The 72,089-nt window shown below is 36.1% G+C and overlaps 2 protein-coding genes across 9 annotated transcripts; both read left to right on the plus strand.

The window, feature by feature from the left end:
* Positions 1 to 10,745: 10,745 nt before the first annotated feature.
* On the plus strand, positions 10,746 to 41,694 carry LOC145160476 (uncharacterized). Of its 5 annotated transcripts, none has more exons than XM_079079675.1 (7): positions 10,746 to 10,847; positions 10,934 to 11,154; positions 12,952 to 13,015; positions 13,282 to 13,334; positions 14,240 to 14,323; positions 14,967 to 15,016; positions 15,361 to 18,898. In XM_079079675.1, exon 7 carries the CDS (start codon positions 15,432 to 15,434, stop codon positions 16,362 to 16,364), a length of 933 nt encoding a protein of 310 aa, XP_078935801.1. In that variant the 5' UTR covers positions 10,746 to 10,847; positions 10,934 to 11,154; positions 12,952 to 13,015; positions 13,282 to 13,334; positions 14,240 to 14,323; positions 14,967 to 15,016; positions 15,361 to 15,431; the 3' UTR covers positions 16,365 to 18,898. The 5 variants fall into 5 exon arrangements, 4 of the variants coding, with proteins under 4 accessions (XP_078935801.1, XP_078935799.1, XP_078935800.1 ...); XR_013738117.1 differs by lacking the exon at positions 15,361 to 18,898 and adding exons at positions 28,136 to 28,417; positions 41,201 to 41,694 and having other exon boundaries at positions 10,775 to 11,154; positions 14,967 to 15,298; XM_079079673.1 differs by having other exon boundaries at positions 10,775 to 11,154; positions 12,952 to 13,026.
* Positions 23,865 to 29,631, plus strand: LOC145160475 (uncharacterized). 4 transcript variants are annotated; one of them, XM_079079671.1, is made up of 7 exons: positions 23,865 to 23,966; positions 24,053 to 24,273; positions 26,071 to 26,134; positions 26,401 to 26,453; positions 27,359 to 27,442; positions 28,086 to 28,135; positions 28,480 to 29,631. In XM_079079671.1, the coding sequence occupies exon 7, from the start codon at positions 28,551 to 28,553 to the stop codon at positions 29,481 to 29,483; it is 933 nt and encodes a 310-aa protein (XP_078935797.1). In that variant the 5' UTR covers positions 23,865 to 23,966; positions 24,053 to 24,273; positions 26,071 to 26,134; positions 26,401 to 26,453; positions 27,359 to 27,442; positions 28,086 to 28,135; positions 28,480 to 28,550; the 3' UTR covers positions 29,484 to 29,631. The 4 variants fall into 4 exon arrangements, with proteins under 4 accessions (XP_078935797.1, XP_078935795.1, XP_078935796.1 ...); XM_079079669.1 differs by having other exon boundaries at positions 23,894 to 24,273; positions 26,071 to 26,145; XM_079079672.1 differs by lacking the exons at positions 23,865 to 23,966; positions 24,053 to 24,273; positions 26,071 to 26,134; positions 26,401 to 26,453 and having other exon boundaries at positions 26,771 to 27,442.
* Positions 41,695 to 72,089: the final 30,395 nt, after the last annotated feature.

Below are 72,089 nucleotides of genomic sequence, written 5' to 3' on the forward strand. Positions count from 1 at the left end.
AAAATATGGAGATAATGAAATAAACACATTATTTGGTACCTCAAAGTCAAAGTGAAAATCCTAATAGAAAAACACAACTTACCAGATCATAAAGATGACGCTTGTAGGGTTCGTGGTGGTGTGTGTATTCATCTGGAGAGAAACAAAATATATTTCTAGGGTTCCTGCTGTGTATTCATCAAGAGAAGGAAACATAAACATGCGTGTGCATAGATCGATGGATATTTACAATTAAAAAGGATTCCTTTTTAAAGTGGTCAACTTACCCATCAATCCTAGGCACTAAACTGAAGCAGAAAATCAAAACGTGGGCATGAAATAAATTAAACCGAAAATCCAAAACGAAACAAACACTCAAAATTTGGTTTACCTGAAAAATAAAGCAATAGAACCTGTTATGTGACTTTCATCGATTCTATGGCGACCACAGACAGAGAAAGAAATGGTGAGTGGTGGTGGTGGGTTTATCAGACGATGGAAGGTAGTTTGTTTGGCTGTTGGCAAAGCAGGAGGTACCCATCTATACAAACAAAAAGTATAAAAGTATTGCATATTATTAAAAAAGTTATGATTTTTATCCACCAAAAAAACACAAGAAGTAATTAAAGATGATGTGTGTAGATGAATAACATATGCCACCTCCCACTACCAGTTATCATGATGAAAGGTTCAGTTCGCCACCTATGTAAAGTATCACCCTGCATTTGAGAAACCAAAAGTTATTCTTTCATTCAACATAATTTTTCTTTCAAATTCTAAAAACAAACATGGCACATGGCAAAACAAGTAATTAAGGAAAGTATGTGTACCTGAGCAAAGGAAAAGAGCCTCCAAACATACAAAATTTGAATTCGTCATTTGCTGGTCAACCCTGGAAGTCAAAATCGTAACATATTCCTTACCTGTGAAAGAATGAAATCGGGATTGATTTGAGCAGGTGTTCCTGCGAGTCAACCAGAAAAAAAGTCAAAATTGGTGTATTAGACCTGTATTGGTTTGATGGAAAAAAAAGTCAAAATTTTTAGTAATCTGGAATGGAATTGTTGCTTTGTTTGATCCCAATTTGAGTTTGTAGTTAACGAAGAACATGTGAAAGAAAGTAGAAGAAGAAATCAAGAAATAATCGAATCTGATAACCTCATATTTTGAGTGACGAATACAGTCAAACAAAAAAATTGAACACCAAAACCTAACAATCGACCTTCGTTAACCATAACCCAACAAAGAAACAGACAAAAAAATTGGAAAAACCACTAACCGAAACCAAACTAAGACGAATTGCAGAAGAAATCGATGTAGGTTTCTGCCTGGGAGTGAGAAATCGATTACGATCCATGGTGTAGAGTCGGTGACTGTTGTGGTGACGCTCGCTTCTCGGTGAAGATGATGGCGGACGAAATATGCGATGCGTAAAACTTTTCATGAAAGCAGGAAGAACAGATAGGTAGAAGATGTAATGGTGGTTGGGTGCGTTTAGGAAGAACTGATTTAGGGTTTTAGTGAGTAATTGGATCAGGTCTTCGGTGGGAGACGTTGGTGGAGATCTCTGCATCTTTGGTGGAGACAGTGAGAATTGGTTTGATGGCGGCTGTGTTTAGGAGATTAGGGTAAGGTCCGCGTGCAGTGTAATTCGTATCCCATGTAATGTAATACGTATATGAGTTGTTATATGTTTAATATTATTGTACCTGATGTAACACATGTTGTACCTCTTAATTTTCAAGAAATGGGCAATATCTTTAATAATATAGTAAAGATATATGTGTGTGTGTGTGTGTGCGCGCGCGTTAAATGAGGGAAAAAATTTAAACATAGTGTATATATGTTACATTCTTTGTATATGTATCAAATATGATTTTAAAAATCAAGACTTAACCAAAGTAAATAATACTGACACTTTCTAACATATATATATATATATATATATATATATATATATATATATATATATATATATATATATATATATATTACGCAAATTTATGTAACAAACTCATAGCAAATGAAAATAGATTATATTTATCAAGAAATGGTTTCTAAAAGTCTTAAATATACACACGTATATAAATGAAAAACAACCAACAATACATACAATGTAAAGAATCTAATACATAAGATACATACCCAATTAAAACATACATCAATACACACACATTACACACATAATGAAACCAATACATTATACAAAAAAAAAGATTGAACCAATACTCTATACAACTTTAGTTGCAAATTAAAATCCAATACACCTCTTGAATTTGTCCTTCAATTGCTGCCATGGACACATCCAAGAGGGCAACAACCCTCTTTCGATCCTTCTTCTTTCCCACTGATTTCACAACAACACCCAAACACCCTAAAGGTTTTGTTGTTGTTCTTCACCCTTCTTCTCCTTCACTTCCCTGTCAAATGAAACAAACCCAAACACCCCCTTGATCGATTACTCTGCCTGCATCATCATCCTTTCGATTGGATGCCAAATAAAAAAAAAAAGATGAATCAAGACGATTCCGGTTTCCAACATTGATGACCAAGCTCTTCCACTCCGCTTCTTCTTCCGTGGAGCAAATCCCACCGAAGACCTCGTCTTCATCACTGCTGCTGCTCCCGACACCTCACCGGAGACCCCCTTTCCATTCGTTTTCTTTCTCTGCTGTTCCCATCTACCACGGAGCTCCGAAGGTCTCGTCTTTGTTGCTACCGCTGCTTGTGACGCCCGGACTTCGCACGTCGCTGCCGGAGGAGAAAGAGCGCAACCCCGCTGCTCCTTCCCATCTCCTTCTTCGGTGTAATCGAACCCCGGAGACCATCTCGGCTTGCGAGTCGACCGACGAACCTTCGTGCTTCCCTCTCGTCATCCTCGTTCGTCTATCCTCGTGCTTCCTTTCAGTCGCCATCGCTCAGCCGCTTTCGTTCATACCTTTCACTTGCCCGATCAACGAATGGAATCGGGAACAAGAAGCCCTAAATTCGTTTAATGTTTGGGCCATTCAACAAAAATGGTCCCTCCATGAGATTCCTTTACATAAAGCCCTAATCCCTTTTAACTTTTTTTAAAAATGACAAAATGAACCCTTATTTGACAAAGCATTAAGAAATCAGTCCCAAACCCCAAATATTGGACCCATTTACTCAAAAAAAAACCCCTCCTTGGTTATTTTTAGCAAAACATATCCCAATATTCAAACATTAATCCCATTTGAACCATTTTAGTCTCTCCTTTTATTTATTTTAACCAAAGCAGTCCTATTTTGGTTAATTAAATTACCAAACAGCCTTCATGTCACACCCCCAAATCTGAACGGCGGAAACATTCGGGGGCGAAGGACGTCATGTATACTATCACAACAATTGCATAATAGTAATCAAAGTAACAACAACCATGCTTTTATAAAATATAAATGTTTACATATATGTTCGAAACATTGTATATTAACACCAAAATGTATAAACAAAAGTTAAAAAACATGAGTCTATAATACTCTGTCTTCTCAAAAGCTCGTGGTTGTACCTGTTTTACCGGTTTCCTGAGAATACAAGTTATTTGAGAAAAAGTGTCAACATTTAAGTTGGTGAGTTCATAAGCATTTATATGAAAATATGTTGGGTCGAAAATATGGTTTATACTTTGCTTTTCTAAGCATTTATTGTTTTTATTATTTGGGCCAAAAATAGTATAGGATTAATTGTAGCTTGGACCGAGCATTGGATTATTTGTATTTTGGGCTTGGCCTTAGGTCCATATATATATATATATATATATATATATATATATATATATATATATATATATATATATATATATATATATATATATATATATATATAGGGTGAGGAGTGCATGTGAAGGATGAACACTAGAGGAGCTTAAGTGTGCATTTGAAGGTGTTCTAGAGAGAGAGAAAAGAGAGTGTGTGTTAGTGTGTGTGAATCTTGTATCCAGATCTTCATTCATATCAATACATACAAGATTCATATTCTTCTTCTTCTCCTTCTCTTCTATTTGATCTGACATCATCCGTTTGATTGGGATTCCGCACCATCAAACGGATCTGATTGATACACAAGCAGATTAGGGACTTACAATTGGTATCAAAGCTTGGATTGTATCACTCATCTTTGTCAGATCTGGAGCCGATTTGATCTTATTTTGGAAAGATTCTTGCGTTTTTGGATAGATCTCTGAAAATTAGGGGGGGTTTGTTCTTCGTGTTTTTGATAAAAACGGGTTTTTGATCGAGTTTTGGAGCAAAAATAGGTGAAAACCGCTGTTTTTCACGTAATCTGCGAAGAGTTTACGGTCTTTGAAGGGTTTACGGTCGGCGGCGGCGGCTAGGGTTTTCCGGAGTTTACGGCCGTAAACGTGTTTACGGTCGGCGGTTTACGGTCGCTGGAGTTTGCGGCCTCGGCTCGGAATTCGGCTCGGTGAACGGCTAGGGAAGCCGGCTCAGCAGCAGCAAGCTTCGCATCAACGGTTCGCACCTCAGCCTCGTCCTCGCCTCGCACCTCGGTCTCGCATCTCGTTCAGCAAGCTTCGCAGCAGTCCTCGTAGCACAGCAGCTTCGCATTAAAAATATTGAAACGGATTGGGGGTGCCGGGGATCGAACCTGCGACTTCTGGTTGAGGAACCCAACGCCTTACCAACTCTTCTAGCATACGTGTTGTTCCATAACTCCCGTTTTTTATTCTTAAAGACTCCCTTCTCGGTTCATAATTTCGCACTTTGACATTTTTCACCCAAAAATTCAAAAATTTTATTTTTAAAATCCTTTTTCAACCCAAATTTTTAATTTTTAATTTTTGACTTTTAATTTTGACTTTTTACTTAAAATTTTGACTTTGACTTTCTCGTTTGACTTTTAAATTTTCAAATTTAGCTTTTCGGTTTGACTTTTAAGTTTGACTTTTGAGTTTGACTTTTTAAATTTGACTTTTGAGGTTGACTTTTGAGTTTTTAGTCAAAGGGCATATTTATAAAAAAAAACAATGAGTTCTTCAAACGTTCCAGTCAATAAAGTTTCATGTACTCCATCTTGTGAAACTACGATTAATTTTCTTCGGGAACAAATTGATTTATTTAAAAGAGAAGTTGAGGACCTGAAATATGAAGGATATCAACTTAGAAAAGGACAGAAACCCCTAAAGGCCCAGTTAGAAACAAAAATTAAGGACTTTAAAAGAATTCAGACAGAATACAGTGAAAAATGTGAGCTTTATGATTATGTTAAAAGACAAAATGATTAGCTAATTACCGAGCTTGATACATTAAAAAGACAATTTGAAACTGCAAATTTTGATTTTAGAAAATTTGATAGATCAAGCGAGGTAGTTGCCAACATGATTGATCACTGCATGCAGTTCAAGCGAAACCAACAAAAGGGTTTAGGATATGATAGTGTACCTCCTCCTTATAATCATACATATCAGTATCAACCCCTATCCAAGGATGGGATTGCCAACGAACCATTTATGGTTTATGGCAAGCCGTCTGGTTTCGTTTCAGGCGGATTTATTAATGTTGAAAGTACTAACATTTCTACTTCCCCTGCAGATCAATCCTTAGATCAGTCAAAACACAAAGTTGAAGGATCTGTTTCTGATAACAAAACTGAGCCTGAACCTGATGTTTATGTTTCCAATGAACAACCTTTTGTTTCTGATATTAAAGTTGATGATACATCTTGTGATGCTTTTGATGCTTTTGCATCGGATCATGTTGAGTTAATTTTTTTTGACAAATTTGATTATTTGTTTGAAAATACTGATGTTCCTGTTTCTAGCACATCTACTTCATATGCAGGTAAAGTAGCAGAGGATGAGAACAAGGAGAACACCATTGACATCTCCTTGAGCTCTGAATCTGTTGCTTCGAACTCAGTTGCTTCTGATCAACCTGTTGTTGAGAAGTACAGGCCACCAAATCAAGTTAAACAGAATGCATGCTGCAACTGTGTGTGCGGGAAAAGCAAGAGACAAGGCAAAGATACGCCACCAGGGGCAGGAAGAAACAACTTCACAGTGAAGAAAAAGACATGTTTTCACTGTGGAACACCTGGTCACATTGCCCGAAATTGTCCTAATCGCGCATATGTTCTGTACTATGCACAAGGCTGGCAGAACGCGCCAAGAGGGAGATACTTCAAAAGAAACCCCTCAAGGTCACGTTCAGACCATGGTGACTGGAACGCGCAGAAGGCCAAGAATCAAACCTACAAGGCCAATAATCCGAATCCCAAGGGAAATAAGGGAATGCCGGCCAAGAAGCCAAATCCAAGAGATGCTCCCGTGAAGCCAAAATCAAAGTCATCTCGACGGCCGACATCAAGATCAAAAGCAAGTACTGAGCCACCCATCAGATCGAAAAAGAAATGGGTTAAACCCAACTACAAATGGGTTCCAAAGGCCCACTCTCCCAAATCAACTAATGACTAATATTTCTTCATCTTCTGTTTGTGATAAACAGGATATGTCATGGGAGAGAGTACCGTGCAAGGATGACAAAGGTCGACCCAGTTTCAAAATGGATTGGGTTCCAAAGACCAACTGATCCCGCTCTGTGTCGGAGCAGCTATGGAGGCATATCATCAGACTTCGGTTTGTTGGTAGTGGCTGTTCCTGGCACATGATAGGAGACATCTCTCAACTGTACAACACTCAGAACATTGTTTGGGAGCATGTGTCCTTTGCGGGAAAGGAAGAAAGGAAGAGATCACAAACGGGGTTAGTGCTTAATGACATGAAGAATTTTCGGATATGTTCTGAGATTACGCGTGCTGTTCTCAGACCTTCTGGAAGTATATTCAATCGGTGACTTACGGTTTAATTTTTCCTTTCTATACTCCTGAGTTTTTCTTAAGCTGATTCACTTTAAAGACTAATTTTTGTTTTAGGATAGTTTAAATTTGAGCATTTACTTTCGTTTCTCTCCTATGCACAAATTTAGGGGGAGAAATAAAAACAAAACAAAAATTAGAAAATTTTAAAAAAATCCAAAAACATTAGAAAATCAAAAAATCAAAAAAAAAATATGTTGGTTATGGAATGTGCTTGAGGGAGATGTTTTGGGAAGTGATATTATCAAGTGATAACAGGCAATCTGAGTCTGCGTAACGTACCCAAAGTTGAAGGGTCTATGCTCTGGGTTTGATGCGTTGGTAGGCACGAAAGATTCTAAATGGATATGACTAGGCAGAGTCGAACTTAAGGAATTCATAGACTTGACAAATCTTGACCTAGTTAGATCCGTTTAGCTTGACAATACGACGCTTGGATAGGTTGAGCAGGGAGATATATATGGGAATCTACTGGTCACATTAAAGAACTTGTATCCGGAACCGTGGATTAATTTTTCCTCGATGTGCGGATTCTGTCCTTAATTCCGGTATTGATGGGGTGACTGGTGAATTCCGATAAATTAGGTCTGTAGAAAATTGTTTTCTCTCTATCTGTCTGTTAGTCATATGTTGCTTCCTTTGCGTGATCGAGAGATCCGACCTGGACTGTAACATATGCAACTCTATTTCTCTGCATCCTCTATCTATGCAATTCTTTCTATCTGTTAGCCATATACTGTCTCCTTTGCGTGACTCACAATCCGACCTGGTACAAAGTATATGCATCATTTTTTTTCTCAATCCCTCTAAAACTTCAGTTAGTCATATGTTTCACCCTCTGCGTGATTGGAAGAGATCCGACCTGGGTGTATAACATATGCATTCTAAATCTATCTTCTCTCTTAATAATTGTATGCTCACCCGATGTAAGGAGTATTCTGGAAGTCCTTGATTACTGGAGCATATCAGGAAGCGGGAACCATGTTCTAGTACAATTAAAAATTGAACACTTACAAATTGTCTATAGATCTCGCTGCTCAATTTAGGTGGACAACAATATCCCTGGTCGTCGTCAGCTGAATGGTCCTTAAGAAATATTATCTAGGAACTTAGGATCACTTTGTCTTATAATTAATAGTATGTTCTAATTTTGTCACAATTTTCGTGTTTAAGTGGACCACAATACCGGCGATCGACCAGACAAAGACGTGAAGATAAAAGGTACCGACAAGCGGATAAAGGCTGTCTAAAAACTTTGATCCCAAATCATTCTTAAAGTTAGATATCATTTTATTTTTGTTAAATTTGTTCATAGTTTTCTTCTAATTTAAATATTAGGGGAGAATTAAAAATTTTAAAAACCAAACAAAAATCAGAAAATTAAAAATCCAAAAATAGTGTTATTTCTGTTTTATTTCTTTTTCAGAAAATATGAAAATCCACAAATATTGTGTGCTAAGTTTTCTTTTAGTTTTGTTTTGTCTTGAAAAGTGAATTCAGGTGAAGATGAAACTCATGGAGTTTGTGTCGAAGATTTCTGAGCCAAGGCTTCATCCGTGAGCATCGAAGAATTCTCATTCGAAGAAGCAAGAAATAAAGATTATTCTTTCGACATTCAATCTTTCAACCCCAGAAGCAAGGTGAAGCTGCACTTGAAGATTAGGTGACAGATTGCATTGAAGCCTCCTCAATCAGTCTGCTGCTATCTTAAACCTGCTGAAGTGATCCAGAAGATTTGTTCTCTCTGATGTTCTCTCTAAAGATTCTCAAGCTGAAAGCGCTATCTTTCAAGAATCAGTACGTCAAGCCTCCTCACCCAATGTGCGTTCAATGCCAAATTCTGAAGAAATGCCCAACTGCTCAAGATGAAGTCAATTATTGAAGATTCATCAAGTTCATCTGGAAGCTGTGAATAAATTGAAGATTAATGCTGAAGCCAAGCTCCCACTGAAGATTAACAAGAAAAGTCAGCTACTTTTTAGGGGGAGCTTGTTGGGTCATTTAAGAAAAGAAAAGAAAGCTATAAACCAAGGGGGAGATTGTTGGGTCAAAAATAGTATAGGATTAATTGTAGCTTGGACCGAGCATTGGATTATTTGTATTTTGGGCTTGGCCTTAGGTCCATATATATATATATATATATATATATATATATATATATATATATATATATATATATATATATATATATATATATATATATAGGGTGAGGAGTGCATGTGAAGGATGAACACTAGAGGATATATATATCTATACGGGGTTGACATCCCCACCTGCGGTTGCTAGCTACAACCTCGACCGATCAATCGAAACAGGTGATAAGTGTCTACGATCGTTACTGCAATGTCCAATGAAGCTTTGTAGCAAGGTACACTCAGTCACATAGCTCGGTTATAGGAATCACTATAAACATTTACTAGAATATATCTCTCTCACTACAAAACCATGGGCTCATTCGCTCTCAAAACTATTTTAAGTATGGAATTACTTATATAACAGTACAGGTTGGTTTGCAAGGACATTCAAAGATTCATTACAAACATATTTTTAATTATGGATTTACTTATACAAAAGATACATTTTGGCTTTCAAAGATTCGTTACAAACACAGCTTTAAGTATGAACTTACTTATACAAAAATACATTTTGGCTTTTAAAGACTCATTTAAAACGTTGTTTTAACTGTTGTTATACATACTAAGAAAATACTTTTTAGACTTATTAAAAGTATTACTGCTGTTAGCAGAAAACCCTCAAAACTACATGTATTCTCAGGAAATCACTAAACATACATTCAAGATGGATTGGATTACAGGTGACCTAGTTTAGTTACTGTTGTATTGTATGCCTATCTGTTAAGGCATTTCATGTATAATTATTATTTGCAAAAACCTTGTATTCAAATATCAAGATGGAACACGAATGTTATATTTTTTATTGTTGTACTTGTAAATTATTTGTAAAAACCTTCTATAATACATTGGAAGTTTTATTGATCAAATTATATCATTATTTAAAAGCAACATCTTCGATCCTTCTTTGTTCTTTGCTCTGGATAATACAACTTATAGTTGGTTGTGTATGAACATTGGTTCACACAAAAACAAACCAATATGTGAAAATGATAAACAAAGTATACATGTCCTCCTTTAGTTCCATAAAACAAAAGTAAAGAAGACAGTTAAATGTTATAATAAACTGTATTGAAAACTTAAAAATGTATAAATTGAAAAATATGAAGATTGTTTTTTATTTGAATATTTAAAAGATCGAAAAAGTATTGGTTTGTTTATTATTAATTTATAGAACATAAGCAATTTAAAAAAAAAATCATATTGTAAAGTTTAAGAAAGAAGCGAAGACCATTATCATTCTCGTTCCATTTATGTTGATAACATGTGTAGTTGATGAACTTTGAAATGCCCTATAATTATATTTGGATTTTCTACTATACAAAATAACATAGGACATAATAAAAATAATAACATTTGGATTTTCTACTATCTAAAATAACATAGGTCATAATAAAAATAATAACATAACCAAAATAACATAAAAGGAATAAAGCAAATAAAGACCAAAGACATAATAAAAATGTATATTTATGTGATAAATATGACATACTTTATAGTTTATATAATGAGAAAACAAAAGCATTAAACAATACCGTAAATCACAATATTAACGTTGTAACTTTATTAAATCGGAACATAACCGTTAACCAACATATAATTTAATCATAAGAATTCAAATCAATGAGTTAATAACAAAAGTAGCATGATTACAAATATGATTAATTTATTGAACTTAGGTTATTTATATCCAAATTATTATATGATGTGTAATTATTGTAAATAAGCATAAAAAACCTACTTATATTTTCAACTTACCATTTTACCTCTTATGTACGCATACCCTAAATGAGGTAAGTGATTCTATTGTTGACTGATGAGCACCATATCTGTTCCTACACCAAAAAAAGCTCTTGTACGATTTCTAAACAAAAAAAAAACAAGGTATTTCGTCTGACGATGTAATCTGAATCGTGCCTTCATCAAATGGGTTTTAATCCCTCTATATCTGATTCTTTACAATATTTTAGAGATTTAATTTTAGGGTTGATATTGATAAAGGAAGCATACATGTCCGATTATTTAAAAGAGATAAGCGAAAGAGTATATTTGGAATCAGATTAAAGACGATCGAAATTGTTATGGAGACAAAATGATGGGACGGCAACCTTGTGGTTGTGATTTTGCTTTGAAGTGGCGGAACTCATGACGAATTATCGATGATATGTGATTTGGGCGAAATGAAGAAAAGGTAAAGTCATATTATTCCTTTTTGTAGAAGATTGGCAGGTTTCTCGCTAATGTAATTTCATTTTCCTTTCAACTTCCGACTTTGTTTCTTTCAAGGATGTTAGAATCTTGGAGTGATTGTTTAGAATCGGTGAAAATATAATCTGGGTGTTAGTTTAAAGCTCAATTCTATAAAGATTGAAATGTTTACATACAAAGGACAATCCTAGTATTTGAAATATTTTGTTATGTTCCACAGTATAGATTGAATGTTATTAATAAATATAGGGTCGTTGATTAATATACTGATTTTCAAATTAAAAACCTCAAATTTGAAATTTAACTTAAGGTTTGCATGAAATTATGTTTGCATACATATCTGTACATTAAGGTTTATGTCAAAACATGTTATTACTCAAGTATAAAGGGGTAAGTTTAGGATATTATTAGCCCATAAGGACCACAACAATATCTGTTCTCATTTAATTATAATTACAAAGTTATGTACGGATATGTATAAGCATCATTGAACATAACCAGAGTTTTACTGGATCATTGACTAACATTAGTTATATTAATGGATAAACATATGAGGTCGAGTTAAATCTAGTGCCTACATGTGCAATCAACACCACATTTGCAATTACCGTCTTTCTCATATGTGGTAACCATAGAGTTTTATTGGAAAGTAATATTTGAAGCAACCATGATTCTGTAAAGAGTAGAAAAGTTGTAGTTAAGTAAACCATAAAAAAAGTTAGTAGCAATCTAAAAGTATGTTTCGATTTTCACATATTTTCCAACTACAATAATATGTCAAAATAGCAACATACTTTGATTTTGTGTACAAAAGGCCATAAAAATGTAACTTTTATGTCAAAGGAGCATGCTATAAAAGGTAAATAACTGAAAAGTAAAATGCTAAATTATGGTAGAGAAAGGGTGTAAATAAAAGTTCAAGAATGGTCCCTGGTAAAATAAATTTACATAATGCTCCCTGTATAAGAAGTTCTAACAGAAAAGGGTTTAAAAAAAACTATCATAAAGAGTAACAAAAAGGTAACCAGAGTTTAGAAATGGTCCCTAGTAAAAAAATTTACATAATGGTCCCTGTATAAACAATTTAACAGAAAAAGGTTTAAAAAAGTATAAAAAGGGTTGCTATACTTAAAGGAGTTATCTTTTACCTTTTTCATGCCCATTTATTTTATTTGAGTGTTTATCAAGATGGGAGAAAAAATGCCAGAAATTGTTGCATTTATGAAGCTGGCATTAAAACTGGTAAAAAGGGTATAATGGGAATTTTCGTTGCATGCATATTTGTTCGGGTTAAGATGCATCAAAGAAGGTTGCTATTTTGACATATTTATGAACCTGGAAAATCTGTGAAAACAGCAACCTACTTATATGTTAACAGAAAAAAGGTTTAAAAAATATAATAAATGGTATTCCTTGGATGTTATAATTGAGAGAAAACGATAAGCATCCTACTTATATGTTTACATAATTTAGGTTAAATATATGTAGGATGCTATAATTGACTGAAAAGGAAACTCCAATGCTATTATTTGGCATTTTATAGATTTTTCTTGGATTTTAGTAATAGGAAAAAAAATGGAAACAATTATCCATGTGTAAATGAAAATTCAGAGATGGTCTCGGTTAAAAAAAATTCAAGAATGTAAACTGTGAAAATAAAAAGTCAAATACAAACTGCTTGAAATTACTTGAAGGGGTTATCTGGAATGTCAAATACACACTGTTTACAATAAAGGACTTATCTTTTACCTTTTTTCCATGGCTGTTTATTTTATTTTAGTGTTTATCAAGATGGAGAAGAAATGCCATAAATTGTTGCATTTATGAAGCCGGAGTCAGAACAGGTATACAAAGGGTATAATGGGAATTTTGTTGACTGCTTATTTGTTCAGGTTAAGATGCATCGAAGAAGGTTGCAATTTTGACAGATTTTTTAACTTGGAAAATCTGTTGAAACAACAACCTACTTTGAGATTATAATAATGTCAAACATAAAAGTTTAAATAAATGGTTCAATCGGTAAAATAAAATAGTTTCAACAAAAACATATGATGGTTAGTGGTGAATGAACTAACCTGGATTTTCTTTAATCTCTATTGCGGAATTGTAGAATTCGTTGTGAAGATGATGAGAAAGAAAACCTAGTGTATTATGATTGTCAAGGTAAGGTTTGGCATGCATAAGATATGGAAATTAAACAGAGGATCAGGTAAATAAGGTATATAGGAAAATGTATCCCTTAATTGTTGGGATACATTAAAATCAAAGAGAAATTTCAGTATTTTTAAAAGATATTTCCAGTTTTTTCGATAATGTATGATAGCTAGGATAGGAGGGTTTTTTTTTTTTTTTTTTTTTTTTTTTTTTTTTTTTAAAAAATCAAATGTGTTTTACCAATTACCAAAAAAATAATTAAAAATTTGAGAATTCATTAAAAATATTTTCCTTTCTAGATTTTTCAAAAATGTATGTATTAGGATATGAAGGATGTTGTATTTTTAAATTTTAAATCAAAGATGATTTAACAATTACCAAAAAAATGGAAAATTTGAGAGTTCCTTATAAATACTTTCCAGTTTTTTCGAATATTTACGTTAAGAGGATTTGATGTTGTTTTTTAAAATTTTAAATTAAAGATGTTTTATTAATTATCAAAAAAACAAAAATTAAGAATTTCTTAAAAATTGTCAAGTGTCAAATAGTGTAACACCCCGAAATGCAGGTATATCTCTTTAATCCTTCTTCTTTTCCAAGTTGTCAAAATTGGCCCAAAATAGAAAATGGTGATAAGTGGGTACGCTGGGCGTACTTAAGAGAACGTTGCGCGTACCCAAGGGCATGCCTTTGACGCAGACTCAACCCGGTACGCGGGGCGTACCTTAGTTTACGCTAAGCGTACTGGGCCCAGACTCAAAACCCTAAATGAGACATGAGCACTATAAAAGGGATGCTATGGCCTCCATCCCAACCACCATTTCCAAGAGAGTGAAACCCTAAGAGAGCCAAACCTTCGTTCTAAGCTTGTGAGTGTGTTTTGGGCTTAAAAGTATCATTGTGTGCTTGTGAAGAAAAAGAGAAGGCCATTGTGGAAGCTAGAGTTGGAGTGCAAGCTTTGGATCTGAGCTCTATAGAGGTTGGAGCACCACTTGGAGGTAAAAAGCTCAAAGCTTTCCTAGTCTTTTTGGATTTGTGCTTTATGGACCATTTCTAGGGTTTTTGTCCCAAAGGTGGAGACTTTATGAGTAAATGGTCTCCATAAGCCCAGATCTGCCCCATTTCAGTGTATATTGTGTCATAGATCCATAAAAATCCAATCTTGGACGTGAAGATTAAGTCATGCATGAGATAAGGGCTTAATGAGGAAAGAGGAAAGGTGTTTAGAGTGATTAGTGACCTTTACAGCCATGCAAAGACTTAAAGGTTTCGACTTTATGGATTAAGAGGTATTAGAATGGCCAGATCTGAAATATGAGCTTATGTCTTAACCATTTAAGGCCAAAATCATGAGGAGTGTGAAACTGGGACTTACGCTGGGCGTAATCCCAGTACGCGCAGCGTAGGGGGTCGAGCTCCCCGATTCTGTGAAGCCTTCGAGTACGCCCAGCGTACAGAGCTGGTACGCGCCGTGTACTCCGGAGGGTTGACTTTCGTTGACTTTTAGGGTTTAACCAACATTTGGACCTTTGGGCCATTGAGGGGTAAAATGGTCTTTTACCCTTCTGAGAGAATATAGGGAGGGACTAGTCTAGCATTTGAGAGCCGTTTTAATTAGAGATAATTATTTTGTGTGATTAGGCGGAGGCTAGATCAGTATTTCGAGTTCGAGTTTATCCGAGTTACCCGAGGTGAGTCTTCTCACTATACATTACCTAGAGTGGTATCTATGTGCAGATCGGAGGGTCTTATGTGTTATGTGTATGTTTGAGTTTATGTGCATTGTGATATATGTATGCTATGTGTTATATAGACCGGACCGGAGGGTCCAACGATTTAGACCGGACCGGAGGGTCCAACGAGCTAGACCGGATTGAAGGGTCCAACGAGCTACGGGACTGGAGGGTCCCGCTGAGACACATTGACCGGAGGGTCATACCGAGTTATAGCCTCGAGGGGCTTATGTGTTGTATGTGGCATTTTGGGGAACTCACTAAGCATTTATGCTTACCGTGTTATGTGATATGGGTTTCAGGTACCAGCGAGGATCGCGGGAAGGCGCCGGCATGATTTGTACATACTGGCAGAGGATTATGTTTTAAGATTATGGATATGTTTTATTATGTTGAAAGTACTAACATTTCTACTTCCCCTGCAGATCAATCCTTAGATCAGTCAAAGCACAAAGTTGAAGGATCTGTTTCTGATAACAAAACTGAGCCTGAACCTGATGTTTCTGTTTCCAATGAACAACCTTCTGTTTCTGATATTAAAGTTGATGATACATCTTGTGATGCTTTTGATGCTTTTGCATCGGATCATGTTGAGTTAATTTTTTTTGACATATTTGATTATTTGTTTGAAAATACTGATGTTCCTGTTTCTAGCACATCTACTTCATATGCAGGTAAAGTAGCAGAGGATGAGAACAAGGAGAACACCATTGACATCTCCTTGAGCTCTGAATCTGTTGCTTCGAACTCAGTTGCTTCTGATCAACCTGTTGTTGAGAAGTACAGGCCACCAAATCAAGTTAAACAGAATGCATGCTGCAACTGTGTGTGTGGGAAAAGCAAGAGACAAGGCAAAGATACGCCACCAGGGGCAGGAAGAAACAACTTCACAGTGAAGAAAAAGACATGTTTTCACTGTGGAACACCTGGTCACATTGCCCGAAATTGTCCTAATCGCGCATATGTTCTGTACTATGCACAAGGCTGGCAGAACGCGCCAAGAGGGAGATACTTCAAAAGAAACCCCTCAAGGTCACGTTCAGACCATGGTGACTGGAACGCGCAGAAGGCCAAGAATCAAACCTACAAGGCCAATAATCCGAATCCCAAGGGAAATAAGGGAATGCCGGCCAAGAAGCCAAATCCAAGAGATGCTCCCGTGAAGCCAAAATCAAAGTCATCTCGACGGCCGACATCAAGATCAAAAGCAAGTACTGAGCCACCCATCAGATCGAAAAAGAAATGGGTTAAACCCAACTACAAATGGGTTCCAAAGGCCCACTCTCCCAAATCAACTAATGACTAATATTTCTTCATCTTCTGTTTGTGATAAACAGGATATGTCATGGGAGAGAGTACCGTGCAAGGATGACAAAGGTCGACCCAGTTTCAAAATGGATTGGGTTCCAAAGACCAACTGATCCCGCTCTGTGTCGGAGCAGCTATGGAGGCATATCATCAGACTTCGGTTTGTTGGTAGTGGCTGTTCCTGGCACATGATAGGAGACATCTCTCAACTGTACAACACTCAGAACATTGTTTGGGAGCATGTGTCCTTTGCGGGAAAGGAAGAAAGGAAGAGATCACAAACGGGGTTAGTGCTTAATGACATGAAGAATTTTCGGATATGTTCTGAGATTACGCGTGCTGTTCTCAGACCTTCTGGAAGTATATTCAATCGGTGACTTACGGTTTAATTTTTCCTTTCTATACTCCTGAGTTTTTCTTAAGCTGATTCACTTTAAAGACTAATTTTTGTTTTAGGATAGTTTAAATTTGTGCATTTACTTTCGTTTCTCTCCTATGCACAAATTTAGGGGGGGAAATAAAAACAAAACAAAAATTTTAAAATTTTAAAAAAATCCAAAAACATTAGAAAATCAAAAAATAAAAAAAAAAATATGTTGGTTATGGAATGTGCTTGAGGGAGATGTTTTGGGAAGTGATATTATCAAGTGATAACAGGCAATCTGAGTCTGCGTAACGTACCCAAAGTTGAAGGGTCTATGCTCTGGGTTTGATGCGTTGGTAGGCACGAAAGATTCTAAATGGATATGACTAGGCAGAGTTGAACTTAAGGAATTCATAGACTTGATAAATCTTGACCTAGTTAGATCCGTTTAGCTTGACAATACGACGCTTGGATAGGTTGAGCAGGGAGATATATATGGGAATCTACTGGTCACATTAAAGAACTTGTATCCGGAACCGTGGATTATTCCTCGATGTGCGGATTCTGTCCTTAATTCCGGTATTGATGGGGTGACTGGTGAATTCCGATAAATTAGGTCTGTAGAAAATTGTTTTCTCTCTATCTGTCTGTTAGTCATATGTTGCTTCCTTTGCGTGATCGAGAGATCCGACCTGGACTGTAACATATGCAAGTCTATTTCTCTGCATCCTCTATCTATGCAATTCTTTCTATCTGTTAGCCATATACTGTCTCCTTTGCGTGACTCACAATCCGACCTGGTACAAAGTATATGCATCATTTTTTTTCTCAATCCCTCTAAAACTTCAGTTAGTCATATGTTTCACCCTCTGCGTGATTGGAAGAGATCCGACCTGGGTGTATAACATATGCATTCTAAATCTATCTTCTCTCTTAATAATTGTCTGCTCACCCGATGTAAGGAGTATTCTGGAAGTCCTTGATTACTGGAGCATATCAGGAAGCGGGAACCATGTTCTAGTACAATTAAAACTTGAACACTTACAAATTGTCTATAGATCTCGCTGCTCAATTTAGGTGGACAACAATATCCCTGGTCGTCGTCAGCTGAATGGTCCTTAAGAAATATTATCTAGGAACTTAGGATCACTTTGTCTTATAATTAATAGTATGTTCTAATTTTGTCACAATTTTCGTGTTTAAGTGGACCACAATACCGGCGATCGACCAGACAAAGACGTGAAGATAAAAGGTACCGACAAGCGGATAAAGGCTGTCTAAAAACTTTGATCCCAAATCATTCTTAAAGTTAGATATCATTTTATTTTTGTTAAATTTGTTCATAGTTTTCTTCTAATTTAAATATTAGGGGAGAATTAAAAATTTTAAAAACCAAACAAAAATCAGAAAATTAAAAATCCAAAAATAGTGTTATTTCTGTTTTATTTCTTTTTCAGAAAATATGAAAAATCCACAAATATTGTGTGCTAAGTTTTCTTTTAGTTTTGTTTTGTCTTGAAAAGTGAATTCAGGTGAAGATGAAACTCATGGAGTTTGTGTCGAAGATTTCTGAGCCAAGGCTTCATCCGTGAGCATCGAAGAATTCTCATTCGAAGGAGCAAGAAATAAAGATTATTCTTTCGACATTCAATCTTTCAACCCCAGAAGCAAGGTGAAGCTGCACTTGAAGATTAGGTGACAGATTGCATTGAAGCCTCCTCAATCAGTCTGCTGCTATCTTAAACCTGCTGAAGTGATCCAGAAGATTTGTTCTCTCTGATGTTCTCTCTAAAGATTCTCAAGCTGAAAGCGCTATCTTTCAAGAATCAGTACGTCAAGCCTCCTCACCCAATGTGCGTTCAATGCCAAATTCTGAAGAAATGCCCAACTGCTCAAGATGAAGTCAATTATTGAAGATTCATCAAGTTCATCTGGAAGCTGTGAATAAATTGAAGATTAATGCTGAAGCCAAGCTCCCACTGAAGATTAACAAGAAAAGTCAGCTACTTTTTAGGGGGAGCTTGTTGGGTTATTTAAGAAAAGAAAAGAAAGCTATAAACCAAGGGGGAGATTGTTGGGTCAAAAATATGGTTTATACTTTGCTTTTCTAAGCATTTATTGTTTTTATTATTTGGGCCAAAAATAATATATGATTAATTGTAGCTTGGACCGAGCATTGGATTATTTGTATTTTGGGCTTGGCCTTAGGTCCATATATATATATATATATATATATATATATATATATATATATATATATATATATATATATATATATATATATATATATATATATATATATATATATAGGGTGAGGAGTGCATGTGAAGGATGAACACTAGAGGAGCTTAAGTGTGTGCATTTGAAGGTGTTCTAGAGAGAGAGAAAAGAGAGTGTGTGTTAGTGTGTGTGAATCTTGTATCCGGATCTTCATTCATATCAATACATACAAGATTCATATTATTCTTCTTCTCCTTATCTTCTATTTGATCTGACATCATCCGTTTGATTGGGATTCCGCACCATCAAACGGATCTGATTGATACACAAGCAGATTAGGGACTTATAAAATATATGCCATTCAATGAGATGAAATCACGTTTGTTTCCAGATATTTTCTATAAAACTGAGTTGTAAGCTGTTTGTTTATAAGTAATCGTATCTATCCCGGAAAATCTTATATTTTCTATAAAGCTGATTTGTAAACTTGTTTGTATATTCCAATACTAAAAAGTATAAGTATAAATGTCATACTTAATTTCGTAACATGTAGTTTTATTCGAAGATAAAACCATTTGATGCGCTGAGTAATTACGTAAAATAAATAAAATATTAATTTCACGTAAAAATAACGTATTGTCGTTTATCATGTGAGTTTTCATAACCGTGCTAACAAATGATTGCCTGTCGCGACGTTCTTCAAGCGTCGTTATGTTTGATAATTGTCACCCATAACCTGCCGGTCGAGCTGTAGCTAACAACCAGGGTGCGGGGTCATCAATCCCGTATAGATCTATACACAAGTATCACGCTCTCCGGAAGGAGACTCGGATTATAAAACAGGACTTCCATGTATACCTAGGTAGGTATAACGAAGACGATGTCTCACAAAAATCCAATGATATACGTGTTTTGTTATTTGAAAATATTCATGCATGAAACAGTTACCCAATTCATCATGTTTATAATATTAAAATAAACGTATTTTTATATATTCATTTCTTTGCCCTGAAAGGGGTAAAATAATGAGAATGTATTCCAAACTATATCTATTATAGTTTACAGTATATGTTTCATTTGAACTGATGACTGTTGTATGATGAGATGATTTGTATGCACATGTTTTCATGTAATAGTTATATAAACTATAAGAAAACATGAATAATGGTTTGTATTTTAACACAAGTTTCCTTGTGTTTTACTTGTATTCTCCCCCTTTAAAACATGTAAAAAGTTATAAAAAGTGTAGGGGTATGAACTCACCTGATAAGTGGTGATTTGGGCAGCGTTTCGTTTCTAGAAAGGATTTTTCTTGAAGAAACCGTGAGTTTCTGATGAAAACCGGGCTTTACGCGGGCAGAGTTTCGACTGGAAAAGATTATTTTCTCGAGGACTTCGGGGCTCCGGGCTTTCTTCGAGTGTTAGGGGGGTTCCCGAGGCTTCGGGGGTGATTTAGAGTGGCTAGATAGGGTATAGAGAGTGAAAGAGAATTGGATTTTGTAAACCAAACACGGAGACCTTGCATGTTATTTATAGGAGGCTGAGGCCTCGCATTACGTTGGGCGTACTTCGGTACGCTGCGCGTACGAGATATGTGTCCTCTGATCGGGTTCCGAGCTTCTGAGGTGTCAAGCCTACTGATACGCGTCGAAGCTAGACCGAGTACGCGGGGCGTACTTCGGTACGCTGGGAGTACTCCTTCGAGAATTTAATTATCAAACTTCAAAAATTTGTATACGAGCTCCGTTTTTGACGTTCTTTATATCCACGCATAGGTGAGACTGTTCTCTACAACTTTCGTTCAGACTTCATTAGCTAGTTTTGACTTTATTTTTAATGTTATATTTTTAACAGGCCGGGACAGGAAATGTCCGTTAAAAATTCATAACTTCTTCATCCGATGTCCGTTTTCGTCTGTCTTTTTACCATTGAACTACAAATGACGAGATCTTCGATTCTCGTTTAGGTTGTGTCGGCTAAAAATCGTTCGATCTATAATCCGAATTTCGGGTTGTACATTGTTGTGCCGAAACTTAGAAAAATCATAATTTCCTCATACGAAGTCAGATTTGGACGTTCTTTTTAAGCATGCTCTCAGTTTAACGTATGTTACAACTTTCATTTAGGTTGCTAAGGCTAAAAAGCATTCGATTGAAAACTCACTTTTACGTCACACAGCGTCGTACCGGTTCCGTTGCGAAACTTCGATATGTCATAACTTCTTCGTTATAACTCGGATTTCAGGGTTCTTTATATTTCTGGAAACCTTGTCACGACCACAACAAGTTTCTTCATAAATATTGAGTTTATCTAACATTTTATTTTTGATGATCATTTTTATCTTAATTTATACATCTTATAAATAAATAATTGCACATAATATTCAAATAATTTCTCTTTATTATTTTAAAACTAGTTACAATGGTTGACCTAGACTATTACATTGACTTGCAATATTGGGTTGTTACACCTCAATAGTTTAAATTCGTTACGAAACGGTCCCGAGAGTATTTAAAAGTTCAAGATTAGTGGATTTGTGGTTTCTTACGACAAGTTTCTAAAAACAAACCAAATTCGAACAAATGGAACTCACGCTTCAAGGGTGAGTGCTTACGACCCCTTTTTAATATTTTAGTTATTTCGGGGGGATACATCTGCCTATATATTTTGTTTATATAAATATATTATCCTTTATGCAAAAATACAATAAATCTTATTTATAAAAATGTTATTTAACAATTTAAATATTATTACAAATAAACTAGTATAAACATTTCATATACGTATTATGGTTATTTTATCGTGAAATAACTAGTCCACGCAACAAATGCTACATGATATAAAAATATATGATTTTTATGTGACATTGCATTATATAACAAGCACGTTATAAAACTTTGTAGTATTTCAAGGATTCAAGTTATTACTATGCATGTATATTTATATGTTTAAGTACACAACGTTTATACATGTACATATGTTCATTACTTTGAAACATTCATTGTTATAAAAACGAGTACATTACATTTTTACATACATGTCAAACCTATTCGGCTTGTATAAACTTTATATAATGAAATTCATTATGCCTCGTGACTTAATCAGAATTAAGTTAGGGCTGAGAGCTATTCACATACTTTTTAGTTAAGGGATTTTGAGTGAGACAATATTCATTAGCTGAGTCTAAACACTTAGCATACCCACACCACTATAATCATTAATCTTCAGAGCGAAATACATATGTATAGATCTATACGGGGTTGACATCCCCACCTGCGGTTGCTAGCTACAACCTCGACCGATCAATCGAAACAGGTGATAAGTGTCTACGATCGTTACTGCAATGTCCAATGAAGCTTTGTAGCAAGGTACACTCAGTCACATAGCTCGGTTATAGGAATCACTATAAACATTTACTAGAATATATCTCTCTCACTACAAAACCATGGGCTCATTCGCTCTCAAAACTATTTTAAGTATGGAATTACTTATATAACAGTACATGTTGGTTTGCAAGGACATTCAAAGATTCATTACAAACATATTTTTAATTATGGATTTACTTATACAAAAGATACATTTTGGCTTTCAAAGATTCGTTACAAACACAGCTTTAAGTATGAACTTACTTATACAAAAATACATTTTGGCTTTTAAAGACTCATTTAAAACGTTGTTTTAACTGTTGTTATACATACTAAGAAAATACTTTTTAGACTTATTAAAAGTATTACTGTTGTTAGCAGAAAACCCTCAAAACTACATGTATTCTCAGGAAATCACTAAACATACATTCAAGATGGATTGGATTACAGGTGACCTAGTTTAGTTACTGTTGTATTGTATGCCTATCTGTTAAGGCATTTCATGTATAATTATTATTTGCAAAAACCTTGTATTCAAATATCAAGATGGAACACGAATGTTATATTTTTTATTGTTGTACTTGTAAATTATTTGTAAAAACCTTCTATAATACATTGGAAGTTTTATTGATCAAATTATATCATTATTTAAAAGCAACATCTTCGATCCTTCTTTGTTCTTTGCTCTGGATAATACAACTTATAGTTGGTTGTGTATGAACATTGGTTCACACAAAAACAAACCAATATGTGAAAATGATAAACAAAGTATACATGTCCTCCTTTAGTTCCATAAAACAAAAGTAAAGAAGACAGTTAAATGTTATAATAAACTGTATTGAAAACTTAAAAATGTATAAATTGAAAAATATGAAGATTGTTTTTTATTTGAATATTTAAAAGATCAAAAAAGTATTGGTTTGTTTATTATTAATTTATAGAACATAAGCAATTTAAAAAAAAAATCATATTGTAAAGTTTAAGAAAGAAGCGAAGACCATTATCATTCTCGTTCCATTTATGTTGATAACATGTGTAGTTGATGAACTTTGAAATGCCCTATAATTATATTTGGATTTTCTACTATACAAAATAACATAGGACATAATAAAAATAATAACATTTGGATTTTCTACTATCTAAAATAACATAGGTCATAATAAAAATAATAACATAACCAAAATAACATAAAAGGAATAAAGCAAATAAAGACCAAAGACATAATAAAAATGTATATTTATGTGATAAATATGACATACTTTATAGTTTATATAATGAGAAAACAAAAGCATTAAACAATACCGTAAATCACAATATTAACGTTGTAACTTTATTAAATCGGAACATAACCGTTAACCAACATATAATTTAATCATAAGAATTCAAATCAATGAGTTAATAACAAAAGTAGCATGATTACAAATATGATTAATTTATTGAACTTAGGTTATTTATATCCAAATTATTATATGATGTGTAATTATTGTAAATAAGCATAAAAAACCTACTTATATTTTCAACTTACCATTTTACCTCTTATGTACGCATACCCTAAATGAGGTAAGTGATTCTATTGTTGACTGATGAGCACCATATCTGTTCCTACACCAAAAAAAGCTCTTGTACGATTTCTAAACAAAAAAAAAACAAGGTATTTCGTCTGACGATGTAATCTGAATCGTGCCTTCATCAAATGGGTTTTAATCCCTCTATATCTGATTCTTTACAATATTTTAGAGATTTAATTTTAGGGTTGATATTGATAAAGGAAGCATACATGTCCGATTATTTAAAAGAGATAAGCGAAAGAGTATATTTGGAATCAGATTAAAGACGATCGAAATTGTTATGGAGACAAAATGATGGGACGGCAACCTTGTGGTTGTGATTTTGCTTTGAAGTGGCGGAACTCATGACGAATTATCGATGATATGTGATTTGGGCGAAATGAAGAAAAGGTAAAGTCATATTATTCCTTTTTGTAGAAGATTGGCAGGTTTCTCGCTAATGTAATTTCATTTTCCTTTCAACTTCCGACTTTGTTTCTTTCAAGGATGTTAGAATCTTGGAGTGATTGTTTAGAATCGGTGAAAATATAATCTGGGTGTTAGTTTAAAGCTCAATTCTATAAAGATTGAAATGTTTACATACAAAGGACAATCCTAGTATTTGAAATATTTTGTTATGTTCCACAGTATAGATTGAATGTTATTAATAAATATAGGGTCGTTGATTAATATACTGATTTTCAAATTAAAAACCTCAAATTTGAAATTTAACTTAAGGTTTGCATGAAATTATGTTTGCATACATATCTGTACATTAAGGTTTATGTCAAAACATGTTATTACTCAAGTATAAAGGGGTAAGTTTAGGATATTATTAGCCCATAAGGACCACAACAATATCTGTTCTCATTTAATTATAATTACAAAGTTATGTACGGATATGTATAAGCATCATTGAACATAACCAGAGTTTTACTGGATCATTGACTAACATTAGTTATATTAATGGATAAACATATGAGGTCGAGTTAAATCTAGTGCCTACATGTGCAATCAACACCACATTTGCAATTACCGTCTTTCTCATATGTGGTAACCATAGAGTTTTATTGGAAAGTAATATTTGAAGCAACCATGATTCTGTAAAGAGTAGAAAAGTTGTAGTTAAGTAAACCATAAAAAAAGTTAGTAGCAATCTAAAAGTATGTTTCGATTTTCACATATTTTCCAACTACAATAATATGTCAAAATAGCAACATACTTTGATTTTGTGTACAAAAGGCCATAAAAATGTAACTTTTATGTCAAAGGAGCATGCTATAAAAGGTAAATAACTGAAAAGTAAAATGCTAAATTATGGTAGAGAAAGGGTGTAAATAAAAGTTCAAGAATGGTCCCTGGTAAAATAAATTTACATAATGCTCCCTGTATAAGAAGTTCTAACAGAAAAGGGTTTAAAAAAAACTATCATAAAGAGTAACAAAAAGGTAACCAGAGTTTAGAAATGGTCCCTAGTAAAAAAATTTACATAATGGTCCCTGTATAAACAATTTAACAGAAAAAGGTTTAAAAAAGTATAAAAAGGGTTGCTATACTTAAAGGAGTTATCTTTTACCTTTTTCATGCCCATTTATTTTATTTGAGTGTTTATCAAGATGGGAGAAAAAATGCCAGAAATTGTTGCATTTATGAAGCTGGCATTAAAACTGGTAAAAAGGGTATAATGGGAATTTTCGTTGCATGCATATTTGTTCGGGTTAAGATGCATCAAAGAAGGTTGCTATTTTGACATATTTATGAACCTGGAAAATCTGTGAAAACAGCAACCTACTTATATGTTAACAGAAAAAAGGTTTAAAAAATATAATAAATGGTATTCCTTGGATGTTATAATTGAGAGAAAACGATAAGCATCCTACTTATATGTTTACATAATTTAGGTTAAATATATGTAGGATGCTATAATTGACTGAAAAGGAAACTCCAATGCTATTATTTGGCATTTTATAGATTTTTCTTGGATTTTAGTAATAGGAAAAAAAATGGAAACAATTATCCATGTGTAAATGAAAATTCAGAGATGGTCTCGGTTAAAAAAAATTCAAGAATGTAAACTGTGAAAATAAAAAGTCAAATACAAACTGCTTGAAATTACTTGAAGGGGTTATCTGGAATGTCAAATACACACTGTTTACAATAAAGGACTTATCTTTTACCTTTTTTCCATGGCTGTTTATTTTATTTTAGTGTTTATCAAGATGGAGAAGAAATGCCATAAATTGTTGCATTTATGAAGCCGGAGTCAGAACAGGTATACAAAGGGTATAATGGGAATTTTGTTGACTGCTTATTTGTTCAGGTTAAGATGCATCGAAGAAGGTTGCAATTTTGACAGATTTTTTAACTTGGAAAATCTGTTGAAACAACAACCTACTTTGAGATTATAATAATGTCAAACATAAAAGTTTAAATAAATGGTTCAATCGGTAAAATAAAATAGTTTCAACAAAAACATATGATGGTTAGTGGTGAATGAACTAACCTGGATTTTCTTTAATCTCTATTGCGGAATTGTAGAATTCGTTGTGAAGATGATGAGAAAGAAAACCTAGTGTATTATGATTGTCAAGGTAAGGTTTGGCATGCATAAGATATGGAAATTAAACAGAGGATCAGGTAAATAAGGTATATAGGAAAATGTATCCCTTAATTGTTGGGATACATTAAAATCAAAGAGAAATTTCAGTATTTTTAAAAGATATTTCCAGTTTTTTCGATAATGTATGATAGCTAGGATAGGAGGGTTTTTTTTTTTTTTTTTTTTTTTTTTTTTTTTTTTTTTAAAATCAAATGTGTTTTACCAATTACCAAAAAAATAATTAAAAATTTGAGAATTCATTAAAAATATTTTCCTTTCTAGATTTTTCAAAAATGTATGTATTAGGATATGAAGGATGTTGTATTTTTAAATTTTAAATCAAAGATGATTTAACAATTACCAAAAAAATGGAAAATTTGAGAGTTCCTTATAAATACTTTCCAGTTTTTTCGAATATTTACGTTAAGAGGATTTGATGTTGTTTTTTAAAATTTTAAATTAAAGATGTTTTATTAATTATCAAAAAAACAAAAATTAAGAATTTCTTAAAAATTGTCAAGTGTCAAATAGTGTAACACCCCGAAATGCAGGTATATCTCTTTAATCCTTCTTCTTTTCCAAGTTGTCAAAATTGGCCCAAAATAGAAAATGGTGATAAGTGGGTACGCTGGGCGTACTTAAGAGAACGTTGCGCGTACCCAAGGGCATGCCTTTGACGCAGACTCAACCCGGTACGCGGGGCGTACCTTAGTTTACGCTAAGCGTACTGGGCCCAGACTCAAAACCCTAAATGAGACATGAGCACTATAAAAGGGATGCTATGGCCTCCATCCCAACCACCATTTCCAAGAGAGTGAAACCCTAAGAGAGCCAAACCTTCGTTCTAAGCTTGTGAGTGTGTTTTGGGCTTAAAAGTATCATTGTGTGCTTGTGAAGAAAAAGAGAAGGCCATTGTGGAAGCTAGAGTTGGAGTGCAAGCTTTGGATCTGAGCTCTATAGAGGTTGGAGCACCACTTGGAGGTAAAAAGCTCAAAGCTTTCCTAGTCTTTTTGGATTTGTGCTTTATGGACCATTTCTAGGGTTTTTGTCCCAAAGGTGGAGACTTTATGAGTAAATGGTCTCCATAAGCCCAGATCTGCCCCATTTCAGTGTATATTGTGTCATAGATCCATAAAAATCCAATCTTGGACGTGAAGATTAAGTCATGCATGAGATAAGGGCTTAATGAGGAAAGAGGAAAGGTGTTTAGAGTGATTAGTGACCTTTACAGCCATGCAAAGACTTAAAGGTTTCGACTTTATGGATTAAGAGGTATTAGAATGGCCAGATCTGAAATATGAGCTTATGTCTTAACCATTTAAGGCCAAAATCATGAGGAGTGTGAAACTGGGACTTACGCTGGGCGTAATCCCAGTACGCGCAGCGTAGGGGGTCGAGCTCCCCGATTCTGTGAAGCCTTCGAGTACGCCCAGCGTACAGAGCTGGTACGCGCCGTGTACTCCGGAGGGTTGACTTTCGTTGACTTTTAGGGTTTAACCAACATTTGGACCTTTGGGCCATTGAGGGGTAAAATGGTCTTTTACCCTTCTGAGAGAATATAGGGAGGGACTAGTCTAGCATTTGAGAGCCGTTTTAATTAGAGATAATTATTTTGTGTGATTAGGCGGAGGCTAGATCAGTATTTCGAGTTCGAGTTTATCCGAGTTACCCGAGGTGAGTCTTCTCACTATACATTACCTAGAGTGGTATCTATGTGCAGATCGGAGGGTCTTATGTGTTATGTGTATGTTTGAGTTTATGTGCATTGTGATATATGTATGCTATGTGTTATATAGACCGGACCGGAGGGTCCAACGATTTAGACCGGACCGGAGGGTCCAACGAGCTAGACCGGATTGAAGGGTCCAACGAGCTACGGGACTGGAGGGTCCCGCTGAGACACATTGACCGGAGGGTCATACCGAGTTATAGCCTCGAGGGGCTTATGTGTTGTATGTGGCATTTTGGGGAACTCACTAAGCATTTATGCTTACCGTGTTATGTGATATGGGTTTCAGGTACCAGCGAGGATCGCGGGAAGGCGCCGGCATGATTTGTACATACTGGCAGAGGATTATGTTTTAAGATTATGGATATGTTTTATTATGTTGAAAGTACTAACATTTCTACTTCCCCTGCAGATCAATCCTTAGATCAGTCAAAGCACAAAGTTGAAGGATCTGTTTCTGATAACAAAACTGAGCCTGAACCTGATGTTTCTGTTTCCAATGAACAACCTTCTGTTTCTGATATTAAAGTTGATGATACATCTTGTGATGCTTTTGATGCTTTTGCATCGGATCATGTTGAGTTAATTTTTTTTGACATATTTGATTATTTGTTTGAAAATACTGATGTTCCTGTTTCTAGCACATCTACTTCATATGCAGGTAAAGTAGCAGAGGATGAGAACAAGGAGAACACCATTGACATCTCCTTGAGCTCTGAATCTGTTGCTTCGAACTCAGTTGCTTCTGATCAACCTGTTGTTGAGAAGTACAGGCCACCAAATCAAGTTAAACAGAATGCATGCTGCAACTGTGTGTGTGGGAAAAGCAAGAGACAAGGCAAAGATACGCCACCAGGGGCAGGAAGAAACAACTTCACAGTGAAGAAAAAGACATGTTTTCACTGTGGAACACCTGGTCACATTGCCCGAAATTGTCCTAATCGCGCATATGTTCTGTACTATGCACAAGGCTGGCAGAACGCGCCAAGAGGGAGATACTTCAAAAGAAACCCCTCAAGGTCACGTTCAGACCATGGTGACTGGAACGCGCAGAAGGCCAAGAATCAAACCTACAAGGCCAATAATCCGAATCCCAAGGGAAATAAGGGAATGCCGGCCAAGAAGCCAAATCCAAGAGATGCTCCCGTGAAGCCAAAATCAAAGTCATCTCGACGGCCGACATCAAGATCAAAAGCAAGTACTGAGCCACCCATCAGATCGAAAAAGAAATGGGTTAAACCCAACTACAAATGGGTTCCAAAGGCCCACTCTCCCAAATCAACTAATGACTAATATTTCTTCATCTTCTGTTTGTGATAAACAGGATATGTCATGGGAGAGAGTACCGTGCAAGGATGACAAAGGTCGACCCAGTTTCAAAATGGATTGGGTTCCAAAGACCAACTGATCCCGCTCTGTGTCGGAGCAGCTATGGAGGCATATCATCAGACTTCGGTTTGTTGGTAGTGGCTGTTCCTGGCACATGATAGGAGACATCTCTCAACCGTACAACACTCAGAACATTGTTTGGGAGCATGTGTCCTTTGCGGGAAAGGAAGAAAGGAAGAGATCACAAACGGGGTTAGTGCTTAATGACATGAAGAATTTTCGGATATGTTCTGAGATTACGCGTGCTGTTCTCAGACCTTCTGGAAGTATATTCAATCGGTGACTTACGGTTTAATTTTTCCTTTCTATACTCCTGAGTTTTTCTTAAGCTGATTCACTTTAAAGACTAATTTTTGTTTTAGGATAGTTTAAATTTGTGCATTTACTTTCGTTTCTCTCCTATGCACAAATTTAGGGGGGGAAATAAAAACAAAACAAAAATTTTAAAATTTTAAAAAAATCCAAAAACATTAGAAAATCAAAAAATAAAAAAAAAAATATGTTGGTTATGGAATGTGCTTGAGGGAGATGTTTTGGGAAGTGATATTATCAAGTGATAACAGGCAATCTGAGTCTGCGTAACGTACCCAAAGTTGAAGGGTCTATGCTCTGGGTTTGATGCGTTGGTAGGCACGAAAGATTCTAAATGGATATGACTAGGCAGAGTTGAACTTAAGGAATTCATAGACTTGATAAATCTTGACCTAGTTAGATCCGTTTAGCTTGACAATACGACGCTTGGATAGGTTGAGCAGGGAGATATATATGGGAATCTACTGGTCACATTAAAGAACTTGTATCCGGAACCGTGGATTATTCCTCGATGTGCGGATTCTGTCCTTAATTCCGGTATTGATGGGGTGACTGGTGAATTCCGATAAATTAGGTCTGTAGAAAATTGTTTTCTCTCTATCTGTCTGTTAGTCATATGTTGCTTCCTTTGCGTGATCGAGAGATCCGACCTGGACTGTAACATATGCAAGTCTATTTCTCTGCATCCTCTATCTATGCAATTCTTTCTATCTGTTAGCCATATACTGTCTCCTTTGCGTGACTCACAATCCGACCTGGTACAAAGTATATGCATCATTTTTTTTTCTCAATCCCTCTAAAACTTCAGTTAGTCATATGTTTCACCCTCTGCGTGATTGGAAGAGATCCGACCTGGGTGTATAACATATGCATTCTAAATCTATCTTCTCTCTTAATAATTGTCTGCTCACCCGATGTAAGGAGTATTCTGGAAGTCCTTGATTACTGGAGCATATCAGGAAGCGGGAACCATGTTCTAGTACAATTAAAACTTGAACACTTACAAATTGTCTATAGATCTCGCTGCTCAATTTAGGTGGACAACAATATCCCTGGTCGTCGTCAGCTGAATGGTCCTTAAGAAATATTATCTAGGAACTTAGGATCACTTTGTCTTATAATTAATAGTATGTTCTAATTTTGTCACAATTTTCGTGTTTAAGTGGACCACAATACCGGCGATCGACCAGACAAAGACGTGAAGATAAAAGGTACCGACAAGCGGATAAAGGCTGTCTAAAAACTTTGATCCCAAATCATTCTTAAAGTTAGATATCATTTTATTTTTGTTAAATTTGTTCATAGTTTTCTTCTAATTTAAATATTAGGGGAGAATTAAAAATTTTAAAAACCAAACAAAAATCAGAAAATTAAAAATCCAAAAATAGTGTTATTTCTGTTTTATTTCTTTTTCAGAAAATATGAAAAATCCACAAATATTGTGTGCTAAGTTTTCTTTTAGTTTTGTTTTGTCTTGAAAAGTGAATTCAGGTGAAGATGAAACTCATGGAGTTTGTGTCGAAGATTTCTGAGCCAAGGCTTCATCCGTGAGCATCGAAGAATTCTCATTCGAAGGAGCAAGAAATAAAGATTATTCTTTCGACATTCAATCTTTCAACCCCAGAAGCAAGGTGAAGCTGCACTTGAAGATTAGGTGACAGATTGCATTGAAGCCTCCTCAATCAGTCTGCTGCTATCTTAAACCTGCTGAAGTGATCCAGAAGATTTGTTCTCTCTGATGTTCTCTCTAAAGATTCTCAAGCTGAAAGCGCTATCTTTCAAGAATCAGTACGTCAAGCCTCCTCACCCAATGTGCGTTCAATGCCAAATTCTGAAGAAATGCCCAACTGCTCAAGATGAAGTCAATTATTGAAGATTCATCAAGTTCATCTGGAAGCTGTGAATAAATTGAAGATTAATGCTGAAGCCAAGCTCCCACTGAAGATTAACAAGAAAAGTCAGCTACTTTTTAGGGGGAGCTTGTTGGGTTATTTAAGAAAAGAAAAGAAAGCTATAAACCAAGGGGGAGATTGTTGGGTCAAAAATATGGTTTATACTTTGCTTTTCTAAGCATTTATTGTTTTTATTATTTGGGCCAAAAATAATATATGATTAATTGTAGCTTGGACCGAGCATTGGATTATTTGTATTTTGGGCTTGGCCTTAGGTCCATATATATATATATATATATATATATATATATATATATATATATATATATATATATATATAGGGTGAGGAGTGCATGTGAAGGATGAACACTAGAGGAGCTTAAGTGTGTGCATTTGAAGGTGTTCTAGAGAGAGAGAAAAGAGAGTGTGTGTTAGTGTGTGTGAATCTTGTATCCGGATCTTCATTCATATCAATACATACAAGATTCATATTATTCTTCTTCTCCTTATCTTCTATTTGATCTGACATCATCCGTTTGATTGGGATTCCGCACCATCAAACGGATCTGATTGATACACAAGCAGATTAGGGACTTATAAAATATATGCCATTCAATGAGATGAAATCACGTTTGTTTCCAGATATTTTCTATAAAACTGAGTTGTAAGCTGTTTGTTTATAAGTAATCGTATCTATCCCGGAAAATCTTATATTTTCTATAAAGCTGATTTGTAAACTTGTTTGTATATTCCAATACTAAAAAGTATAAGTATAAATGTCATACTTAATTTCGTAACATGTAGTTTTATTCGAAGATAAAACCATTTGATGCGCTGAGTAATTACGTAAAATAAATAAAATATTAATTTCACGTAAAAATAACGTATTGTCGTTTATCATGTGAGTTTTCATAACCGTGCTAACAAATGATTGCCTGTCGCGACGTTCTTCAAGCGTCGTTATGTTTGATAATTGTCACCCATAACCTGCCGGTCGAGCTGTAGCTAACAACCAGGGTGCGGGGTCATCAATCCCGTATAGATCTATACACAAGTATCACGCTCTCCGGAAGGAGACTCGGATTATAAAACAGGACTTCCATGTATACCTAGGTAGGTATAACGAAGACGATGTCTCACAAAAATCCAATGATATACGTGTTTTGTTATTTGAAAATATTCATGCATGAAACAGTTACCCAATTCATCATGTTTATAATATTAAAATAAACGTATTTTTATATATTCATTTCTTTGCCCTGAAAGGGGTAAAATAATGAGAATGTATTCCAAACTATATCTATTATAGTTTACAGTATATGTTTCATTTGAACTGATGACTGTTGTATGATGAGATGATTTGTATGCACATGTTTTCATGTAATAGTTATATAAACTATAAGAAAACATGAATAATGGTTTGTATTTTAACACAAGTTTCCTTGTGTTTTACTTGTATTCTCCCCCTTTAAAACATGTAAAAAGTTATAAAAAGTGTAGGGGTATGAACTCACCTGATAAGTGGTGATTTGGGCAGCGTTTCGTTTCTAGAAAGGATTTTTCTTGAAGAAACCGTGAGTTTCTGATGAAAACCGGGCTTTACGCGGGCAGAGTTTCGACTGGAAAAGATTATTTTCTCGAGGACTTCGGGGCTCCGGGCTTTCTTCGAGTGTTAGGGGGGTTCCCGAGGCTTCGGGGGTGATTTAGAGTGGCTAGATAGGGTATAGAGAGTGAAAGAGAATTGGATTTTGTAAACCAAACACGGAGACCTTGCATGTTATTTATAGGAGGCTGAGGCCTCGCATTACGTTGGGCGTACTTCGGTACGCTGCGCGTACGAGATATGTGTCCTCTGATCGGGTTCCGAGCTTCTGAGGTGTCAAGCCTACTGATACGCGTCGAAGCTAGACCGAGTACGCGGGGCGTACTTCGGTACGCTGGGAGTACTCCTTCGAGAATTTAATTATCAAACTTCAAAAATTTGTATACGAGCTCCGTTTTTGACGTTCTTTATATCCACGCATAGGTGAGACTGTTCTCTACAACTTTCGTTCAGACTTCATTAGCTAGTTTTGACTTTATTTTTAATGTTATATTTTTAACAGGCCGGGACAGGAAATGTCCGTTAAAAATTCATAACTTCTTCATCCGATGTCCGTTTTCGTCTGTCTTTTTACCATTGAACTACAAATGACGAGATCTTCGATTCTCGTTTAGGTTGTGTCGGCTAAAAATCGTTCGATCTATAATCCGAATTTCGGGTTGTACATTGTTGTGCCGAAACTTAGAAAAATCATAATTTCCTCATACGAAGTCAGATTTGGACGTTCTTTTTAAGCATGCTCTCAGTTTAACGTATGTTACAACTTTCATTTAGGTTGCTAAGGCTAAAAAGCATTCGATTGAAAACTCACTTTTACGTCACACAGCGTCGTACCGGTTCCGTTGCGAAACTTCGATATGTCATAACTTCTTCGTTATAACTCGGATTTCAGGGTTCTTTATATTTCTGGAAACCTTGTCACGACCACAACAAGTTTCTTCATAAATATTGAGTTTATCTAACATTTTATTTTTGATGATCATTTTTATCTTAATTTATACATCTTATAAATAAATAATTGCACATAATATTCAAATAATTTCTCTTTATTATTTTAAAACTAGTTACAATGGTTGACCTAGACTATTACATTGACTTGCAATATTGGGTTGTTACACCTCAATAGTTTAAATTCGTTACGAAACGGTCCCGAGAGTATTTAAAAGTTCAAGATTAGTGGATTTGTGGTTTCTTACGACAAGTTTCTAAAAACAAACCAAATTCGAACAAATGGAACTCACGCTTCAAGGGTGAGTGCTTACGACCCCTTTTTAATATTTTAGTTATTTCGGGGGGATACATCTGCCTATATATTTTGTTTATATAAATATATTATCCTTTATGCAAAAATACAATAAATCTTATTTATAAAAATGTTATTTAACAATTTAAATATTATTACAAATAAACTAGTATAAACATTTCATATACGTATTATGGTTATTTTATCGTGAAATAACTAGTCCACGCAACAAATGCTACATGATATAAAAATATATGATTTTTATGTGACATTGCATTATATAACAAGCACGTTATAAAACTTTGTAGTATTTCAAGGATTCAAGTTATTACTATGCATGTATATTTATATGTTTAAGTACACAACGTTTATACATGTACATATGTTCATTACTTTGAAACATTCATTGTTATAAAAACGAGTACATTACATTTTTACATACATGTCAAACCTATTCGGCTTGTATAAACTTTATATAATGAAATTCATTATGCCTCGTGACTTAATCAGAATTAAGTTAGGGCTGAGAGCTATTCACATACTTTTTAGTTAAGGGATTTTGAGTGAGACAATATTCATTAGCTGAGTCTAAACACTTAGCATACCCACACCACTATAATCATTAATCTTCAGAGCGAAATACATATGTATAGATCTATACGGGGTTGACATCCCCACCTGCGGTTGCTAGCTACAACCTCGACCGATCAATCGAAACAGGTGATAAGTGTCTACGATCGTTACTGCAATGTCCAATGAAGCTTTGTAGCAAGGTACACTCAGTCACATAGCTCGGTTATAGGAATCACTATAAACATTTACTAGAATATATCTCTCTCACTACAAAACCATGGGCTCATTCGCTCTCAAAACTATTTTAAGTATGGAATTACTTATATAACAGTACATGTTGGTTTGCAAGGACATTCAAAGATTCATTACAAACATATTTTTAATTATGGATTTACTTATACAAAAGATACATTTTGGCTTTCAAAGATTCGTTACAAACACAGCTTTAAGTATGAACTTACTTATACAAAAATACATTTTGGCTTTTAAAGACTCATTTAAAACGTTGTTTTAACTGTTGTTATACATACTAAGAAAATACTTTTTAGACTTATTAAAAGTATTACTGTTGTTAGCAGAAAACCCTCAAAACTACATGTATTCTCAGGAAATCACTAAACATACATTCAAGATGGATTGGATTACAGGTGACCTAGTTTAGTTACTGTTGTATTGTATGCCTATCTGTTAAGGCATTTCATGTATAATTATTATTTGCAAAAACCTTGTATTCAAATATCAAGATGGAACACGAATGTTATATTTTTTATTGTTGTACTTGTAAATTATTTGTAAAAACCTTCTATAATACATTGGAAGTTTTATTGATCAAATTATATCATTATTTAAAAGCAACATCTTCGATCCTTCTTTGTTCTTTGCTCTGGATAATACAACTTATAGTTGGTTGTGTATGAACATTGGTTCACACAAAAACAAACCAATATGTGAAAATGATAAACAAAGTATACATGTCCTCCTTTAGTTCCATAAAACAAAAGTAAAGAAGACAGTTAAATGTTATAATAAACTGTATTGAAAACTTAAAAATGTATAAATTGAAAAATATGAAGATTGTTTTTTATTTGAATATTTAAAAGATCAAAAAAGTATTGGTTTGTTTATTATTAATTTATAGAACATAAGCAATTTAAAAAAAAAATCATATTGTAAAGTTTAAGAAAGAAGCGAAGACCATTATCATTCTCGTTCCATTTATGTTGATAACATGTGTAGTTGATGAACTTTGAAATGCCCTATAATTATATTTGGATTTTCTACTATACAAAATAACATAGGACATAATAAAAATAATAACATTTGGATTTTCTACTATCTAAAATAACATAGGTCATAATAAAAATAATAACATAACCAAAATAACATAAAAGGAATAAAGCAAATAAAGACCAAAGACATAATAAAAATGTATATTTATGTGATAAATATGACATACTTTATAGTTTATATAATGAGAAAACAAAAGCATTAAACAATACCGTAAATCACAATATTAACGTTGTAACTTTATTAAATCGGAACATAACCGTTAACCAACATATAATTTAATCATAAGAATTCAAATCAATGAGTTAATAACAAAAGTAGCATGATTACAAATATGATTAATTTATTGAACTTAGGTTATTTATATCCAAATTATTATATGATGTGTAATTATTGTAAATAAGCATAAAAAACCTACTTATATTTTCAACTTACCATTTTACCTCTTATGTACGCATACCCTAAATGAGGTAAGTGATTCTATTGTTGACTGATGAGCACCATATCTGTTCCTACACCAAAAAAAGCTCTTGTACGATTTCTAAACAAAAAAAAAACAAGGTATTTCGTCTGACGATGTAATCTGAATCGTGCCTTCATCAAATGGGTTTTAATCCCTCTATATCTGATTCTTTACAATATTTTAGAGATTTAATTTTAGGGTTGATATTGATAAAGGAAGCATACATGTCCGATTATTTAAAAGAGATAAGCGAAAGAGTATATTTGGAATCAGATTAAAGACGATCGAAATTGTTATGGAGACAAAATGATGGGACGGCAACCTTGTGGTTGTGATTTTGCTTTGAAGTGGCGGAACTCATGACGAATTATCGATGATATGTGATTTGGGCGAAATGAAGAAAAGGTAAAGTCATATTATTCCTTTTTGTAGAAGATTGGCAGGTTTCTCGCTAATGTAATTTCATTTTCCTTTCAACTTCCGACTTTGTTTCTTTCAAGGATGTTAGAATCTTGGAGTGATTGTTTAGAATCGGTGAAAATATAATCTGGGTGTTAGTTTAAAGCTCAATTCTATAAAGATTGAAATGTTTACATACAAAGGACAATCCTAGTATTTGAAATATTTTGTTATGTTCCACAGTATAGATTGAATGTTATTAATAAATATAGGGTCGTTGATTAATATACTGATTTTCAAATTAAAAACCTCAAATTTGAAATTTAACTTAAGGTTTGCATGAAATTATGTTTGCATACATATCTGTACATTAAGGTTTATGTCAAAACATGTTATTACTCAAGTATAAAGGGGTAAGTTTAGGATATTATTAGCCCATAAGGACCACAACAATATCTGTTCTCATTTAATTATAATTACAAAGTTATGTACGGATATGTATAAGCATCATTGAACATAACCAGAGTTTTACTGGATCATTGACTAACATTAGTTATATTAATGGATAAACATATGAGGTCGAGTTAAATCTAGTGCCTACATGTGCAATCAACACCACATTTGCAATTACCGTCTTTCTCATATGTGGTAACCATAGAGTTTTATTGGAAAGTAATATTTGAAGCAACCATGATTCTGTAAAGAGTAGAAAAGTTGTAGTTAAGTAAACCATAAAAAAAGTTAGTAGCAATCTAAAAGTATGTTTCGATTTTCACATATTTTCCAACTACAATAATATGTCAAAATAGCAACATACTTTGATTTTGTGTACAAAAGGCCATAAAAATGTAACTTTTATGTCAAAGGAGCATGCTATAAAAGGTAAATAACTGAAAAGTAAAATGCTAAATTATGGTAGAGAAAGGGTGTAAATAAAAGTTCAAGAATGGTCCCTGGTAAAATAAATTTACATAATGCTCCCTGTATAAGAAGTTCTAACAGAAAAGGGTTTAAAAAAAACTATCATAAAGAGTAACAAAAAGGTAACCAGAGTTTAGAAATGGTCCCTAGTAAAAAAATTTACATAATGGTCCCTGTATAAACAATTTAACAGAAAAAGGTTTAAAAAAGTATAAAAAGGGTTGCTATACTTAAAGGAGTTATCTTTTACCTTTTTCATGCCCATTTATTTTATTTGAGTGTTTATCAAGATGGGAGAAAAAATGCCAGAAATTGTTGCATTTATGAAGCTGGCATTAAAACTGGTAAAAAGGGTATAATGGGAATTTTCGTTGCATGCATATTTGTTCGGGTTAAGATGCATCAAAGAAGGTTGCTATTTTGACATATTTATGAACCTGGAAAATCTGTGAAAACAGCAACCTACTTATATGTTAACAGAAAAAAGGTTTAAAAAATATAATAAATGGTATTCCTTGGATGTTATAATTGAGAGAAAACGATAAGCATCCTACTTATATGTTTACATAATTTAGGTTAAATATATGTAGGATGCTATAATTGACTGAAAAGGAAACTCCAATGCTATTATTTGGCATTTTATAGATTTTTCTTGGATTTTAGTAATAGGAAAAAAAATGGAAACAATTATCCATGTGTAAATGAAAATTCAGAGATGGTCTCGGTTAAAAAAAATTCAAGAATGTAAACTGTGAAAATAAAAAGTCAAATACAAACTGCTTGAAATTACTTGAAGGGGTTATCTGGAATGTCAAATACACACTGTTTACAATAAAGGACTTATCTTTTACCTTTTTTCCATGGCTGTTTATTTTATTTTAGTGTTTATCAAGATGGAGAAGAAATGCCATAAATTGTTGCATTTATGAAGCCGGAGTCAGAACAGGTATACAAAGGGTATAATGGGAATTTTGTTGACTGCTTATTTGTTCAGGTTAAGATGCATCGAAGAAGGTTGCAATTTTGACAGATTTTTTAACTTGGAAAATCTGTTGAAACAACAACCTACTTTGAGATTATAATAATGTCAAACATAAAAGTTTAAATAAATGGTTCAATCGGTAAAATAAAATAGTTTCAACAAAAACATATGATGGTTAGTGGTGAATGAACTAACCTGGATTTTCTTTAATCTCTATTGCGGAATTGTAGAATTCGTTGTGAAGATGATGAGAAAGAAAACCTAGTGTATTATGATTGTCAAGGTAAGGTTTGGCATGCATAAGATATGGAAATTAAACAGAGGATCAGGTAAATAAGGTATATAGGAAAATGTATCCCTTAATTGTTGGGATACATTAAAATCAAAGAGAAATTTCAGTATTTTTAAAAGATATTTCCAGTTTTTTCGATAATGTATGATAGCTAGGATAGGAGGGTTTTTTTTTTTTTTTTTTTTTAAATCAAATGTGTTTTACCAATTACCAAAAAATAACTAAAAATTTGAGAATTCATTAAAAATATTTTCCTTTCTAGATTTTTCAAAAATGTATGTATTAGGATATGAAGGATGTTGTATTTTTAAATTTTAAATCAAAGATGATTTAACAATTACCAAAAAAATGGAAAATTTGAGAGTTCCTTATAAATACTTTCCAGTTTTTTCGAATATTTACGTTAAGAGGATTTGATGTTGTTTTTTAAAATTTTAAATTAAAGATGTTTTATTAATTATCAAAAAAACAAAAATTAAGAATTTCTTAAAAATTGTCAAGTGTCAAATAGTGTAACACCCCGAAATGCAGGTATATCTCTTTAATCCTTCTTCTTTTCCAAGTTGTCAAAATTGGCCCAAAATAGAAAATGGTGATAAGTGGGTACGCTGGGCGTACTTAAGAGAACGTTGCGCGTACCCAAGGGCATGCCTTTGACACAGACTCAACCCGGTACGCGGGGCGTACCTTAGTTTACGCTAAGCGTACTGGGCCCAGACTCAAAACCCTAAATGAGACATGAGCACTATAAAAGGGATGCTATGGCCTCCATCCCAACCACCATTTCCAAGAGAGTGAAACCCTAAGAGAGCCAAACCTTCGTTCTAAGCTTGTGAGTGTGTTTTGGGCTTAAAAGTATCATTGTGTGCTTGTGAAGAAAAAGAGAAGGCCATTGTGGAAGCTAGAGTTGGAGTGCAAGCTTTGGATCTGAGCTCTACAGAGGTTGGAGCACCACTTGGAGGTAAAAAGCTCAAAGCTTTCCTAGTCTTTTTGGATTTGTGCTTTATGGACCATTTCTAGGGTTTTTGTCCCAAAGGTGGATACTTTATGAGTAAATGGTCTCCATAAGCCCAGATCTGCCCCATTTCAGTGTATATTGTGTCATAGATCCATAAAAATCCAATCTTGGACGTGAAGATTAAGTCATGCATGAGATAAGGGCTTAATGAGGAAAGAGGAAAGGTGTTTAGAGTGATTAGTGACCTTTACAGCCATGCAAAGACTTAAAGGTTTCGACTTTATGGATTAAGAGGTATTAGAATGGCCAGATCTGAAATATGAGCTTATGTCTTAACCATTTAAGGCCAAAATCATGAGGAGTGTGAAACTGGGACTTACGCTGGGCGTAATCCCAGTACGCGCAGCGTAGGGGGTCGAGCTCCCCGATTCTGTGAAGCCTTCGAGTACGCCCAGCGTACAGAGCTGGTACGCGCCGTGTACTCCGGAGGGTTGACTTTCGTTGACTTTTAGGGTTTAACCAACATTTGGACCTTTGGGCCATTGAGGGGTAAAATGGTCTTTTACCCTTCTGAGAGAATATAGGGAGGGACTAGTCTAGCATTTGAGAGCCGTTTTAATTAGAGATAATTATTTTGTGTGATTAGGCGGAGGCTAGATCAGTATTTCGAGTACGAGTTTATCCGAGTTACCCGAGGTGAGTCTTCTCACTATACATTACCTAGAGTGGTATCTATGTGCAGATCGGAGGGTCTTATGTGTTATGTGTATGTTTGAGTTTATGTGCATTGTGATATATGTATGCTATGTGTTATATAGACCGGACCGGAGGGTCCAACGATTTAGACCGGACCGGAGGGTCCAACGAGCTAGACCGGATTGAAGGGTCCAACGAGCTACGGGACTGGAGGGTCCCGCTGAGACACAATGACCGGAGGGTCATATCGAGTTATAGCCTCGAGGGGCTTATGTGTTGTATGTGGCATTTTGGGGAACTCACTAAGCATTTATGCTTACCGTGTTATGTGATATGGGTTTCAGGTACCAGCGAGGATCGCGGGAAGGCGCCGGCATGATTTGTACATACTGGCAGAGGATTATGTTTTAAGATTATGGATATGTTTTATTATGATGACATTGGATCATGGGATTCCGGGAATATTATATATGTTTTTATTATGTTGAAAAATGAAAAATTGTTTCTAAAATTTACGTCGTTATAAATAGCCTACCTAGAAAGGGGACATGTGTCATTTAGAGGTTTTGTTTATTAGAGAGGTATATATATATATATATATATATATATATATATATATATATATATATATATATATATATATATATATATATATATATACACTTTGATCCGCGATGAGAACACGTAATAAGAATCTAACATACCTACAACTAAAACTAACTCAACCCTTTAGGTCAAACGCCTCAACTAAGGTTAGTACCGTACATAAGTCATACCATAAATAAACCTGGAACGTACGCCTATGTTATTTATGGTCGGGCTGATGCACAAGCAACCTTGAGCAAGGAGTTTGACAGACTACAATGGTTGAAAGTTTTAGAGATTGAATGATGTTCTCAAGATTCGCTGCAGAAACCTAGCACCTTAGAAACCTTATATCAACCCCAAAACAATGTATACATTTTAAAATATACTTAAAAATATGGGATAACGTTCAGATTTTCCTAGTTCGCCTAAACCCAAAGTATAACAAAGAACCAATAGCTCTGCTACCGTCGTAGCAGAGAAACTCATAGTTCCCAATCAATCATTCAGTAGTCTCCAAAACTTCTCTCTCTATCACCTGGAATCGGATGGATTTCAATTCTATCTCTATAATTTGGAAATCAATAGGATTTCTGGAACCGATCTCTCTCTGTAATTTGGAACCTTACCATGAAAGGATCGGAGGTGACTGCTTATACCTCCCTATTTAACGACCTCATAAAACCTTTTCCGAAGAATGGTGAACTCGGAATACAAAAATACCGAAAGGTACATCTAGGGATTAGCTTCACAAGTTCAAGGTATGGTCATTGCATCCAGACCCACTATCTTTGATAGTGCTAAGCAATTGACCTATCAATTAATTGAGCAGTATACCCTCCAGGGTACTACGACCCCACAAACTGAGAAGAACCAGGCTAGGAGTACAAAAAGGAAGTTCCATGGCAACTCAAAGGGGAACTTCAAGCATCACAAACCCAATCCAAATCCTATGGTTGTGTACGCCGTAATCACAAAAACTCTCGTTTCATCAACGCCCTGCTCTAAGAATTTACCCCCACTGTACCAAGTGTAATTTCCACCATGTCGGAAATTGCATGGACTGCAACATCTGTAACTTGAGAGGTCACACCTTTAAGTACTGCAGAAAGGCCCCAAACAACGCAACCTCAACTACTGCTGCAGGAAGAAGCTGAAATTGCTTTGAATGCAATCAACCAGGACATTTTAAGAATGACCGCACGAAACTGAAGAATCAGGGTGGACAAGGAAGAGCATTTGTGATAGGTGTTGGAGATGCTCGCCAATAACCAATTGGGGTTACTGATACGTTTCCTATCAACAATATTTATACATCAGTATTATTTGATACTAGTGCCGATAAAAGCTTCATTTTCCCATACGTTTAGAAACATGATTAAGCATAAATCATGCAAACTTAACAAAGCTTACACGATAGAAGTAACAAAAAGCCAGTTAGAAAGCACCTAAGAAATAGTCACTAATTGCCTTCTCACCTTGAATAATCTCGTCTTTCACGTCAACCTAATACCTATGACCATTGGAAGTTTCGATGAGATCATCGAAATGGATTCGTTATCACTTCATCGAGCAGAGATCTTATGTTATGAAAAATTCGTCCGACTACCCTTACCCAACAATGAAACCCTCGCGATTTACGGAGATAAATCAGAAAAGAATCTGAGAATCATTTCTTGCATGAAGACAAGAAGGTGTTTGCAGAAAAGATGTTTCGCTTTCTTGGCCCACGTGGTGGATATGCAAGACAAGGGTAAGGAAATCAAAGACATTCCACAAGTGTGCAATTACCCAGACGTATTTCCAAAAGATCTACCTGGAGTACCTCCATTTAGACAGGTTGAATTCTGAATCGACCTAATCCTTGGTGCAACAGCAGTGGCAAGATCTCCTTATCGTCAGGCTCCATCGGAAATGCAATGTCATACCCCGCTAAAGCGGAAACACGGGACGTGACAGTACAGTGGGTCTCATAGCAAAAGTTAAAAGACAACATCAACCATAGTATTAAAAGCATTATGATTTACAATAAGTTTGAACAACGTTTAATTAAGTTACAATACGAAAAAAAATGTAACACATGCGAATGCTTCTACAAGTGATGTGTCTCTAGGTGCCTCTTACTAGATGATTCCTGAAAAAGCATGTAAATGAGCAGTCAACTACCGAAATAGTTGGTGAGTTCACAAATTTATAACATAACATAGTTTTAAATCATGAAACCAGAATATTGATAAAAGTTTCCAAAACGGAAGTTCTTTGCTAAAAAGAGTATTATAGTTTCCAATAATAGAAGTTTGTTGCTATAATTAATAAACAAGTTCATTGTTATCAAAAGAAATAAAGTTCGTTGTTATCATGAGAAATAAAGTTCGTTATCAACAAGAGAAACAAAGGTTGTATGTGCGTAGTGATCAAATCATGAGTTCACAACCCAAGCCTAAGACCGAATGCCCTCTTGAATGCTATGTTTATCGCTAACATATGGAGAAATATTGTAAAATGCACTCAAGTGAATCGTGCGAGTGAGGAGTTGTCTACCTCCTAATAGCGCTATCCACAATGACCATGGGCTCAAATGAGTTAATGAGTTTTGTAAACTGATTCCAGGGACTTAAACGCGATAAGGCCTCATGAATTAACAATAGAATATACATACACAACAAAATATAGCAACCAAGTTTGATACAAGTCAAATTAAATACAACGAACAATAAACAGTCTTTGGACATGCTTTTCCACTCCAAAACGTAAAAACTAAAAATAAGGGGAGGCGTGAATACTCACAATGTTTTGTGATGATGCTAACGATGCCTTGAACTACATTCCACACGACCTACTATTGATGCCCTACAATAATGTTACACACTAGTAAGTCTCTAGTCGAAAATATAACCCTAGTATATTTAACTTCTACAATAGAATTATGTCAATAATGTGTCAAACATCAGGTTTTGTATAAGTTGCAAATTCTTTTCTAAAAATTCATATTTCCATATACCAATTGACTTATTAACATTTGCAAGTGACAAATCCCATTTTGTGTTATTATTTGACATGTATTTTAGCATTTGGAAGGGTTTTACAAGTTAAAATTTCAAAAACTAAATCAAATCAGTTCTAAAAATTTCCACACTTTAGATTTCAGTTCTAACTATAATTTAGAACCTCCTTGTAATTTTTCATGATTTTTAATATGTTTAACTATTTTTTTCCCACCATTTAATTCATTTAAAACATCATAAAATCATGGAAAAATAGTACATTATCGTGAAAAATTATTAGACTTTTTGTGTAACTATTTCACATCATCCCTAAACTGGGAAAATTATTAAATGCTACTTTTGATTAATAAAATCTGGCTTTTGTAATTTAGTTGTGTTTTACATCAAGAAATTCTAATTAAAAAGAAAATAGCAATTAAAAATCACACAACTTTTTATTTGTGTTCCAATTGCAATGGAACATTTCTAGAAAATGTTTCATGAATTTTAGATAAGTATTGCCATTTTTCCTATATATAATTCTCTAAATCTATACAAATTCATGAAAAATAGCAACCAGTTAAGAAAATTCCCCAAACTTTGTGCACTCTTTTTATACAACATATATAATCTGGGAAAAATATAAAAATGGATTTTCAAATAGTTTAACCTGATTTTAAGATTTTTGTTCATTTATGATAACGTAAATGTAGATAAATAGAAAACAATTTCAAAAATTTTCCAAAACTTGTGTACTAGTGTTATTAAACATACAAAAGCTGGGAAAAATATAAAAGTTGGTTTTCACATGGTGTAGCTATTTTCATAGTTTTGTTCACTTAAATAAGCATTAATTCATGAATAATTATTAAACAGTTAAGGAAAATTACAAAACTTTTTAAAAAATTCATATACAGTGTACGTAAGCTGGGAAAAATACAAAATGTGATTTTCATATACTGGAGTTCGAGTTTTGGATTTATGTGTATTTAATCTTAGGAAAATAGAAAAAAAAATAGCATATGGAAGAGAAAAATCATCCAACTTTTTATATAGCATTCTAATGTAATATAAGATGTTTTGGTAAATATACATAAATTTTGGATGAGTAAACTATTTTTCCCAATTTTAGTCCATTATATACCCAAAAATCATGGAAAAATATAAATACATTATGAAAAATCTGCAAAATATTTTTCTGAGCATTTCACATGGTATAGGAGTTGCAAAAAAAATCATAGATAGGCTTTTCAAATTCTCTATCGTGGTTTTATGATTTATTAGAACTATACAAAATGAAAATTAAAAATCATACCAAACGGTAACAAAAATCGATGAAACTTAATGCAAAACCTTTATTAACTTTAGGAGTCATCCACGAATTATCCAGGATTTATGGACCTCAGAAAGTATTTTATATGAATTATTGCTCTATTTTCTTGCAATAATTATAATAATTCGAGAAAAATGAATTATTTTCTGAAAATTTCCAGAACTTCTCATTTTGTTGGTGGGATTTTGGGAAAAATCGGAGTTGCGAAATGAGTTTTGGGTATTTTTATGTAAATAAAATCTTTGATGAACACATTTGAAAGCTTTTAGCAATGAACTTTGTACATCTAACATTTCAAAATCAAAAATCTTCACATACACGTTGGTTTAATGGCCATGCATGAGTTTGAAATGTTCAAAATTCGTGTTTGAAAGAAAACTCATGGTGCATGTGGTGATTTTTCACCAAAAACTTTAGAAAGGTGCATTATCTTGATTTTGACTTAGGTTTAGGTCATGGGACTTCACCATTTGCAACATGCATGTTGTTTTTGGGTGAAATCCTACCACCATCATCATCAAAACCGTGAGTAGGTACAGGTGTCCATGATTTTACAATAGAATGGAGTAGAAGAAGGAGAAAATGCAAATAATCTTTAATGAAATGAAAGAAAAGTGAAGAGAGAATGGAAGATTTCGTGATTACCTTAGATGAACACCTTTAGATGATAAAGATTTTATGTAAAATGGTTGTTCTTGGCTATTAAAATTCGTGAGTTAGAGGGAGAGAGGAGAGAAAATGGAGTGGTGGTGATGAAGAGTGTGAGAGAGAATGAAAGGAGATCAAGTGTGGGAGAAGAGAAGAATTAATTGAAATTTTAGGGAATTGGTTGTCTTGGGGGAGGGGAGCCGAAAATTGAAGAGGAGAGAGGAGATTCTCTCTTCTTTTCATTCATTTAAATTGTTTCCTTTAAATTTTATAAACTTTTTCCAAATTTTTATAAAATTTGCATTTTAAATAGAATTTGGTTCATTACTCTTGGATTTTTGACTTGTGGAATAAGGTTAAATATCAATGACCTAAATTTTATTTTCCATTGATTATATTTTCCTGAATTTAATTATTTTAAAATGATATTATAAGGTTCATAACAAATTTTATGGAGTTTTAGGTGTTAAAGTTTATAAATTTGGGTTTTAGGGATTTTTAGGTTTTGGGATTTAGTAAATCTTTGAATATCAAAATAAATTGAATCTTTGAGACTTCAAATTATTTTTGGGTTTCCTAACTCTAATTCAAGTTGGAAATAATGTTTGTAATTTATTTTTATCGGTTTATTGGCATTTCTATGTAGTGGTTTCGAGATTCAAGTGAAATTGAGGAATCAAGTATACTAGTCCTAGTTTCAACTTTGAATTAAGTTCCCAATGAGACTCTGACCTAATTTATACTTCTAGGTCAAGTGCATGATGTGTCTACATGAATGTACAAAAATGCTCGAGTCAAAGAATGACCCGAATATGGATAGTCATTGTAGTTAAGTAGTTGTAGAATTCACATATCAATGTGAAATCGAAGTACTCTATACACCGATTCTACTTGTTTCCAAGTTTCTAGTAGGTTATAACTGTTGGGTTATGAGAAAAACATCAATCATATGGTGCACATGCAAACTCTAAAGCTTTGGATCTAGGTTTTTCTAATTGTACATGCAATAATCATCCAAAGCTTGTAAACCCTAATATTAGCATTCAAAAATAAAAAAATACATCTAATAAACAAGTTAGAATGTTACCTTTGATTGTAGCTTGATAATCTTGAACCTTTGAGAACCTAGCACCTCAAATGTGATGCCTCTAATGGATCACAAATACCAAAAGCAATTGGAGAATCTTTGAGAGAGAGGGAGGAGGCTCAAAAGTCGGCTGGCTATCCTTCTTAGGGTTCAGTGGCCGATTTTGGCTATCCCAAGGGTTCCTTATATAGCTGAGCAATTAGGGTTTCAGTCAAAACCCTAATCCAGTTGCTTAGTCCTTAAGCAACCCAAAGGATCCTTCCAGAAGGCCCCTTGGACGATTTCTATGTGGACTCCCACATAGAGTTCGTCCATTGCTTCCTTATGGATCCTAAGCCCAACTTTGTAAATATCTTATAATTACAGTATCAGTCCCAATAATTTAATTAATCTCTTTTGACCACAAAATTAATTCTAAATTAATTATTTACCAATATTAATTAAACAATATGATTTCTCTTTTAATATATTATTCAAATAATATATTAATAAATCATTTTTATCCTCTTTCTCCATTATTCTTCCAATCAAGTTGCTTTGGTGAAGGCAACCCAAAAGGACCATGCTACAACCGGGTCAAGTACATACCAAATATAGTTATGGGCTTAGACACCTAATCCAACAGTCTCCCACTTGGATAAGTCTAATAACTATAAATGCAAGTATGACTTCAAAATCCGATTAGCAATCGTACCTCTCAAAAGCCGTTGCCGAACTCTGACACGTCCTTTAGATAAGGGATCGTATAGTCCTCCGTTCTCAAGATATTGTGTGGACAATTACATGGAACATAGTCATACTTATTGTCCAGCAGTTTATTTCTTGATCTCTGATTTTTCTGACATAGAACTTAAATGAACACATCAATTCAGTCCTGATTGGGCCCGACACATAAGTCAAAACAAAATCATCGAGGGGCCCAAGATATCGCTTTTAACCTCGTAGGATAAAAGGAACAGATAAACTTCGACTTATATGCTTGTACTATTTACTCATTAAATCTTACACAACAATGTGTTTTATAACATCAAGTTACTGATGCATTTACGCATTATCAATGCACAACCAACTCGTAAACAACAACTCATATATCTAGGTTTAAAGACTATATGATATTATCGTCTCATAATCACTCGTGATTAAATTCCATGAAGTGATTCATGTGAGCGCGGGTTTAATCCAATACTCAAATCATATTTCATAAGCACTCATGAACGTTGAAACAAACCTTGACTATGTTTAAACGCTTAGACAATCTACAAGTCAATTCATGACAGTCTTATTTCATAGTTACTTCCAACGTATGATCGACTGTGGATTGTTTAAATAATCTTATTATTTAGGAAGTCAAAACATGCAAAGTGAAACAATAGTAAATAATTGACACAAGACAGTAACATTACTTATAAATAAAACACCTTTATTTAATCATCAAAATGTCAATTACAATTTATCTATTAGAAGTTTCTAAAAGCTATCTAATCACTAAAACTAATATCGTCCTTCAGCCTAATGCTCCTAGCGTGTTGCAAGTGCTTAACCCTACTCAGTCCCTTCAAAAGGGGATCTGCTGGGTTCTCCTCTGACGATACCCTCTTAAGTACGAGAAGTCCATCTTCTACCCGATGTCTAATAAAATGATATTTTCTGTCGATATGCCTGGATATGCCATGATCCCTCGGTTCCTTGGTTAAGGCAACAACACCTTCGTTATTGCAGAAAATCTCCATAGGCTACTTTATGGCCGGTACAACTCCAAGGTCTCCGATGAAGTTCTTTAGCCATATTGCCTCCTTTCATGCTTCGCTCGCCGCTATGTACTCTGATTCGCACGTTGAATCAACTACGGTCTCCTGCTTGGAACTTTTCCAAGTCACTGCTCCTCCGTTGAGGGTAAAGACCCAGCCCGACTGAGAGCGGAAATTATCTCGGTCGGTCTGAAAACTGGCGTCACTATACCCTCGCACTCTCAAGTCATTACTCCCGCTGAGGATAAGGAACCATTATTTAGTCCTTCGTAGGTACTTGAGATTATTCTTTACTGCGGTCCAATGTGCTCTACCAGGGTTCCCTTGATATCTGCTGACCATGCTCAAAGCGAAGGCCACATCAGGGCGAGTACATGTCATATCATACATGATTGAGCCAACTGCGGAAGCATAAGGTACTCTGGTCATCTCTGCTCTCTCGGCTTCGGTACTCGGGCTTTGAGTCTTACTCAACTTGGTATTACTTTGGATTGGTAACTCCCCTTTCTTGGAATTTTCCATGCTAAAACGTTTTAACACTTTATCCAAGTAAGTACTTTGACTAAGTCTTATTAGTCTTTTACTCCTATTTCTCAATATCCTTATCCCAAGAATATAAGCAGCTTCTCTGAGGTCCTTCCCAAGCCAGGACTTAACCTCCTGCAGGGTTGGGACGTCGTTTCCTATGAGCAGTATGTCATCCACATACAATATGAGAAAGCTAACTATACTCCCACTGGCTTTGACATATACGCAGGACTCATCCTCGCTTCTCGAAAAACCAAACTCTTTCACTTTCTCATCGAAACAAAGATTCCATCTGCGAGACGCTTGTTTCAATCCATAAATGGATTTCTCAAGCTTACACACTCTATTAGGGTGTTATGCATTGACAAAACCCTCTGGCTGACTCATGTAAACATCTTCAGCCAACTTCCCATTTAGGAAAGCGATTTTGACATCCATCAGTCATATTTCATAATCGTGAAACGCAGCTATGGCTAGCATAGCCCTTATAGATTTAATCTTAGCTACTGGTAAGAAGGTCTCATCATAGTCAACTCTGGGAGTTTGAGTAAAGCCCTTCGCAACCACTCGCTCCTTATATGTGTGTACTTTCCCATCCATGTCGGTCTTCTTCTTGAAGATCCACTTGCACCCGACCGTCTTACGACCTGGTACATTGTCAACCAAGTTCCAAACTTGATTGTCATACATGGACTAAATCTCGCTGTCCATAGCCTCTTTCCATTTCGCAGACTCCGGGCCTGCCATGGCTTCCTTGTAGTTGTTACGTTCATCCAAATTTATTAGTGTACTATCACTAATAAACGTATCACCCTCAGCAGTTATAAGGAAACCATAAAATACGGGTGGAACACTAACTCTATTGGAACGTCTAAGAGGTAAGGACTCGTCAATCGGTTCAACAGAAGTTTCCTCCTCGGGTTGAGCGCCAGTGTTAGAGGTTCCTTCATCGCTTGATTCTTGAAGCTCTTCAAGATCAATTTGCCTCCCACTGTCCTCTTGGCATATGAGTTCTCGCTCTCGGAAAACCCTTCTCCTCGCAATGAAGACAACATTGTCACTCGGTCTATAGAAGAGATATCCAAAGGACTTCTGTGGATAGCCGATAAAAATACACCGCTCACTACGAGGTTCGAGCTTGTCGTGAGTCTCTCGTCTTACGAAAGCCTCGCAACCCCAAACCTTGATATGTGCCAACGAGGGAACCTTCCCTGTCCACATCTCGTGAGGTGTTTTGGCAACCTTCTTATTCGGGACAAGATTAAGGATATGGGTGGCAGTCTCTAAGGCATACCCCCAAAATGAGATAGGTAACGAAGCTCGACTCATCATGGAACGAACCATGTCCAACAAGGTTCGATTGCGCCTCTCAGCCACACCATTCAACTGTGGTGTCCTAGGTGGCGTCAATTGCGAAACAATTCTGCATTCCTTGAGGTAGTCATGGAATTCAATACTAAGGTACTCACCTCCTCGATCAGATCGGAGCATCTTCATTTCCCCGCCCAGCTGATTCTCCACTTCTTGCTTAAACTATTTAAACTTTTAAAAGGTTTCTGACTTGTGCTTGATTAAGTAGATATACCCATATCTGCTATAATCATCGATGAAAGTCACATAGAAGCGGTTCGCATCCCTTGTGGTGGATCTAAAGGGCCCACATACATCGGTATGTATGAGATCTAATAAACCTTCACCCCTTTCACAAGTACCAGTGAAGGGTGACTTGGTCATCTTTCCAAGTAAACAAGACTCGCACGTGTCATCGTCCCTATGGTCGAATGACTCCAACACTCCATCCTTTTGGAGTTGGGCTATGCGCTTCTTGTTGACATGTCCAAGACGACAATGCCACAAGCATGCTTTGTCCAAACCATTGGAAGAATCGACATGCAACACATCATTTCCTAAGTTGTCTACAACCATCAGAGTTTCATATATACCATTACAAGGCAATGCTTCAAAATAGAAAGTACCATTAAAGATAGCATTAATAGAACCATTTTCATTATTAAACGAAAATCTAAAACCTTGTTTATACAAACCATGAAAAGAAATAATGTTTCGTGTCATTTCTGACGAGTAGCAACAATTATTCAAATCTATACCTAACCCACTACTAAGCACTAAAGAGTAAACTCAATTCTTGGTGACAGACGACATTTTCCTATTCCCCATGATCAAGTTTATCTTCCCATGCTCCACATCCCTACTTCTTCTTAGACCCTGCAAATCAGAACAAATGTGAAAATCACATCCTGTATCGAGGACCCAATACATAGCATGTGATGAGTTATTAGATTGAATAGTATAAATACCTGCGAAGGTGGGCTTTATCTTCCCGTCCTTGATGTCCTGCAGGTACTTCGGGCAGCTTCGTTTCCAATGCCCTTTCTCGTGGCAGTAGAAGCACTCTGCATCCTTCGGGTTGGAAGAGGGAGCAGCAGGACCAACTTTGGTTCCACTGAAGAGGTACCATCGTGAGACTTTCCCTTGTGGCTCTTAGAATGAGCCTTCCTCTTCTTTCCTTTTCCTTGCCCAATAGCCAAGACATGGGCAGTATTAGGAGTAGATGCAATAGATTTGCCTTTTAGACTACTCTCAGCAGTCCTTAGCAGGCCTTGAAGCTTGCTTAGAGTGACCTCCTCCTTGTTCATATGATAAGTCATATGAAACTGGTCAAAACAAGGAGGCAACGAATGTAGAATGATATCTATGGCCAGCTCCTCATCGAAGTTGACATTCAACTTCAGCAAGCGGTCCACGAATCTTTGCATTTTCTGCAAGTGGGCCGTGATGGACTCTCCCTCCTTCATTTTGGTAGCGGGTGACCATGCGAATGTTGCAGATCCAATCATTGAAGTTGGACCCATCAAATATCACCCTCCCATACAAGTTCATGAGTGAGAATGAGCCAGAAGGGGTTGAGCCAGAAGCGTTGTTGTTTTCAATAGACATCTAAAAAGGAAAAGAGACAAAGTTTAGATTAGATAAGAATCCCCAATTTAACACCCAAATGAGAAATTAGGGCTAGAACCTAACACAATTATTTACATTTCAAAATAGGGATGCCGTAATCTAATTGTAAATAATTTGAAGGTAGGTAAATGACGATTTACCAATATCCACCATGAAAAACGAAAAAGACAATTAAGTTTTAAATGAATTGAAATTCCTAGATTCTTTTGAGATTCATTGTAATTTTCAATGGCTTGTTTAAATCTCGATATGCCCTTCAAGTTTGTGACTGGGATACCGAGGATCACAAACAAGGTGTGAATAACCATGCAAATATACTTGGTACTCTCGATGTCATTTACAACCTAATCAATGTGTCAGTTAGCCACACACGCTCCATTGATCTATGAGAAACATCGAGCCACCCTTTGCCACCTTTGCAAGTCCCATATTAGTGTCTCGGTTATCCACGCACGCTCCACTAACGACTTGGCAAAGTGCAAAGTGTAATTTCATGGAATAACATCATTTCACATTTTTCTAAAGTAACTAAGATTGAGAATTTTATACAAAACATTTAGTTACTTTATATTTCATTATACTTATTGTGACATCCCCAATTTCACGGCCAGAAAAGACCGATTTAATTTATGCTTTTAAAATAATTTCAGAGTAATCATTTGATTAAAAGTGTTGCGGAATTTGTTCCCAGATAAACATGATAACTATGTTATCAAATCATTTCCGAAGAAATGAATTTTATTCACTTAAACCATTGGGATGTCATTGTCAATACAAAAACATAAGCATAAACAAAACTTACATTCATTTACACTAGTGATCTACTTCTCTTTTAATCTCTCAGTGTAAAGCAACTTTGTATCGATACCTGTGATACAAATAAACTGAGTGGGTCAGGCTTGGGAGCCTGGTGAGCATATAGGGTTTTCAACCCACAATAAATAATAAACTTATTAAGTTCTCAGTCAATAATAAATTTATTAATTTCACCAACCAAAAATAACCCTAATTACCCATTCCCATTATCCTCACTTTACGTCTCTAAAACAACTATCACAAGGGACCTAGCCTAAGGATTATCACTAAGGGTGACAACATTGCTTTGGGGGTTCCTCAACAAGTTATGTCAAATAAAACAAACATCGGGGTGACAACATTGCTTTCCCTCAGCAAGTTATGTCAAACAAGACATCCTAACATAAAACAACCAACAAGGTGACAACATTGCTTTCCTTCAGCAATTTATGTCAAATAGGCACGAAGTCACATCGTCGCCATGTGCTAGTCCATAGCTCTTATTTATCGATGGTATTTCCCACGGGAGTTCCCCCCCCCCCCCCCCCCCGCAATACATGTTAATGGGTTTTCCTTATACTAAGTCCATAGCTCTTATTTATCGATGGTATTTCCCACGGGAGTTGTCCCCGCAATACATGTCAATGGGTTTTCCATACAGCTGATGAACATACTTAAGGGGTTTCCCCAGCCTTACATGCCCTAAAGGCACTCATGAGGGGAATAGAGTATAGCAAATGAACACTTAAGTCCATTAACACCTACAGGTTACGAGCCTGCTAGTGTTCCACAGACCATCAAAACAGTCCATGGTTGTCATCCATACTCTGCTGAATGACAGGGGTTTTAGAGTACAACGAATGAACACTTAAGTCCATTAACACCTACAGGTTGCGAGCCTGCTAGTGTTCCGCAGACCGTCTAGAACAGTCCATGGTTGTCATCCCTACTCTGCTGAATGACGGGGGTCAACGTTGGGTAAGGGCTTTTCTCATATTGCACCACTCACGCCAACATTTGGGTAAAAGCTTTTCCCATATTTCACCACTCACTCTCAACTCATGATCTATATCACTAACTCATGAAGCTCGTCCAATCACTTCATAAAAGAACAAAGACTCCAAAGCTCTTCCAAATAAAAGTATAGGGAAAATACTGATAAAGTACTACCGTACGCTCCCGTACCCCGACACGTAATAGTGTCAAAAGGAAGAACTAATGGATGAACACATAGTTCAAAAATACCTAATGAACATATAGTTCAAACATACGTACCGATTACAAGTCTACTAACGTTCCACTGGGCTATCTAAAATAGTCTGTGGCCGTTGTCTATACTCTGCTAGATGACTAGATCATCTTAAACATCGATACCTCTCATCACTTTTATTTCATCACACATCATCTAATTCATCTACCCATGTTTTACCCAACATATTTGTAGATAAAAATATATATACAGTTTAAAACTTGTATAAAACATCAATTCAACAGTCACCTCAAATAAACAATTAATATATTTACACATAGCACGTATTTTAAGGTAAATACTTCATATCCATGTGTAACGTGAAACTGAAAGTGACTATACACTCACCTGATTTAATGAAAATCGGGCAGCAATTCGTTTCCTAAAACGATCGTTTCTAATAAAACCGGGAGTTTTATTGAGAAACCGGGCTCTGCGAAGGGTCGGGCTTCAAAACCGAAAAGATAAATTTTCCGGGTCTTCGGGCACTTCGGGGAGTGTTCCGGGCGTTGGAAATGATCTCGGGGCATCGGGGAATGTTAATGTGACAATCGTCAATTTTTGGCCAAGTCAAAGTCAACTAAAGTCAACAAGTCAAACCGGTCAACTCATCTAACGCTTGTATATTAGGGTTTCCATCATGACTCTTATTTTACCTACTCGCAATCTTAATATAAAGTATCACTTAGAGTTTTCACGTGTTCGAAAATTCTAAACCCTAATCAGGGTAAGTGATGAATCTACTCGATAAAACATTATTCCTTAACCCTCGGGGGCATATAACAATCATAACAAGACTTAACGAGGTTTACAAACCTTGAATTACGGAGCCAAACACTCAAAAGGGTCACAAAAGAAGTCTCTCCCAATCTCTTCCACTCTAACTCTCCCAAAACTCTCTAAGTAGGAGAAATCTCTCCAAGAATGTGAAATCTCTTCCAAATCTCTTTCTGTATGAGAAATCTCTCCAAGAATGTGAAATCTCTCCCAAATCTCTCTCTGTATGAGAAATCTCTCCAAGAATGTCAAATCTCTTCCAAATCTCTCTAAGTATGTGATATCTCTCCCAAATCTCTCTAAGTATGCCAAATCTCTCCAAGTATGACAAATCTCTCCCAAATCTCTCTCAACTTTTTATAGTTACTTGGGGCATCCCGACCCTCGAATTTGACGAAAACAGCTCGAAAACGGAAGTCTACGCGAAAAACAGCCTTAAGGAGCCGAAACTCCTCTTAGGAACCGAAACTCCTCTTAGGAGCCGAACCTTTTAGAGCCGAACCTCCTGAGAACCGAAACCCTATCAACCGAAATGGACCGAGCGGTCGGTCTATTTCGGTCCTCTGACAAATCCGAACCGAGACTCTTCCCTTCCCACCTTCGGCCCGAGAGGGCTTGACCTTCGGTCCGAGAAGCGACCCGCGCAGCTGAACCTCCACTCTCGGTTCCTCTTCTACTCTCGGTTCTCATGCACTACCGATCCTCGCCTTCGGTTCTAAGCTCCTAAGGAGCCGAACCTTCGCATCCTCGGCCAGAACTTCGGATTTTGACAGTTTTTACCCGGTTCCCAATATTTTTAGCGTTTTGAGCCCATTTTTCGAGAGTTTAACACGGGATTTTCACCCAAAATCATATTTTAATATATAAAACCCCTTATTTCCTAATTAATCACGTTTTGGGGCATAATCCTTATCCAAGAAGAGTGGGTGGGATATTATTGGTGGAGTGTTGACTTTGCTTTAGTGTATGACACAAGCAACCACCCATACCCACTCCATGACCAACCCACACCCCTTCCCACCATACCTAGTCACTTCCTTGTACTTTTCCATCAATCTCCAGCCATTCCCACGTCCTAAGAGCTGGACAACCCACCCTCTCTCCTCACACTTCCTTCATTCTCTCATTTTTCCTCCAAGGATCACACTCCAAATTCTCTCACCATTCTCTCTCAATTTCGAGACTTCCAAGGCTGATCATCAAGCTTTCTTCCATTCTTGGTAAGTATAATTCATTCTTCTTATGATTATTACACATCCTTCTACTCAAAATCATAGGAATCTTACACAAACATCGTCACATTCATGTTAGATCTTCGAACCTTCAAGGCATCTTCTTAGTGTTCTTGAGTAGAACACTTCTTTTCTTCAACATCCATCTACTAAGAACACACAAGGTGAGTTCATACCCCTATCTTTTCATGTTTTTCTTAAGTTTTAAGGGGGGGGGGGGGGGAATACAAGTTAAAACACCAAGAACACAACTAAACTCATTTAACAGCCTTCATCAGAAAAGTTCAACTCCATTCACGGACTGTTTTGGTCAACTTAAACATTTTAGTTTTCAAAACTGTATTAGAGGCAAATAGTTCAGGTTCATACCTTCAAAATGACTACTTGCACATCACCAAACGATTTTTCTACGATTTATGGCGATTTTTACAAAACTGCCTATCATTTCAAAAACAAATTCGGACCAGTCTGTGAATATGAACATTTTAACACAAGTTAAAGGCATCCAAAAATCATAATAAAAATTATGAACAAACTAGACACATTTTATGAACTCTCAGAATTTACGGATTCAGTTTTCGACTTCGTATGATTTTTCTATAATTTTTCTAAAACAGTATAGAAATGTAAAAAAGCTAGATAACAGCTTATAACTCTCATTACACTTTGTAACTTGTTGAGCAAGGTGTTAATCTTTGAGGATTTCATATTTTACATGCGTTTCTTGATGTGGTATAATTATATAACAGAAAAATACTCACTAAAGTGTAAGAATCCTCCACCATTACCATTAGTACAAAACAAGAATGATAGACATAGTTATATTTTGCCATACATTCGACTTACATAGAAAAAGGTTCTTATACACCACAAACAAACATACTAAACTATAATAGGTATAGTTAGGTTGCATATACATTACAAACATTTTGATAAGCTATAATAGGTATAGTTTATGTTCATTACATTACAAAAGGTTTTCATATGAAAAGGGGTACAAATACAAAGTACCGGTCTTATACAAAAAGGGGTACAAATACAAAGTACCAGGTTTTCATACGAAAAGGGGTACATATACAAAGTACCGGTTTCATACAAAAAGGGGTACAAATACAAAGTATCGGTTTTATACAAAAAGGGGTACAAATACAAAGTACCAGACTTTCATACGAAAAGGAGTACAAATACAAAGTACCGGTTTCGTACCAAAAAGGGTACAAATACAAAGTACCAGGTTCACACAAAATAGTTTTTATGATGTTAAGACTATATTTCATCTAGAATTGTTAGACTTCATCTATAATTGTTAAGTGTATATGCTAGAGTTATATAAGAATCTAGTCACAATCGACTTAGAATTGGTGAGCCCGCCTTATCTCCTGTTCCTTGTTTGGTTGTGGACCTAGGGCAGACCCATTATATTCAACGGTTTATTTAACTTAGATTTTATATAACTTATATACGCTAAGTGATTATAGAAGGGATTTATGTTTCTTTCTAGGGTTCATTATCGCATAACATAGAAGCATTCATTTCACACTTACTAAAGAAAATATTGGATTTTCTGGAAATCAAACTCTATCACTTTTACAAGGAAAACGGTTTCATTCTCAAACAAAACTCTTATGAACTCACCAACTTAATTGTTGACACTTTTTCAAAACTAGTATTCTCAGGAAATCAGTGAAACAGGAAAACATCAGCAATTTGAGGATGGGACGTTAAATCGTCAAACAGTTATTTTGTCATCATAATGTAATTGATTTTGAAACATGTAAACATATACTATGGTGTAACCTTTTCAATTATATTTATGTTGGTTGTATTTACTTTGAGCACTATTATATTCGTTGTTGTGATACTTTACATGAAGTCCCCCACCCCCGGACGTTTCCACCATCCTTGGTTTGGGGGTGTGACAGATTGGTATCAGAGCATTGTTTATAGTGAACTAATTATATCGAACCACATAAGATATACAAACTATAAATGCATTGGGACTAAGGTCTCTGATGTAACATTTTCAAATAACTATACTTTTAGAAATAAATAGTTTCTTGTTAAAAGTATACATGCATGCATACATATTAAGGTCAGCATCATACTAGGACAAAACATAAGTTGTGATTGTTGAATGGCACGAGTAGGCTTGGGGATGTATGGTCAGGTCTGGGAATGACATAGCCTGATCAACTATGTCTAACCCAGAAGTGATTAGCATATTCCCGGGAATGGTTCTATCTACAAACAAACATTGAAAAACATAAGTCAAACATTAAAATACTATAGGAGTATGTGGTGATACTATAACCAACTTATGTGAAAACTAAAGACCCCTATTAGTAGGACTATGATAACTGAGTACATACACCAAGGTTATACATAATTAAAGATATTATAGACTTAGAATCTATGACTATTGCTCTACTTCTTGTTCCTTGTTTGGTTGTGGACTTAGAGTAGAGTCATTTATTCGAAGGTCTATTCTATCTCAGATTATGTATAAATGGTATGCACTACGTGATTATAGACGTGACTAATAAGGATCACCCCTATAAGTAATTATAGGATTAGACGTCTATTAACTATCCCTTCTACCCCTATTCTCGCGCGAGCAACATGATGGGTAGATCTTAACGCCCGTACAAAACCTACTTCTACCCACCATCATAACTCTGTCTGAGGGACGTTATTACGAACGATTTGCTTATGGTAACTCTAAGATTACTTAGCGTATACCTCAAGTTTATGTGTAATTAAGAGACGATCGGCTTAGAAATGGTAAGTCCGCCTTAGGTCTTGTTCCTTGTTTGGTTGTGGGCTTAGGGCAGACTCATTAAGTTCAACGGCCTATTGGACCTTAATTACACACAACTGGTATACATTGGGTGATCTTATGAGTGGATCGGGCATGGAACAAATCACAAGATTACATTCGAGTCATTTCTACTAAATTCATAAGTTTATTTATATAGACCTCTGGTATGAATTGTTTTCCACATTCGAAAAATTGGGAAATACTATACTTAAAAACTAATAATCATTACTAAAAGACTTATGCTCATTACGTCTTTGAAATTCTATAACAGAAAGATGCCGCCTCGAAGGTCTGTTAGACGCACTAGCGGAACGCAAACAAATCCATCACCGCCGCCTCCTCAATATGATCCTGTTATGTTCCAAGCTGCGGTCACGGCCGCGGTGGCAGCTGCTATGTCCCAAATCAGCACTGTTGGTGCAGGACGGACAGGGAGCGGTACTAATAACTCCACTCAAGGAGATAGCCAAGGGCGTTCTAGAGAATGCTCCTTTAAAGACTTCACCAATGCCAGACCTGACTCATTCAATGGCAGCGGGGGAGTCATCGATTTGATGCAGTGGTTCGAAAAGACCGAGTCTGTCTTCGAGATCTGTGCGTGCCCCGAAGCGATCAAAGTCAAGTTCGCAGCTCGCACTTTCTCCGGTCGGGCCCTTACTTGGTGGAACTGCCACGTTAAGTCACTGACGCTTACAGTGGCTAACTCGATGAGTTGGGAGGACTTGAAGGCAAGGATGCTGAAAGAGTATTGCCCAAGGGGCGAGGTGCAAAAGCTAGAGCAAGAACTGTGGAACCTCAAAATGACAGGCTCTGACCTTGCAACTTATATCGCCCGATTCTATGACCTAGCACTCCTTTGTCCCGCTATGGTCACCCCGGAAGACAAAAAGTTGGAGCGATACCTCTGGGGATTGTCCTCCGAAATTCAAGATAGCATATTGGCCTCGAGACCAACTACCTTTGAGAGTGCCAAGGAATTGGCACAACAACTCATCGACCATCGTGCCAGCCATGACACGGCGACAACCACCCCGGATCAAGCAAGAGGAGGAAACAACAAAAGGAAGTTCGGGGACAACAAAAAGGACCAACCAACCCAGGACTTCACTAAGAAGCAACAGAGCGTTGCTGTTCATGCTGCCACAACCCTCGCCACGCCAGCACCCATAAAACAATACGCTGGAACCCTTCCGAAATGCAACAAGTGTAACTTCCATCACAGGGGCTTGCCGAAAAGTGCATTGCAAAAATTGCAACAGAGAGGGGCACACTGTCCGTTTCTGTAAGGCACCAGCACGACCCATCCACCAGGTCCCTGGCTTTGGAGTAAGCCCAGCCTGTTACAAGTGCGGCGAAACGGGACACTTTAAAAGGGACTGCCCAAGAGCAAGAGATGGCGGTGATGGTGGAAGGGTGCTTGCGATCACCGCAGGAGAGACCACCCCGGAACCGCCCGTAAATATCAGTACGTGTTTCTAACATCGACGTTTAAATTCTAAAATTTCTTTTTATTACTAAAACTAGCATCGATTAAAGTATATCAACCATGAATCTCGAGAACACGTCAAAACCTGAATAAGTCTTACCATCTATATAAAAACGCAGGGTTTTTACTGGTAAATCTATGATGGCTAGTGTAAACATTATGGTCATATATCATTAAGATTCTATGGAATTAGAATGTGTGACTCCGCCTCATTTCCTGTTCCTTGTTTGGTTATGGGCTTAAGGCGGGGTCACCCATCCGAATGCCCTTGCAATCTTAATGATATATGACTAGTTTACACCAAGCGATTATAAAAGAACTGGTAGGACTTATAATGCAAAGTTCGTCACAATTGATAAAGCATTCGTAATGCTAGTACTCGCAAATTACATTATAAAATATTCATAGTGGTAATACCAAGTATAAAGCGGAGAGCATAAAGGCACACGTAGAATACACTATCATTCCAAAACAATAACTCCTTTAAATCGACTCAGCTCAAGTTACAATAAGAAATTCCAAGGTCGTCATTTAACATCAAGCGGGTTGTTCCCCACCATATCAATTCCTTATACTACGAAAAGTTCCCCATCTTTTCTCCAAATTCTAGAAGTCCCAGTCAAAACACTAATTTCGGGACGAAATTCTTTCTAACGGGGGGATGATGTGACAATCGTCAATTTTTGGCCAAGTCAAAGTCAACTAAAGTCAACAAGTCAAACCGGTCAACTCATCTAACCCTTGTATATTAGGGTTTTCATCATGACTCTTATTTTACCTACTCGCAATCTTAATATAAAGTATCACTTAGAGTTTTCACGTGTTCGGAAATTCTAAACCCTAATCAGGGTAAGTGATGAATCTACTCGATAAAACATTATTCCTTAACCCTCGGGGGCATATAACAATCATAACAAGACTTAACGAGGTTTACAAACCTTGAATTACGGAGCCAAACACTCAAAAGGGTCACAAAAGAAGTCTCTCCCAATCTCTTCCACTCTAACTCTCCCAAAACTCTCTAAGTATGAGAAATCTCTCCAAGAATGTGAAATCTCTCCCAAATCTCTCTCTGTATGAGAAATCTCTCCAAGAATGTGAAATCTCTCCCAAATCTCTCTCTGTATGAGAAATCTCTCCAAGAATGTCAAATCTCTTCCAAATCTCTCTAAGTATGTGATATCTCTCCCAAATCTCTCTAAGTATGCCAAATCTCTCCAAGTATGACAAATCTCTCTCAAATCTCTCTCAAAATCTCTCTCAACTTTTTATAGTTACTTGGGGCATCCCGACCCTCGAATTTGACGAAAACAGCTCGAAAACGGAAGTCTACGCGAAAAACAGCCTTAAGGAGCCGAAACTCCTCTTAGGAACCGAAACTCCTCTTAGGAACCGAAACTCCTCTTAGAGCCGAACCTCCTGAGAACCGAAACCCTATCAACCGAAATGGACCGAGTGGTCGGTCTATTTCGGTCCTCTGACAAATCCGAACCGAGACTCTTCCCTTCCCACCTTCGGCCCAAGAGGGCTTGACCTTCGGTCCGAGAAGCGACCCGCGCAGCCGAACCTCCACTCTCGGTTCCTCTTCTACTCTCGGTTCTCATGCACTACCGAGCCTCGCCTTCGGTTCTAAGCTCCTAAGGAGCCGAACCTTCGCATCCTCGGCCAGAACTTCGGATTTTGACAGTTTTTACCCGGTTCCCAATATTTTTAGCGTTTTGAGCCCATTTTTCGAGAGTTTAACACGGGATTTTCACCCAAAATCATATTTTAATATATAAAACCCCTTATTTCCTAATTAATCACGTTTTGGGGCATAATCCTTATCCAAGAAGAGTGGGTGGGATATTATTGATGGAGTGTTGACTTTGCTTTAGTGTATGACACAAGCAACCACCCATACCCACTCCATGACCAACCCACACCCCTTCCCACCATACCTAGTCACTTCCTTGTACTTTTCCATCAATCTCCAGCCATTCCCACGTCCTAAGAGCTGGACAACCCACCCTCTCTCCTCACACTTCCTTCATTCTCTCATTTTTCCTCCAAGGATCACACTCCAAATTCTCTCACCATTCTCTCTCAATTTCGAGACTTCCAAGGCTTATCATCAAGCTTTCTTCCACTCTTGGTAAGTATAATTCATTCTTCTTATGATTATTACACATCCTTCTACTCAAAATCATAGGAATCTTACACAAACATCGTCACATTCATGTTAGATCTTCGAACCTTCAAGGCATCTTCTTAGTGTTCTTGAGTAGAACACTTCTTTTCTTCAACATCCATCCACTAAGAACACACAAGGTGAGTTCATACCCCTATCTTTTCATGTTTTTCTTAAGTTTTAAGGGGGGGAATACAAGTTAAAACACCAAGAACACAACTAAACTCATTTAACAGCCTTCATCAGAAAAGTTCAACTCCATTCACGGACTGTTTTGGTCAACTTAAACATTTTAGTTTTCAAAACTGTATTAGAGGCAAATAGTTCAGGTTCATACCTTCAAAATGACTACTTGCACATCACCAAACGATTTTTCTACGATTTATGGCGATTTTTACAAAACTTCCTATCATTTCAAAAACAAATTCGGACCAGTCTGTGAATATGAACATTTTAACACAAGTTAAAGGCTTCCAAAAATCATAATAAAAATTATGAACAAACTAGATACATTTTATGAACTCTCAGAATTTACGGATTCAGTTTTCGACTTCGTATGATTTTTCTATAATTTTTCTAAAATAGTATAGAAATGTAAAAAAGCTAGATAACAGCTTATAACTCTCATTACACTTTGTAACTTGTTGAGCAAGGTGTTAATCTTTGAGGATTTCATATTTTACATGCGTTTCTTGATGTGGTATAATTATATAATAGAAAAATACTCACTAAAGTGTAAGAATCCTCCACCATTACCATTAGTACAAAACAAGAATGATAGACATAGTTCTATTTTGCCATACATTCGACTTACATAGAAAAAGGTTCTTATACACCACAAACAAACATACTAAACTATAATAGGTATAGTTAGGTTTCATATACATTACAAACATTTTGATAAGCTATAATAGGTATAGTTTATGTTCATTACATTACAAAAGGTTTTCATACGAAAAGGGGTACAAATACAAAGTACCGGTCTTATACAAAAAGGGGTACAAATACAAAGTACCAGGTTTTCATACGAAAAGGGGTACATATACAAAGTACCGGTTTCATACAAAAAGGGGTACAAATACAAAGTATCGGTTTTATACAAAAAGGGGTACAAATACAAAGTACCAGACTTTCATACGAAAAGGAGTACAAATACAAAGTACCGGTTTCGTACCAAAAAGGGTACAAATACAAAGTACCAGGTTCACACAAAATAGTTTTTATGATGTTAAGACTATATTTCATCTAGAATTGTTAGACTTCATCTATAATTGTTAAGTGTATATGCTAGAGTTATATAAGAATCTAGTCACAATCGACTTAGAATTGGTGAGCCCGCCTTATCTCATGTTCCTTGTTTGGTTGTGGACCTAGGGCAGACCCATTATATTCAACGGTTTATTTAACTTAGATTTTATATAACTTATATACGCTAAGTGATTATAGAAGGGATTTATGTTTCTTTCATGGGTTCATTATCACATAACATAGAAGCATTCATTTCACACTTACTAAAGAAAATATTGGATTTTCTGGAAATCAAACTCTATCACTTTTACAAGGAAAATGGTTTCATTCTCAAACAAAACTCTTATGAACTCACCAACTTAGTTGTTGACACTTTTTCAAAACTACTTGTATTCTCAGGAAATCAGTGAAACAGGAAAACATCAGCAATTTGAGGATGAGACGTTAAATCGTCAAACAGTTATTTTGTCATCATAATGTAATTGATTTTGAAACATGTAAACATATACTACGGTGTAACCTTTTCAATTATATTTATGATGGTTGTATTTACTTTGAGCACTATTATACTCGTTGTTGTGATACTTTACATGAAGTCCCCCACCCCCCGACATTTCCGCCATCCTTGGTTTGGGGGTGCGAGGGCCGAGACTTCGGTCGAATCCAAAAGTGACACGCGACTGCTAGCTGCTCGGATGACTCGACCATTTCGGACACGTGGCACATTTTGGGCGAGGGTGACGTGGCAAAAACGTGACTATGCGAAATTTCTCGGTTTTCGCGCCAAAACTTCTAAAATCCACAACTTTCGCATATGAGCTCCGTTTTTGACGTTCTTTATATGCACGTGTAGGTAAAATTACGCTCTACAACTTTCGTTTAGACTTCGTCGGCTAATTTTGAATTTAATTTTTATATTGTTATTTTTAACAGACCGGGACAGGAAATCCGTTAAAATTTTATAACCTCTTCATCCGACGTCCGTTTTCGTCAGACTTTTTACCGTTGTGCTACTAATGACGAGACCTTCGATTCTCGTTTAGGTCCTCAAAATCACTCGATCTAAAATTCGAGTTTTTAGCTGTCTACTGCTAAGCTGAAACTTCGAAAAATCATAACTTCCTCATACAAAGTCAGATTTGGGCGTTCTTTTTATCGAACTTCTCGGTTTAACGAATACTACGAGTTTCGTTTAGATCACTAAGGCTAAAAAGTAGTTTATCAAAAACTCACTTTTTACGACATTCGGCACCGTGCCGGTTTATCGTGAAACTTCGACATGTCATAACTTCTTCGTTATAACTCGGATTTCGGTATTCTTTATATATCTGTAATCCTTGTCACGCCCACTACAAGTTTCTTAATAGATATCGGTTTTATCTAATATTTAATTTTGACGCTCGTTTTTATTCTTAATTAATTAAACCCTAATAATTAAGCATAAAACACATAATTCACATAATATTCACATAATTCCTTTTCATTTCTTCTAAATGAGTTACAAAGGTTAACCTAGACCATTATGTCAATATTAATGCCTAGCCTAGAAACACGGGCGTTACAACTCTCTCCCCCTTAGAATGATTCCGTCCCCGGAATCACACATCAGCAAACAAATACGGGTAGCGACTCCTCATGTCACTCTCCGTTTTTTCCCAGGTGAGATTTGGCCCATTCGTATGTTTCCAATGCACAAGCACTAAATCGACCACTTTGTGTCACAACTTCTTAGTCTTACGGTCAACGATTGCCTCAGGTTCTTTAATCAACTTCTTGTTTTCATCCAACCTTAATTTAGAAATGGGAATTATGTCGGGCACATCTCCCGTGAAATTCCTCAAATAACACACATAAAAGGTATTATGAATACCCTCCAGTTCTTCCGGTAATTCTAGCTCGTAAGCTTGATTCCCGATCCTCTGAAGAACTTTAAATGGTCCAATAAACCTTGGACTCAACTTTCCCCTTCTACCAAATCCTATAAGTCCCTTCCACGGCGAGACTTTAAGTAAAACCGAATCTCCGACTTTGAATGATATCAGTTATCTTTTCTTGTCAGCATAGCTCTCTTGAGCAGCTAACATCCTTTCCCTAATCACTTTCAACTTTTCAGCAGTCCGATGGACTATTTCAAGTCCCATAAACTGCTTTTCCCAGCTTCCAGTCAACATGACAGCATTCGACACTTTTCCCCATACAAAGCGTGATAAGGTGCCATCTTGATGCTTGAGTGGAAACTATTACTATAGGAAAATTCTACTAGAGGTAAGTGTTTACCCCAGTTACCTTGGAATTCCAGGGTACATGCTCTCAGCATATCCTCCAATGTTTGAATTGTTTGTTCACTCTGACCATCGGTTTGTGGATGATAAGCCGTATTCAAACACAACTTGGTACCCAATTCCTCTTACATACTCCTCCAACACCTTGAGGTAAAACGGTTGTTACGATCGGATACAATCGTTAACGGAACACCGTGAAGCCTCACACTTTCCTTCACATAAGAATTCGCAAGTTTATCCATAGACCATTTCTCGTTGGCTGCTATGAAATGCGCACTCTTAGTGAAGTGATCAACGACTACCCAAATCACGTCGTGACCGTTCCTTGTTTTGGGCAGTTTAGTCACAAAATCCATAGTGATACCTTCCCATTTACCCATGGGTACAGGTAAAGGATCCAAACTCCCATATGGTTTCTGATGTTGCGCCTTAACCCTAGCACAAGTTACACACTCAGCCACATACTTAGCAACATCGAGCTTCACCATCGGCCACCAGTAATAGGGTTTTAGATCCCTATACATTTTCGCACTGCCGGGATGAATCGAGTACATGGTTTTGTGAGCTTCTTCCATCAGAAGACCTCTTACTCTTCCCGTCTTAGGTACCCAAATCCTATATTTGAATACCTTCAATCCTTGACCGTTTGTATCAAACACCAACGTTTTTCCCAAACGTTCCTCCTTTCGGTCATTCTTTTCTAAAGCTTCCTCTTGAGCTTTCTTTTATACTTCCCACAATTGTAGAGACAACTTCAATTCTCAACGCTCTTGGCCTTTTCTTTTCAAGATTCACCTTTCGACTGATAGCATTAGCAACAGTATTTGCTTTACCAGGGTGGTAAAGTATCTCACAGTAGTAGTCCTTGAGTAGTTCCAGCCAGCGCCGTTGCCTCATGTTCAACTCCTTCTGATTAAAGAGATATTGAAGACTCTTATGATCAGTGAGAAGTTTGCATTTAGTACCATAAAGATAGTGCCTCCCTATCTTTAAGGTGAATACTACCACTGCCAACTCCAGATCATGAGTGGGGTAGTTCTTTTCATGCTCTTTCAATTGCCTCAATGCATACGCTATCACTTTATCCCTTTGGGTCAGAACACAACTTAACCCAACTTCTTTAACAACGAACGCGATACTTCTATTGATCGCTTTGATCAGCCTTTACTTCAATTCGGCTTAAGTCAACTACTACATCAAACTTGGTTCTCTGAACCACATAACAAACTCATTGTAGTCGGACTCAATTTGATATGACCACTAGGGTCGGAATAACAATCATCTTCTTAGTCATTACCGAAACGTTGTAACAACAGACTAGAATAAGACGGAATCAATTACGAGTTCCTTGGTAACCTTGTGACTTTCCCTGATCCAAGCGTGAGTCCTGTTCTTCCAGAAGTATAGATCTCTACTACTATTCACACCTACTCATACTCGTCCCAAGTACTGTCTCGCAGTCCCCAAGTCCTAAAATCACAAAACAATTTAACACATACGAATGTGTCCAAATAATCATAGAAATTTTCCTAGACTCTACTAGGACTTCTTCCATGCGTATCTTCAATCATCAGTTCTACTTCGACTCGGTTGGTGATGGAAATTCCAGACGATGGGACAACTTCAAGAATTACACCAATCGTTCCATCATCCTGCCAATCGAAGGTGTACTTCAGACGTACCATACTCCTCTAAACGTTTCATTATTTTATCAAACATATTCTAAGACAAGATACCACTCTTACAATATCTTCTTATAGGTATCATTCACTATCATAAGCTTTTCATTTCTTCCATCTACTCAATTCTCTACGAGTCTTCACCATAACATTTTGTACACCCAAGCAGACGTTCGGTGTACCAGGCGAGAATTTAAGATAGGAAAGCTTTATTTACGATAGACGTATAAATCTCCTTATCACTTCGAAACGTTTACATGTTAGTTCTAATCTCGTAATCGTACGCTTAGAATCCTACACACATAAGGTTTCCAGATCCGGTCGGCAACAGACCATAGATCCAAAGAAATAATAGCATCATTATAGCTATAACACAAAACATTTAGCACATAAAAGCATTTTAGGCATCCTTCCTAAAATAAACTAGTGCTCGTGTCTAAAATATGGTAGACACTCATCTCACAATCATCACTTAGCATTCTAAGTTTAAGTCTAGAAATCCTACAATTTCTTAGTTCGCTTAAACTAATGCTCTGATACCAACTGTGACATCCCCAATTTCACGGCCAGAAAAGACCGATTTAATTTATGCTTTTAAAATAATTTCAGAGTAATCATTTGATTAAAAGTGTTGCGGAATTTGTTCCCAGATAAACATGATAACTATGTTATCAAATCATTTCCGAAGAAATGAATTTTATTCACTTAAACCATTGGGATGTCATTGTCAATACAAAAACATAAGCATAAACAACACTTATATTCATTTACACTAGTGATCTACTTCTCTTTTAATCTCTCAGTGTAAAGCAACTTCGTATCGATACCTGTGATAAAAATAAACTGAGTGAGTCAGGCTTGGGAGCCTGGTGAGCATATAGGGTTTTCAACCCACAATAAATAATAAACTTATTAAGTTCTCAGTCAATAATAAATTTATTAATTTCACCAACCAAAAATAACCCTAATTACCCATTCCCATTATCCTCACTTTACGTCTCTAAAACAACTATCACAAGGGACCTAGCCTAAGGATTATCACTAAGGGTGACAACATTGCTTTGGGGGTTCCTCAGCAAGTTATGTCAAATAAAACAAACATCGGGGTGACAACATTGCTTTCCCTCAGCAAGTTATGTCAAACAAGACATCCTAACATAAAACAACCAACAAGGTGACAACATTGCTTTCCTTCAGCAATTTATGTCAAATAGGCACGAAGTCACATCGACGCCATGTGCTAGTCCATAGCTCTTATTCATCGACGGTATTTCCCACGGGAGTTCCCCCCCCCCCCCCCCCCCCCCGCAATACATGTCAATGGGTTTTCCTTATACTAAGTCCATAGCTCTTATTTATCGATGGTATTTCCCACGGGAGTTGTCCCCGCAATACATGTCAATGGGTTTTCCATACAGCTGATGAACATACTTAAGGGGTTTCCCCAGCCTTACATGCCCTAAAGGCACTCATGAGGGGAATAGAGTATAGCAAATGAACACTTAAGTCCATTAACACCTACAGGTTACGAGTCTGCTAGTGTTCCACAGACCATCAAAACAGTCCATGGTTGTCATCCATACTCTGCTGAATGACAGGGGTTTTAGAGTACAACGAATGAACACTTAAGTCCATTAACACCTACAGGTTGCGAGCCTGCTAGTGTTCCGCAGACCGTCTAGAACAGTCCATGGTTGTCATCCCTACTCTGCTGAATGACAGGGGTCAACGTTGGGTAAGGGCTTTTCTCATATTGCACCACTCACGCCAACATTTTGGTAAAAGCTTTTCCCATATTTCACCACTCACTCTCAACTCATGATCTATATCACTAACTCATGAAGCTCGTCCAATCACTTCATAAAAGAACAAAGACTCCAAAGCTCTTCCAAATAAAAGTATAGGGAAAATACTGATAAAGTACTCCCGTACGCTCCCGTACCCCGACACGTAATAGTGTCAAAAGGAAGAACTAATGGGTGAACACATAGTTCAAAAATACCTAATGAACATATAGTTCAAACATACGTACCGATTACAAGTCTACTAACGTTCCACTGGGCTATCTAAAATAGTCTGTGGCCGTTGTCTATACTCTGCTAGATGACTAGATCATCTTAAACATCGATACCTCTCATCACTTTTATTTCATCACACATCATCTAATTCATCTACCATGTTTTACCCAACATATTTGTAGATAAAAATATATATACAGTTTAAAACTTGTATAAAACATCAATTCAACAGTCACCTCAAATAAACAATTAATATATTTACACATAGCACGTATTTTAAGGTAAATACTTCATATCCATGTGTAACGTGAAACTAAAAGTGACTATACACTCACCTGATTTAATGAAAATCGGGCAACAATTCGTTTCCTAAAACGATCGTTTCTAATAAAACCAGGAGTTTTATTGAGAAACCGGGCTCTGCGAAGGGTCGGGCTTCGAAACCGAAAAGATAAATTTTCCGGGTCTTCGGGCACTTCGGGGCGTGTTCCGGGCGTTGGAAATGATCTCGGGGCATCGGGGAATGTTAAGGTGAAGAAAATATGGAAAAAGGGGTTAAAAGTGGCAAAATCCCAAAAGTACCCGGGAGGGTTCGCATACCCCTTGTATTTATAGGGTCCGAAGCTGCTGATCGGACGGATGAGAAGAAGCCACGCGTCGCAAATCCGAGGTTCGCAGGGGAAGGCTCGCACGTGGGTTCGCACATGGCTGCGCATGCGAGGCCTCGCTGGAGGCTTCTGATTGGACCGCTTCGGACAGCTGGTGCGACACGGGTCGGAGCGAGGTAAGGCGGCTTCGGATGGAGGAGTCACTGTACACGCGTCGGATGTGCGAGGGCCGAGGCTTCGGTCGAATCCGGAAGTGACACGCGACTGCCAGCTGCTCAGATGACTCGACCATTTCGGACACGTGGCACATTTTGGGCGAGGGTGACGTGGCAAAAACGTGACTATGCGAAATTTCTCGGTTTTCGCGCCAAAACTTCTAAAATCCATAACTTTCGCATACGAGCTCCGTTTTTGACGTTCTTTATATGCACGCGTAGGTAAAATTACGCTCTACAACTTTCGTTTAGACTTCGTCGGCTAATTTTGACCTTAATTTTTATATTATTATTTTTAACAGACCGGGACAGGAAATCTGTTAAAAATTCATAACTTCTTCATCCGACGTCCGTTTTCGTCAGACTTTTTACCGTTGTGCTACTAATGACGAGACCTTCGATTCTCGTTTAGGTCATGTC

This window comes from Lactuca virosa, chromosome 2 (assembly GCF_052849685.1).
Source record: "Lactuca virosa cultivar CGN04683 chromosome 2, Lactuca_virosa_CGN04683_v6, whole genome shotgun sequence".
NCBI classification, from domain to species: domain Eukaryota; kingdom Viridiplantae; phylum Streptophyta; class Magnoliopsida; order Asterales; family Asteraceae; genus Lactuca; species Lactuca virosa.

Coding starts and splice junctions, on each gene's coding strand:
- LOC145160476 (XM_079079675.1), top strand. CDS start 15,432: ATGGATATGTTTTATTATGTTGAAAGTACTAACATTTCTACTTCCCCT.
- LOC145160475 (XM_079079671.1), top strand. CDS start 28,551: ATGGATATGTTTTATTATGTTGAAAGTACTAACATTTCTACTTCCCCT.